This window comes from Taudactylus pleione, unplaced genomic scaffold, assembly GCF_031769625.1.
Source record: "Taudactylus pleione unplaced genomic scaffold, aTauple2 ptg000803l, whole genome shotgun sequence".
NCBI classification, from domain to species: domain Eukaryota; kingdom Metazoa; phylum Chordata; class Amphibia; order Anura; family Myobatrachidae; genus Taudactylus; species Taudactylus pleione.
In genome coordinates, this window is record NW_028285205.1 from 3,614,425 (window position 1) to 3,686,513 (window position 72,089).

The 72,089-nt window shown below is 44.5% G+C and overlaps 1 protein-coding gene across 1 annotated transcript; it reads left to right on the plus strand.

Moving 5' to 3' along the window:
- The first annotated feature begins 10,457 nt into the window (after positions 1-10,457).
- On the plus strand, positions 10,458-45,867 carry ZFP64 (ZFP64 zinc finger protein). The gene is made up of 6 exons (XM_088458027.1): positions 10,458-10,604; positions 20,116-20,349; positions 30,209-30,370; positions 30,463-30,525; positions 31,032-31,283; positions 44,293-45,867. Exons 1-6 carry the CDS (start codon positions 10,562-10,564, stop codon positions 45,543-45,545), a joined length of 2,007 nt encoding a protein of 668 aa, XP_088314153.1. The 5' UTR covers positions 10,458-10,561; the 3' UTR covers positions 45,546-45,867.
- Positions 45,868-72,089: the final 26,222 nt, after the last annotated feature.

Consider the following 72,089-nt stretch of genomic DNA (forward strand, 5'->3'; position numbering starts at 1 on the left):
TCTATATCTTTTTATTATAATCTACTTCTTAGGGTTGGAGCTATGAACCTGTAAAAAATAAAAAAATAACTGGTTCAATAGTGTTCCTACTTGCATCTGACCCATTGGACGCCAGATATAGAGAATGTGAACTATTTTTAATACTAATCCAAGTAACTGATTGTTTGGCAGCTATATTAGTGGGGAGTGAAGTAGACTCCTTTGTTCTTATATTTGGAAAGTTTGGACCATCACAGAAATATGCATACTTATACTTATGTGTAATAGACAAAGGTCGTATGGGATTTTTGTTAATTAATTTAGAGACCTTGGGGTATATCTACTAAAGTGTGGATTTTTAGAAGTGAACATGTTGCCCATAGCAACCAATCTACTTAACATTTATCTAGCACCTTACAGAAGATAATAGCTAGAATCTGTTTGGTTGCTATGGGCAACATCACCACTTCTAAAACCCTGCACTTTAGTAAATATACCCCTAGATGTCCTGTATTACCATGTGAGGGAAAAGCAGCACACATATATGGCAGAAAACCTACTTTACACAGCAATTAATATACACTTGCAACTTGTGTTTTTCAGAAGCATCCCTTTCCATAGTGGAAGATGGTTATAAGTAATGAAATGACCCTTCAAGAATGTTTTTCAACAAGTTCTGGTCTATGATATACATTATTTATAAGTATACTAATCTAATTCTATTGGTGCGTCCACACGTAGCGATATAAATGAGCGATTTGAATGATAACGATATAATTATCATTACCGTTATCATTCAAATCGGTCATTATAATGGTCCCCACCAACTCACCATTGAACAGCGATGCGCGGCTGATATCGAGCAGGTTACTATAGGGACCCGCGATCGCTATAGTCGTCGGTGAGTTGGTGGTGTGCTGGATGTTCGATATCGATCATCCAGCACACCAGGGTGGGTGCAGGACGATCAGCCAGTGATATCGTATTGCTGCCTGATCGCTACGTGTGTACGCACCATTAGGAGGTTATAAAAAACTCAGAATATGTGTTTCTTTTATACCAGTGATGGGCTGCACTATGTATTATTCACAGGGTCGGACTGGGACATGAAGGGCCCACCGTGGGAATGCAGTGGTAGGGGCTTGTGCTTAAAGGGTGTGCTCATCCACCAGAAGGGGGTTACCAGCCACCACAGATGCTTGGTTAACCAATGGGCAAATCTGGGTTTAGTTTCTATAGAAGTGAACCAAGCCCCAATGCTGATCATTGGTCCAACTCCTCCAGATAACTGACCATCTAATAGAGTAACAATCTAGAATTTCAGATCTGGAACCTGACACCTAGAGGAGGGGGTGGGCCCACAAGCAGTGGGACCCACCGGGGATTTCTCCTGTGCCCCTGTTGGCCAGTCCAACCCTGATTATTCAGACCAATAAGTTAAGAGGTTTGGTCACACTTCAGGATACTCGTTTATCAGTGCTGGGCTGAGTTTGGGATTATTTCTAAGAATCTCTTCACATGGTGGTTTTGGGATTAAGGGCCTGATTCAGAGATGGACACAATGCCGATGTTTATGCAATTTAGCGATTATCGATAATCTTGCATGCGTCTGAGTCGCACTGCGCATGTGTCAAGTTTCAGTATCATTGTCAATCGCAGTGAGAATTTATTCACAAAGTGACTGACAGGCAGGGACAGTTTGGGTGGTAATGGGATGTTCGCACTGAGGCCAAGTTGTGCATATGCACAGATCCGTCTCATTTTCAGATGGATCTCTTGCACCAAGAATAGGGTTACTGCAATTGTGCACTGATAATGATGATGGCTATAATACTTGCAATGAGGCTGCTAACTGAATGGCCACAGTGCTCTGTGGGTCAGTTTTTGTCCCTCTTCTAATGCTGATAAAAAGTGCCAAAGCAGGTCATTAATGCATGACCCCGCCCATGTGGCATTGCAATGTCGCAGAAAAGGGGTCCGGAATCAGAAAGCTAATCGCTGGGCAGGACAACAGGCGACTGTCCAGGCTGCCATTACAGACCAGACACACAGCAAGCCACTGGGGCAGCGATGGTGACACACATCCGGCCTTGTGCCCTGGGTGACGGCATTGCTCTCATACGCCTAGTTGCAGTCCTGATCAAGGAGGTCCAAAATAATGGTCCTCAAATGATGGCATAATGTGCAGAGCAGACTGCAATTGTCTAAACAATTGGTCCTACGATTTTCAAACATAATTATTTTATTGTCATTGCATGACAGGATGACACGGTGGCGGTCCTTTAGGCATATAAGAATGGGAGGCAAAATACTATATAGGTACATATCACATGGGAGGCAAAATACTGTAACACAGGTAAATAATCACCTCTATATGATCAGTTTTAACTTGTTGTTTTATTTTTATTTATCAAGTGAGAAAACCTTTGCTCAGGAATTCTATATATTTCTCATGCACTAGGATATACCAAGGGGACAGTGGCAACACTGCTGTTTGTTTGAAAAAGGGCATCTGCAGTAACAGACCAGCTGAGACTTAGAGTCACTGTGAAGATGAAGGAATAAGAACAGGGGTAGGGGGGCCATGAAATACTGTGTGTGCCCATGTCACCCAGGGCTGGTGCAAAGGTTTCTCTGCACCCTATGCAAAACTTCACCCAACTGCCCCCACCTACCCATCACCAATAACCTCTTTTCAGCCACCCTATTGCCCCCACCCATCACCAATAGCTTAGCCACTTTTCAGCATTAGAGACTGAAAAGTGTGAAGTGTGAAGGCAGCGTATTAGAAGTTCCACAACCGTCAACTGCATTTAGAACAACAAGAATGTCTTTCTCAAAGACATCCTTCATTTTTTGACAGCCAGACTCTGTGGCGAGTGAGACTGACCAGTAAAAGGGGTGTGACCAGTTAATTCACAGAATAACATTATTTATTTTTCTTTTGCAACTTGTTACAGATGCCACTGTAGATCCTCAGCATCTCTCCTTCCAAATGAACTGCTTTTCAACAAATCCCTTGCTACTAGCTTCATCTGAGGTAATAAGTCATCACATCAGCCAGGCAGCGGAAGATTTGAAAACAGCAGCTAAGGTGGAAGTAGCAGCCAAAAGAAAAATAAACTATATCCATTTAAATGAGTTTAAAAAAAAAAAAACATTCCATATTAGGGGTGAGCGGGTTCGGATTTCTGAAATCCGAACCCCCCCGAGCCCCCCCGATCCGAGTCCGATCCGAGTCAGGCTCGACTTTTCCCGCCTGACTCGGATATGAAATCGAGGCAAAACGTCATCCCGCCTTCCGGGTCTCGCGAGTTTTGGATCCTATATAAGGTACCCGCGTCGGCGCCATTTTCTCACTCGGCTGTGGACAGTGAAGAGGGAGGGTGGGAGTTAGGGCTGGCTGGGCTGTGTAGTGTAGTGTAGTGCAGAGTAGTGTTGTGCTGTGCTGCGCTGTGCTGTGCTGCTGTTGTCCATAGGGGCTGTGTCCACTACTTCAAAGCCCATAGGGGCTGGCTGTGTTGGGCTGTGCTGCTGTTGTCCATAGGGGCAGTGTCCACTACTTCAAAGTCCATAGGGGCGGGCTGGACTGTGTTGTGCAGTCAGTTGTCCTAGGGGATGTGTCCACTCCAAAGTCCTGTGCAGTGTCCCAGTCCTAAAGGGGTGCTGTAGTGTTGTCCAGGGGGTACTCTGCCCGTCAGGGGTGCTCCCCCCAAGTGCTAAATTTTTTTTTATTTTTTCTGTGTTTGTGAATTGTATGCGCAGTAGCCGCACGTGCATCAACAAAGTAGTGCCAAGCGTGCGGCTGTGTCATAAGTAAAGGGCCGGGTGGCTTGACCGTTAAAGGGTGCTGTAACCCCCAAAGTACACTCCAAACCAAATAAAAAAATATTTTCTGTGTTTGTGAATTGTGTGCGCAGTAGCCGCACGTGCATCAACAAAGTAGTGCCAAGCGTGCGCCTGTGTCCCATAAATAAAGGGCCGGCTGGATTGACCGCTAAAGGGTGCTGTAACCCCCAAAGGGCACTCCAAACAAAATAAAAGAATATTTTCTGTGTTTGTGAATTGTGTGCACTGTGGCTGCACGTACATCAACAAAGGAGCAGCGCCAATCGTGCGCCTGTGTCCCATAAGTAAAGGGCCGGCTGGCTCATTTCTTAAAGGGTGGTGTAACCCACAAAGTGCACTAGTCTCCACCAAAAATAAAAAATTATTTTCTGTGTTTGTGTGCGCCTTAGCCGCACGTATATATCAATATAACATAAATGGAGGACCAAACTTTCTCCGATAAAAATAAAATAGGGAAAGATCAAGAACCACTTCCTCCTAGTGCTGAAGCTGCTGCCACTAGTCATGACATAGACGATAACATGCCATCAACGTCGTCTGCCAAGGCCGATGCCCAATGTCATAGTAGAGGGCACATACAATCCCAAATGACAAAGTTCAGGAAAATGACCTTGAAAAAAACATTTAAATCATCTGAAGAGAAACGTAAACTTGCCAATATGCCATTTACGACACGGAGTGGCAAGGAACGGCTAAGGTCGATCCCTATGTTCATGACTAGTGGTTCAGCTTCACATGACGATGGAAGCCCTCCTCCCACTAAAAAAATCAAAAGAGTTAAGCTGGCAAAAGCACAGCGAAGAACTGTGCTTTCTAAGAAGATATCACAAATCCCCAAGGAGAGTCCAAGTGTGGTGGTGGTTGCGATGCCTGACCTTCCCAGCACTGGACGGGAAGAGGTGGCTCTTTCCACCATTTGCACGCCCCCTGCAAGTGCTGAAAGGAGCACCCACAGTCCACTTGCTGATATGCAAATTGAAGATGTCACTGTTGAAGTACAACAGGATGAGGATACTGGTGTAGCTGGCGCTGAGGAGGAAGTTGGCGAGGAGGATTCTGATGGTGATGTGGTTTGTTTAAATCAGGCTCCGGGGGAGACAGTTGTTCTCCGTGGGATGAAAAAGCCCATCACGGTCATGCCTGGGCAGAAGACCAAACATTCCACTTCTTTGGTCTGGCAATATTTCTATCCAAATCCGGACAACAACTGTCTTGCCATATGTACCATATGTAAAGGTGAAATAAGTAGGGGTAGGGACGTTAACCACCTAGGAACATCCTCCCTTATACGGCACCTGCAGCGCATTCATAAAAAGTTACTGTCAAGTTCAGAAACTTTGGCTAAGACCGTAAGCAGTCCAGGGACACCTAAATCCCGTTGTCCTGTTGTATCCAAGCACCTGCAAACTACACCGTCAACCCCCTCCTCGTCAATTTCCTCCTTAGTCAGGATCGGAAGTAGTCCTGCAGGCCATGTCACTGGCATGACTGACTCTCCTATCCGGGATTCCTCCGGAGGATCCTGCATTGCTACGCCTCCTGCTGCCGCTGCTGCTGCTGCTGGGAGTCGTTCATCATCCCAGAGAGGAAGTAGGAACACCACTACTTTTACTAAACAATTGACTCTCCAACAGTCCTTAGCGAGGAGGATGAAGTACGACAGCAGTCATCCTGAAGCAAAACGTATAACTGAGGCCTTGACTGCTATGTTTGTGTTAGACGTGCGTCCGGTATCCGCCATTAGTGCAGTGGGATTTAGACAATTGATGGAGGTAGTGTGTCCCCGGTTCCAAATCCCGTCTAGATTCCACTTCACTAGGCAGGCGATACCGAGACTGTACAGAAACGTCAGAAAAAGTGTCCTCAGTGTCCTGAAAAATGCCGTTGTACCCAATGTCCACTTAACCACGGACATGTGGACAAGTGGAACAGGGCAGACTAAGGACTATATGACTGTGACAGCCCACTGGGTAGATGTATCACCTTACGCAGCAACAGCAGCAGCGTCACCAGTAGCAGCATCTCAGAAACGCCAGCTCGTTCCAAGGCAGGCTACGCTGTGTATCACCGGTTTCAGTAAGAGGCACACCGCCGACAACCTCTTAGAGAAACTGAGGGAAATCATCGCCCAGTGGCTTACCCCACTTAGACTCTCCTGGGGATTTGTGATATCTGACAACGCCACCAATATTGTGCGGGCATTACATCTGGGCAAATTCCAGCACATCCCATGTTTTGCTTACACAATAAACTTGGTGGTGCAGAATTTTCTGAAAAGCGACAGGGGCGTGCAGGAGACGCTTTGGGTGGCCCGAAAAATTTCTGGTCACTTTCACCATTCAGCGACTGCGTGCCGAAGACTGGAGCGCCAGCAAACACTCTTGAACCTGCCCCGCCATCACCTGAAGCAAGAGGTTGTGACGTGGTGGAACTCAACCCTCTATATGCTTCAGAGGATGGAGGAGTAGCAAAAGGCCATTCAAGCCTATACATCCACCTATGACATAGGCAAAGGAGGGGGTATGCACCTGACTCAAGCGCAGTGGAGAATGATTTCCATGTTGTGCAAGGTTCTCCAGCCCTTCGAACTTGCCACACGTGAAGTCAGTTCAGACACTGCCAGCTTGAGTCAGGTCATTCCCCTCATCAGGCTTTTACAAAAGCAGCTGGAGAAAGTGAAGGAGGAGCTAAGACGGAGCGATTCCGCTCGGTATGTGGGACTTGTGGATGAAGCCCTTCATTTGCTTTGCCAGGATTCCAGGGTGGTCAATCTGTTGAAATCAGACCACTACATTTTGGCCACCGTGCTCGATCCTAGGTTTAAAGCCTATGTGGTGTCTCTCTTTCCGGCCGACACAAGCCTGCAGAGGTGCAAAGACCTGCTGGTGAAAACACTGTCAGCTGAAGCAGAACGTGACACGTCAACAGCTCCTTCTTCATTTTCTCCTGCAACTGGGGCTGCCAGGAAAAAACTTAGGTATCCTAAGCAACCCGCTGGCGGTGATGCAGGGCAGGCAGGACCAAGTTTGGACATCTGGTCCGGACTGAAGGACCTGGCAATAATTTCTGACATGTCTACTGTCACTGCATATGATACTGTCACCATTGACAGAATGGTGGTGGATTACATCGGTGACAGCATCCAAGTAGGCATGTCAGACAGTCCATACCTGTACTGGCAGGAAAAAGAGGCAATTTGGAGGCCCCTGTACAAACTGACTCTATTTTACCTGAGTTGCCCCCCCTCCAGTGTGTACTCCGAAAGAGTGTTTAGTGCAGCCGGGAACCTTGTCAGCGAAAGGCGTAGGAAGTTGCTTCCACAGAATGTGGAGAAGATGATGTTCATCAAAATGAATTATCAGCTCTTCCAGGGAGACCAGCCTCCAGAACGTACAGAGGGACCTGTGGTGGTGGATTCCAGTGGGGACGAGTTAATACTCTGTGAGGATGAGGATGTACACAACACTGAAGAGGGTGAGGAATCGGTGGATGAGGAGGATGAGGATGACATCTTGCCTCCGTAGAGCCAGTTAGTGCAGGGACAGATTAATTGCCAGCTTGTTTTGTGGGGGCCCAAACGAACCAATCATTTCAGCCACAGTTGTGTGGCAGACCCTGGCGCTGAAATGATTGGTTTGTTAAAGTGTGTATGTCCTGTTTATACAACATAAGGCTGAGTGGGAGGGCCCAAGGACAATTCCATCTTGCACCTCTTTTTTTTCTTTGCATTATGTACAGTTTGGGGCCTAGTTTTTCAAACTGCCATCCTGTCTGCCACTGCAGTATCACGCCTAGATGGGTCACGTGTTTGTGCCGCCCACTCGTGTCGCTTAGCATAGTCATCCAGCTACCTCGGTGCAACCTTTTGGACATAAAAACACTATTGTGAGGTGTGATGTGTTCAGAATAGACTGGAAATGAGTGGAAATTAAGGTTATTGAGGTTAATAATAGCATAGGAGCAGAAAAACCTACAAATTCTGTGATTTTAGCTGTTTTTATGCTTTTTTTCAAAAAAATACAGATCCAAAACACAAAACCCAGAACCCAAAACACGGAAGGGTGGTTTTGGCAAAACCAATCCAGATCCAAAACACGAAGAAAGATCCAGATCCAAAACCAAAACACAAAACACGAAAAGTGGCCGGTGCACACCCCTATTCCATATAACATACATTATATATTGGGGTAGATGTATGAAGCTCTGGAAAGTGATAAATTGCAGAGTGAAAGGCTATTTCTTAGCCCTAAGAAATCCTAAAAACAATAATATATTGATAATATTACAGCAGTAATATATAAAATAGTGTACATTAGTTTACTCATATCAAATGAATGCAATATATTCTGTACTATGGACTTCATTCAGAGCCGCTCATAAAAGCGAGCGCTCGCTCTGAATGAGGGCGGACGCTTTTTTTTTAAGCCGGCCTCCTGGCCGCTCGCTAAGCTGTGGGTGTCCACCCACAGCTTTTGCGAGCGGCCAGGTGATGGTCGCAACCATTGAGCTTGCGACGAGACCCTTGTGGTAGGGTCTCGTCTGCCGCAAGCCCCAGTTGTGCTTCCGGCTATAATAGAGCCGGAAGCTCACTACTGACATCACTGGTGATGTCAGTAGGGCCGCCCACAAACGGCAGGCGTTCCTTCAGGAACACCTCCGTTTGTCCAGCCACCCCCCCCACCCCGGCTACATCGACAGCCGCCCTGTTTGTAGCGATCCCCGGAGCGAGTGAATTTCTCGCTCCGGGGCTTGCGCACACCCACCATCGACCTGCTTGCGAGAGCATAGCGCTTGCGAGCGGGCCTGAATCAGGCCCTATATCTTCTGATGTCTCTAATGCCTCCTATCGGCCACAAGATTTTAGCATATTTGCTAAAAAAATATACATATAGAAATATAATAAAGTATATTTTAGGAGACGGGTATGAGGGGAGCAGGCAGGCATGGAGACAGTTAGGGGGGTACAAAGGGTACCCCCGTCCCAGACCCCGAGGTTCAGGGAGTCCAGAGTAGCCACGGCATCTAAATTTGATCACCATCACATATAGACTGCGCTGTCTGTCCGGTGCAATTGGATAGAAAAAGTAACAAATATCAATGAAAAAGTAACAAATTACCCTGGTGACCCGGCTCTTCCCCGACTGGCGTTAGTGTGCTGCGCATGCGCCATAGTAATGATTGACGCCCCCAACCCAACCCACAGTATTGTCAAAACAGTTTTGTAGTACAGAATGTGTTTTTTACTTTATTTTTTTTTTATTCCAGCTCTAATTAAATATGTGTATGTATATGTACTCCTCTATCAAAGATTCACTAGCTCCAGACTATATCCGAAAAATGGGTTAAAATTCTGGAACACCCTAGAACTCTGTTGTTGGAATTTAGAGAAATTAACTTTCATTTTAGAAATATTGGCAGCACCAAAAGTGTTTGGACATCCACAACGTTATGTTTTGTGCCATCGATGGTAATAACCAATGGAACTATCGATGGTGAACATGGATGGTTTGCCCACTGATGTCCAATTCTGGTAATAAGTGTAAAAATACTAAAAAAACAAAACAAAAAATTATTATGAGACCACATGGTATAAACTCAGAGTTATTGTATAAAACTCCCTATTCAACTGCACTGACTTCCACATACCATACAGAATTTACTATGTAAGTGGAATGTTCTGTTGTTACTATGATATTCTCCATTCTCCCCATGGAATATACGCTTGATTATGTGATTATATAGTTTTTGTAGGCTTGCCATATCATCCCTTTAATTCGGGACACGTGAATAACACAGGCTCTGTGGCTGATTAAAACCAGGTGAAATGGAGACTTGAAGTCAGCCAGCCACAGAACCTGTGTAATTCATATGTGTCCCAAATTAAAGGGATGATATTGTGCCTATTTTTAAAGCATAGCAACCATATTTTTATTTAAGACCCAAACAGTATGAATAGCTCTGGATGAATAGTCTTTACATAACTTGTTTAATATACAAACATGGTAGACTTTTTGTCATTTTCTGTTATATTTTTTGAGTATATTTTTATACTGTGTATGTCACCATGCATGATACTTCAATAAAATTTCGATTATAAATAAAGACTGAATTTTACTATGTGACATTTCTCGTCCAAACAAGCCATGGCAGCCATAAACTTCATCGGTAGAACTACAAGTATCAGTATAACCATAGCTGCGAAAGCATGTAAAGTGCTTAACCATGTAATGTACTCCATATTTATAAAGTAGTTATTGATAACATTTTAAAATTATATAGACAATTTTGAAAATTAAGTATCTGTATTTCAGAACCCAAAATAGAGTTTGGCCATAGAAAATGACATTTAGTACAAGTATACATTTATTTATATAATACTGCATACCTACACTGCTCTTTATTTTACATACTGTAACTTAACCATTTAAATGAAAACATTACTGTCAGTACATGAGCCTCATTTGCAGGACAGACAGGCGCAGGTTACAGCAGAGGCATGCTCTGACAGAGGCATGTTATGAAATATGCATGGCGCAGGATTAAATTTTACATTAGGAGGAGGAGGGCTGCAGCATGCAGTATATAAATAGTGCCGGGCCTCCATCCATGCGCTCTCTAGTTAGCGGAAGTCTAGCTCCCCAAACATCCGCTGAAATATAGCAGGAGCCGTCACCGGTCTTACCTCCCCCATACACCCCCACCCCAGCCAGTATTAACAGGGCCACGGGTGGCCATGAACCCCAGCGCAGCCGCCGAGGGATTCCCCGCAGTGCAGTGTGAGTATTTTGTGAGCGTGCAGGTTCCGGGGCCCCGCAGCGGGCTCACAGGGGTAAAACGGGAACCCCGAAACCTGCAGATTAGCTAGAACCCGGGAACGTGCGTGCACTAATAGGAATAAGCAATGATCTGCTCCTATGTGATACCGTGCAACAGTGCAGTTGCCAAGTGTAATAATTTGTCTGTCAGTGTTTATTACAGAGGTCCATTTTCTGAGCTGCATAAATGTTATTCTCTATTACTGTATATGCATGCATGGCTTTTCCAAAACATGTTGTGTAACTGGCTATGAGGATAGATAGATAACTATTTCATCCCTTTAACTCGGGACGTGTGGATTATACAGGGTCTGTGGCTGATTAAAACCAGGTGAGCTGGAGACTTGTAGTCAGCCAGCCACAGAATCTGTGTAATTCACATGTCCCAAATTTACACATACACACTGGAGGATATTTATTATAGCGGCACTTGTCGCTTCTTGCTTCGCCTAGCAGGGAGCACTACCAATGAGATGTATTAACATCTCATCGGCCGAAGCACGCGGGGGGGGGGGGAGTGATAGCTCCCCCTTCCGGTGATCCCTACTAGAGCCGACAGCGCATCAGCCCAGTGCTGATGCGTTGTGTTTAACTCCCGGCTGGCTCCACTGAGCGTGCGCGAGATCCTGTGTGCAACCCTGGAGCCGGCAGCTGGGACAGCGCTGTCCCTGCTGTGTGGATAGGGCATCGCCAAGCTGTAGCTTTCGATATCGATAGCTGACAGCAGGTGGAACGGTTAGGCGAACTGACCGTTCATACATTGCCCAGGCTTGTAGATAGCAGCGCTGATAATGACGAGCGCATAGTGCCCCTGTCATTTACAGCCCAGAACCCAAATTATACATGGGGAGAAACCGTATCAGCGTACATAACGTGCGCTGATGCCACTTTGACAGTTACTACATCTACCCCACAGAGACACACATACTGCTATTGTTCTAGAAAAATAGGTTCAAGAATGTCTTGGAGAGGTGGGTGATGTGTGCAGAGCTACTGTGGGGGTGGCATCAACTGGTGCTTAAAGCAATTTTTTTTTTAAAAATTGTCAAAGTTATGCCATGAAGATGGGTGTTTATTATAACATGCAAATCTATCATATATAAAAGAAAACTATAATCCATACTAAATATGCAGGAAAAACCATGTTGATTCTATCATTAGGGGGGTGTCCAAAGGGTTCTGAAAGAAATCCCCACATTTTTAGCCGAAAATAGGGATTTTGCTATTTTGCTAGGCTGGAAAAAAGATTTCTCCAGTTTTTTGGCGAAAATCTGCCGTTTTTTTACAGATTTCTGATTGGAAGATTTCGCCTGTAATTGATTTCGGCCCCATAGCACAAAACTGTATAGTGTGTCTATTATGAAATCAAAAGTGCTTACATTTGGATAAATAAACATAGCTTATCTGTAACCCCAGAAAGGGTGTCATTAGCAAGCACCTGCAAGGAATGAAAGTGTCCAAGACCTCAGAGCATTTCGTCACAGAGGGATTTCATCAGGAGTTCATCATAAGTCCCTCTAGGATGAAATGCATTGAAGTGTTGGGTGCTTCAATCTTCAATGAGTGATGTTTATATGAAGATTAGGGGACTTATTCAGAGATGGACGGAACTACAGAGCCGACTATGCAATTCCGTCCATCTAAAATGCTAATTCAGCTGCAAGGTTCGAAAATCTGTCCAGGCCTCATCCCTCCCGGAAAATGGGGGCGACACACATCTGTTTCAGGAACGGTTGCCAGTCACGCCCTCGCTCCTCCACCCAAATGCCGCAGCATGTCAGTCATGCTACGGCTTGGTGGAGTCTGCGAATGAGATTGCAGAATAGGTTCTGTGCATGTGCAGACCCTAAATCATCGGAGGCTAACCATCGGGTTAATGATCTGACGACGTGCAACAGCGTAAACATTGGTACTTCGACACAGATCTAGTAACCATGCAGCTTTTGAGTGAAGTCTGACTTGTTTGAAACATTGTGTCTCTCCTGACATGCTGAGAGCTCGCAATGGCTAATTTATGCATGGGCATGAAACAGTTTAAACAGTCTCGACGCGCCTGTGTTTGCCTAGCCACCTCCCGTTGCCTCCCCCAAACGCTGTCTACCTGTCACTCACTTTGCAAATGAATCCCCTGTGCAAACATAATAGCAAAACAATCGAGTGTGCAGTACGGCTTTCACACATGTGCAATGGCTAAATATCGCTCGATCTGCATAAATATCAGTATTGGATCATATAACTTTTATTAAACATATCTAGCAGAATCTGCAATGGCCAAAGAAGCACAACTAGCGTTTAATGAATGTTTTTTTCCCCAGACGTGTACACTCCCTCACATACAGTGCATCTGGAAAGTATTCACAGCGCTTCACTTTTTCTACATTTTGTTATGTTACAGCCTTATTCCAAAATGGAATAAATTAATTTTTGTCCTCAAAATTCTACACACAATACCCCATAGAGATAACGTGTAAAACGTTTTTTGAGATTTTTGCAAATTTAATATAAGGTCCCACATTTGTCAGAGCACAAACCAAGCATGAAGTCCACGGAATTGTCTGTAGACCTCTGAGACAGGATTGTCACGTGGCACAAATCTGGGGAAGGGTACAGAAAAATATCTGCTGCTTTGAAGGTCCCAATGAGCACAGTGGCCTCCATCATCCGTAAATGGAAGAAGTTCGGAACCACCAGGACTCTTCCTAGAGTTGACCGGCCATCTAAACTGAGCGATCGGGGGAGAAGGGCCCTAGTCAGGAAAGTGACCAAGAACCCGATGGTCACTCTGTCAGATCTACAGCATTTCTCTGTGGAGAGAGGAGAACCTTCCAGAAGGATAACCATATCTGCAGCAATCCACCAATCAGACTATGGTAGAGTGGCCAGACGGAAGCCACTCCTTAGTAAAAAGCACATTGCAGTCCGCCTGGAGTTTGCCAAAATGCACCTGAAGGACTCAGACCATGAGAAACAAAATTCTCTGGTTTGATTAGACAACGATTGAACTCTTGGCGTGAATGCCAGGCGTTACGTTTGGAGGAAACCAGGCACCACTCATCACAAGGCCAATACCATCCCTACAGTGAAGCATGGTGGTGGCAGCATCGTGCTGTGGGGATGTTTTTCAGCGGCAGGAACTGGGAGATTAGTCAGGTTAGTGGGAAAGATGAATGCAGCAGAGACGTCCTGGATGAAAACCTGCTCCAGAGCGCTCTCTTGACTGGGGCGATGGTTCATCTTTCAGCAGGACAATGACCCTAAGCACACAGCCAAGATATCAAAGGAGTGGCTTCAGGACAACTCTGTGTATGTCTTTGAGTGGCCCAGCCAGAGCCCAGACTTGAATCCGATTGAACATCTCTGGAGAGATCTGAAAATGGCTGTGCACCGACGCTTCCCATCCAATCTGATGGAGCTTGAGAGGTGCTGCATAGAGGAATGGGCGAAACTGCCCAAAGATAGGTGAGGCAAGCTTGTGACCTCACTATTCAAAAAGACTTGAGGCTGTAATTGCTACCAAAGGTGCATCAACAAAGTATTGAGCAAAGGCTGTGAATACTTATGTACATGTTGTTTCTTATTTTTATTTTTTATTAAATTTGCAAAAATCTCAAAAAAAACGTTTTACACGTTGTCATTATGGGGTATTGTGTGTAGAATTTTGAAGACAAAAATTAATTTATACCATTTTGGAATAAGGCTGTAACATAACAAAATGTGGAAAAAGTGAAGCGCTGTGAATACTTTCCGGATGTACTGTATGTTCACATACATTTACCATAAAATACAGCTTGATTATCCGTTTAATCGGGGACACATATGAATTGCGCAGGTTCTGTGGTTGGCTGACTTCATGTCTGCATTTCATCTGGTTTTATTCAGTCACAGAACCTGTATAATTCATGTGTCCCTGGTTAAAAGGATATTATTGTAATCCTAAATTTGTTTTTAAGTTGGTGGTATTGGCAGCTTATACCTAATATATAGAGGTTCTGTAGATTATCAGAGTCTGTATTTTACCTGGTTTTAATCAGTTACAGAACCTGGATATTTTCCATTTGTCTGTAATAAAGGATGCTTTGGCAAAAGAATGGCTTTTCCACCATCGAAGATCAAATCACACAATATGGAGGGAATTCAATTGTTTTTCTGGGTGCTCTAAGTAATGGGCACCTGATGGAGCAATTCAGTTTTTGCTCCAATCTGGCGCAAATGCCGTGGGCGCCAAAATTTCTGCTCGCAGCTACCTGAGGTATTGGACAGAAATGTGAAAAAAGTTCTGCTTTTGAGCGTCCAAACAGCACTTTTCACATTGTGCCCATTATTTTAGATGGGGTTAGCCGCTTTGCGCAGCTAAAATTGGTGCTTTTTGGCACGACAAGCACAATAATTAATGGGCATTTAAAACAATTGAATTGCTCAGTTAGGCACCCATTAATTATCACCACACACAAAACAATTTAACTGCCCCCTATGGAGGCATATCAGCTGTTAGCGCCAGCGACTGTGAATTCAATTGTTGCTCCGTTTGGGTGAAATTTGCGCTGGCATTTCTGCTCACCCTCCCCTGTGGAGGCGAACTGAACTATGCGAAAAATCTGTAGTTTGAGAGCCCTAACCAGGACTTCAGATGGGTTTAGCAGTTTTAAGTGCCTAAACCCGGTCTAGTTGGGCGCGACAAGATCGATTAAATTATTGGCTCCAAAAAACATTTGAATTGCAATATTGGGTGCCCGTTAAATAGCACTCCTTAAGAAAAACAATTGAATCGTCCCCTATGTGACTTTCTGTGTTGTATAAGAGCAGATTTGCACATGCATTTGCAATGTGATACTTATTTCTTCCATGACCAGGTCTCTCCACATTTATGATCTGCCTGGGTGCTAGGCATAGAATTTACAGATGTGTCCACAAATTGTGCCAAATATCCCCGTTTAGTGCGCCACGGACTACAGCCACGCCAATTCACTAATCCTAAATACCTTGTACACTTTGGGCGAACAAAGATGCATGATGGAGAAAAAGTGGCATAATGGACGAAAAAGTACACTAAGATAAAAAGGCAAAAGACAGGTCCAATAAGTGACTCGTGCCATGCATGGTTATTCTTTATCTGCAACTTTATGCCAATTTTAATGTAAGTACCTAATACACTACAGGTTGAGTCTCCCATATCCAAAATGCTTGGGACCAGGGGTATTTTGGATATTGGAATATTCCGTAGTTTGGAATATTTGCATACTATAATGAAATTTCTTGGGAATAGGACCCCAATATACACACAGAAAGTATTTATGTTTTATATACACCTTATACACGCAGCCTATAGGTCATTTTATACAATATTATTAATAATATTGTGCATCAAAAAAAGTTTGTGTACATAAATTAAATTCATTTATGTTTCATCTACACCTTCTACACAGCCTGAAGGTTATTTTATACTATATTTTTAATAATTTTGTACTTTAAACAAAGTTTGTGTACATTAAACCATCAAAAATCAAAGGTTTCACTATCTCAGTCATGCTAAAGATATTCCGTATTTCGGAATATTTAGTTATGGGAGGCTCAACCTGTATAAGCAAAGCAAGATTCAAACTTGAGAAAAAAGTAGCAAAACAGAGGAAATAAAGCATGCAGTCCATGTAAAAAGGTAAAGGACAGGTCTGATACGAGTGCCCTGCTCAATGCGATACGAGTCTGATACGAGTGACCTGCTTATTTTTGTTTTGTCGCAAACAATTTAGTATAAAGTATAAGTACCTAGTACACTATGGGCCTGAATCAGAGGTGCAGATAGTGTCAATGCTGCACGCAAGCGGATAATGGCCCTCATTCAGAGCCGTACGCTCTGAGCAGAGCGCACGCTCTGAATGAGGGCCGGGCTCCATTTTCATGGAGCGTCCTCCTGGACGCTCGTATAGCTGTGGGTCACCACCCACAGGCTATACGAGCGTGCATTGTGATGGCCGCGATGGTCGAGACCATCGCGACCATCGAAATTGCGAGCCGGAGCCTGCGGTTGAGGTTTTCAACCGCAAGCTCCGGAGTGATTTTGGCTCTATCAGCCACTAGTGATGTCAGTGGGCCGGCTTTTGACGGGAGGCGTTCCCGTGGGAACGCCCCGTCAGGGAGGCACGCCCCTGGCACGCCCACCAAGGGGGCGTGCTGTCAATCAACATTGACAGCACGCCCCCTTTGATCGGACACAACGAGCGAAGGACTTTCCTTCGCTCGTCGCGTCTGGCGCATGCGCACGACGGAGCTCCCTCCGTCGTGCGCATGCTCAGTCCATAACATCGACCCACTTGCGAGCGGACAGCCGCTCGCGAGTGGGTCTGAATCAGGCCCTATGTTTTCAGTCTGCACATAAGTCCAAGTTGCACTGTGCTTGCGTCCTGATGGTTACCGCTCTAACAGGGGTATTCAATATGGGAGCGATAACATTTTTTTTGCGTTAATATCGCACTTATGACGTCATTATCGCAGGTTTTAGTTTTACACCGTATTCAATTTCAAAGACTTATCGCAGTTTTGAAAAGTCTTTGATAAAAAACGGTGATAACTTTTCACCATTGAATAGGTGTCGAAAAAAAGTGCAGAATTGGGGTTTAGGGGTGCAGGCTTAAAAAAAATAGCCTGCACCCCTGGGAATGACATTTTAAAAAGAACTGTCAAAAAAAATGTAAAAAAAAATAGGGACACCCCAAAACATTAATTAAAAAATTGTGGTGAAAAAAAAAAAATGGGAAAAAAATTATTAACAATAGGGAAATAGGTTCAGGGCTATTCTGCAAGTATGCGGCAGGTGTTTTCTAGAATAGATTTATAGCGGCAGGTGAACAAATGCAGAATTTTTAAAAAACTTACTTTAGGGACATCAAAATATGCTAGTACCCATTTTCATGTACCCCAAATTTGATGGTACCACTTAAAAAAAACGAAAAAAAAAAACCTAAGTGCTCTTCTGCAACAATTCTTCAATGTCGGGAAAAAACACCTGATGCGGCTGTTTAAATCCCCGACTTTCATTTAAAGGCTAAAACGGGGGTACCCATAGTGATCCCCCATCTTTTTACAACTTTAGGGGGGTCTTACAATTTTTTTAAGGAAAAATTCGTAACTTTATGCAAATCCAATTTCGGAGGCTCCCGTTTTCGTTAATTTAATATTGAATATGGGGATAAGCGGGCGCGCGCCCGATACTTTAACGCAGGTAAAAACTCCGATATGAAACGTTAACTTCGACAGTGAAGTTAACGTTTCATATTGAATACCCCTCTTAGGGGCATATGTATCAAAGCTTGATGTGAGATAAAATTGTGAAATATACATCACCAACCAATCAGCTCCAAACTATCATTTCTTAAACACAGCCTGCAAAATGTAAGTTAGCAGCTGATTGGTTGGTGATAAATATCTCACAATTTTATCTCACATCAAGCTTTGATACATATGCCCCTAAGACGCAGATCGAAATTACACACCGAGAGATGGAATTTTGTTGAGTGTTTCTGGGTGGTCATAGGGTGGTGGCTAACCCTGTCAGTGGCTAAAGACCCAGTTGCACTGACGCAGGTGGCCGTGATCAGATCAGACAGAGAATGTGTGGCTTCATAGGGTTGGTTCAACTGATGGTGCGTCTTAATATGCACCGTGACTGATTAGTGGTGTAGTCGGTGGGTGTCTCAGAAGGAAGACCATCACCCGCGGCATTAGCATAAATATGCAGTTCTCAATGTATTGTATCTCAATACATCTGTATGTATCTCGTGGCAACCACATATTTTTGCATAGCAGATGCATACACATATGCAGCAGCTGCGGCATTAGCATACAACTCTGAATCAAGCTCTAAGGGTGGGTGCACACATAAACTATCCGGCAATCGTGCCGATGTTCAGGGCAATTTGCCTTCATCCTGGACATCACATGATTGCCATCACTGTTCAGTCCTTCATTAATATGTACAGTCTCGCATGCGATATCGTGTGACCACAGAAGCACAGATCAGGCATAGACACTGCACGATATGCCCGATTTGACAAAATCGGGTCAATTATCGTTTAGGCCCTGTCCTTCAGGAAAAAGGTGCCTTTTGCCATATGGCTCAAAATGCATAGGTGTATGAGGACATCTGTATCATGAGCACTATGGATCTGTTACTAACGGTGCGTACACACAGGACGATCGACAACGATATCGTTGTTCAATCTCCTGGGTGTGCTGGACTATCGATCATCCAACACACCATGTACCCACCAACGACTATAACGACACGCGGTCAACGATCGCGGGTCTCTATAGTAACTTGGTTGATACCGATCAGGTTGGCCTGCACGCATGGGCGATGGTCGATATCGACCATACGTGCCCGAGCATCGCAGGTCATTGGTTGCTGAAAAATGCACGATATGATCGATAGCGTTATCGTTCATTTTGTGCATTTAAATCATACTCTGTGTGTATTCAGCTTAAGCATCAGCCATAAGGATTCTCTAAAATGCCACTGGATCACATCTCATCATATACTGTACTTCTACACTCTGTGGTGGATTTATCTTGGGTAGCCAGTACTGGGCATAGAAATAAACAGGCCTGGGAAGAGAAGTGGCAACGTTTGGCTCAGTCCTAATTTATTTTTCGACTAGAGTGCCTGAAAGTTGAGGGCCACAAATGTTTAGCCAACGGGCTACTAAATGGTCAGAGCTGTTGTATTGTAAGTGTTTGTGCGGGGGTGATCCGCCCGGAGAGGGCATGGGGTGACTAAATTAGTAAATTTGCCACCCCAGTTCTGAGATGGTAGTCAACATGTAAAACTCAAGCAGCTGCTACTGGTAATCCTTGGCAGTAGTGTCACTGGTACTGTACCTAGTGTATTAATAAGCTAATGCTCATTAATATTGGTTCAGCCCAGAATGGCTACCTTTACCTTTTATATCCTCTATATGCTTATAGTGCTCAGTCATGCTATTTGTCCATTTAGTAGCTTAAAGGGGCCTATCCATTAGCAGATCTTACTGAAAGACAAAAGATTTATCTTTTGAAAATTCCTGGGGCTGCTGTGAGCGATATCTGTCATGTACATGACAGATATTTGCAATAGACGAACGATATCATCACGACATCATTCTTTGAGTGGATTTTTTTTATGTTTCTGTTCATTTACATTAAAAAAATCGTTCGTCGTTTACCGCGACAGATATTTCTAATATCTGTCAGTGACAAACGATAATTGACCAACATGTTGGAGAGACAAAAGACCAAATTTGTCGTCCGTGGGAGTGCGCATTTTTATCGTTCAGAGCCTATCCAATAGCAGATAAATTGAATGACTGAACGATAAATCGTTCATCTTTCACATGTATCTGCTAATGGATAGGCCCTTTTAGTTGTTCTGAAAGACAATATGCATGTACATGCAATCAGGTCATAATTTTCTTGTTAATACATATGCCGTCTTCTTGCCCAGTTTCAGGAGGTGCCACGGTCCTTGTGGAACTCACAGCTGACATCCACATCTGTGGTCTCTGCAAGACTCAATTCAATAATTTGGATGCTTTTGTTGCACACAAGCAAAGTGGCTGCCAGCTCACCAGTAACACCACAGGGGCCACAAGCACAGTCCAGTTTGTATCAGAAGAAACAATAACACCGTCTCAGACAGCTACACGAACGATCACATCAGAGACTCAGACTATCACCGGTAAGTATTCAGTCAGGACTAAACCTCTGACAAGTCATTAATAAACTCTGCCAGGTATCTGGAGTTGCATGCACTGTATCAATTTCACATTCACCAGTGCATGTTTTTTTCCTCTTGACTTGGATAATTATATATAACTCCCTCTATAAGCCATTGGTTGGTTCAAGCAGCTTTGGATTTTGCCCTTCAACTATTGTTTGCCAGGTTGGGTCTACATGACACTGATGGGAACTGTAGTGTAGTCATAGCTTGGAAGCCATCTATTTCTTAATCCAGTATTTATATTAGGTAAAGCAACATTTAGCCAACAAAGATAAAATATATAGATCAAGAGTATGATGGTTTCCCATGTATAAATCTTATTGTACCATATACTCCACAATGGCACATTTTTGTCTGACGTATTTTAATAACCTGTCTGAATACTTGATGCAATTGCAGCTGTGAGTCTATTAGGGTCTGTGCTAGCTTTGTACAGTTGAAAACTGCAATTACCGTCCATCCTATTTTGCAACATTGTCGGAGTTCTGTCAGATCAAATGGGGACCATTAGTGAAATAGCAATTTTCAAATCATTGAACAAATTATCTGTAGAACTGCATCTGAACACTGACTGGACTGCTGCATGACCTTTTTTTTCTCAATGCCACAACAATTAAGTTTTTCTCTATTCTTTGGGTCAATGTACTTTTTGGAATATAAATCTGCTATGTCCCGGGTCTCTTGCAGACCACAGCAGGTTTTCCTCAAAGGTTTGTCTATATCTTGCTCTGTCCATTTTGCCTTTTTATTTAGACAAGTTTTCCAGTCCCTGAATCAGAAGTGTTATACTCTTGTCTCCATTCTTCACAATATCACAACAGTTGGTGGTAGTGTAATTCACAGTGCCGGAATTTAGCCAAACATAGCACTTGGCATTGAAACTAGGGGTGTGCACCGGCCACTTTTCGTGTTTTGTGTTTTGGTTTTGGATCTGGATCTTTCTTCGTGTTTTGGATCTGGATTGGTTTTGCCAAAACCACCCTTCCGTGTTTTGGGTTCTGGGTTTTGTGTTTTGGATCTGTATTTTTTTGAAAAAAAGCATAAAAACAGCTAAAATCACAGAATTTGTAGGTTTTTCTGCTCCTATGCTATTATTAACCTCAATAACCTTAATTTCCACTCATTTCCAGTCTATTCTGAATACCTCACACCTCACAATAGTGTTTTTATGTCCAAAAGGTTGCACCGAGGTAGCTGGATGACTATGCTAAGCGACACGAGTGGGCGGCACAAACACGTGACCCATCTAGGCGTGAAACTGCAGTGGCAGACAGGATGGCATTGAAAAACTAGGCCCCAAACTGTACATAATGCAAAGAAAAAAAAGAGGTGCAAGATGGAATTGTCAATGGGCCCTCCCACCCACCCTTATGTTGTATAAACAGGACATGCACACTTTAACAAACCAATCATTTCAGCGCCAGGGTCTGCCACACAACTGTGGCTGAAATGATTGGTTCGTTTGGGCCCCCACAAAACAAGCTGGCAATTAATCTGTCCCTGCACAAACTGGCTCTACGGAGGCAAGAAGTCGTCCTCATCCTCCTCATCCACAGATTCCTCACCCTCTTCAGTGTTATGTACATCCTCATCCTCACAGAGTATTAATTCGTCCCTGCTGGAACCACAGGTCCCTCTGTACGTTCTGGAGGCTGGTCTCCCTGGAAGAGTTGATCATTCATTTTATGAACATCATCTTCTCCACATTTTGTGGAAGCAACCTCCTACGCCTTTCGCTAACAAGGTTCCCGGCTGCACTAAACACTCTTTCGGAGTACACACTGGAGGGGGGGCAACTCAGGTAAAATAGAGCCAGTTTGTAGAGGGACCTCCAAATTGCTTCTTTTTCCTGCCAGTACAGGTACGGACTGTCTGACATGCCTACTTGGATGCTGTCACCGATGTAATCCTTTAACAGACAGACGCACGCTTGTCGCTGCTGCTTTGAGGATTCAAGTGCGGCTACAGCCCACACAATTCACAAAGACCGAAAAAAAAAGAACAATATTTTAATTGTTTGTGTAGCACACTTTGAGGGTGTCACCACCCTTTAACAGACAGACGCACGCTTGTCGCAGCTGCTTTAAGGATGCAGGTGCGGCTACAGCCCACACAATTCACAAAGACAGAAAAAAGAACAATATTTTTATTGTTTGTGTAGCACACTTTGAGGGTGTCACCACCCTTTAACAGACAGACGCACGCTTGTCGCTGCTGCTTTAAGGATGCAGGTGCGGCTACAGCCCACACAATTCACAAAGACAGAAAAAAGAAGAAGAATATTTTTATTGTTTGTGTAGCACACTTTGAGGGTGTCACCACCCTTTAACAGACAGACGCACGCTTGTCGCTGCTGCTTTGAGGATGCAAGTGTGGCTACATCGCACACAAGTCACAAACACATTAAAAAAAATTTTTGATTTTTTTGGAGCACTTTGAGAGTTACAACACCCTTTAACAGACAGACGCACGCTTGTCGCTGCTGCTTTGAGGATGCAAGTGCGGCTACAGCCCACACAATTCACAAAGACAGAAAAAAAAAGAACAATATTTTAATTGTTTGTGTAGCACACTTTGAGGGTGTCACCACCCTTTAACAGACAGACGCACGCTTGTCGCTGCTGCTTTGAGGATGCAGGTGGAATCTAGACGGGATTTGGAACCGAGGACACACTACCTCCATCAATTGTCTAAATCCCACTGCACTAATGTCGGATACCGGACGCACGTCTAACACCAACATAGCAGTCAAGGCCTCAGTTATACGTTTTGCTTCAGGATGACTGCTGTCGTACTTCATCCTCATCGCTAGGGACTGTTGGAGGGTCAATTGTTTAGTAAAAGTAGTGATGTTCCTACTTCCTCTCTGGGATGATGAACAACTCCCAGCAGCAGCAACAGCACTAGTAGGAAGTGGTTCTTGATCTTTCCCTATTTTATTTTTATCAGAGAAAGTTTGGTCCTCCATTTATGTTATATTGATATATATACGTGCGGCTAAAGCGCACACAAACACAGAAAATATTTTTTTATTTTTGCTGGAGAGTAGTGCACTTTGTGGGTTACACCACCCTTTAAGAAATGAGCCAGCCGGCTCTTTACTTATGGGACACAGGCGCACGCTTGGCGCTGCTCCTTTGTTGATGCACGTGCAGCCACAGTGCACACAAGTCACAAACACAGAAAATATATATTTTTTTGGTTTGGAGTGTACTTTGGGGGTTACAGAACCCTTTAACGGTCAAGCCAGCCGGCCCTTTACTTATGACACAGGCGCACGCTTGGCACTACTTTGTTGATGCACGTGCGGCTACTGCGCACACAATTCACAAACACAGAAAATAATTTTTTTTTTGGTTTGGACTGGAGTGTACTTTCGGGGGTTACAGCACCCTTTAACGGTCAAGCCAGCCGGCCCTTTACTTATGACACAGGCGCACGCTTGGCACTACTTTGTTGATGCATGTGCGGCTACTGCGCACACAATTCACAAACACAGAAAATAATTTTTTTTTTGGTTTGGACTGGAGTGTACTTTCGGGGGTTACAGCACCCTTTAACGGTCAAGCCAGCCGGCCCTTTACTTATGACACAGGCGCACGCTTGGCACTACTTTGTTGATGCACGTGCGGCTACTGCGCACACAATTCACAAACACAGAAAATACATTTTTTTTTGGTTTGGACTGGAGTGTACTTTGGGGGTTACAGCACCCTTTAACGGTCAAGCCAGCTGGCCCTTTACTTATGACACAGGCGCACGCTTGGCACTACTTTGTTGATGCACATGCGGCTACTGCGCACACAATTCACAAACACAGAAAATAATTTTTTTTTTGGTTTGGACTGGAGTGTACTTTCGGGGGTTACAGCACCCTTAACGGTCAAGCCAGCCGGCCCTTTACTTATGACACAGGCGCACGCTTGGCACTACTTTGTTGATGCACGTGCGGCTACTGCGCACACAATTCACAAACACAGAAAATAATTTTTTTTTTGGTTTGGACTGGAGTGTACTTTCGGGGGTTACAGCACCCTTAACGGTCAAGCCAGCCGGCCCTTTAATTATGACACAGGCGCACGCTTGGCACTACTTTGTTGATGCACGTGCGGCTACTGCGCACACAATTCACAAACACAGAAAATAATTTTTTTTTTGGTTTGGACTGGAGTGTACTTTCGGGGGTTACAGCACCCTTAACGGTCAAGCCAGCCGGCCCTTTACTTATGACACAAGCGCACGCTTGGCACTACTTTGTTGATGCACGTGCGGCTACTGCGCACACAATTCACAAACACAGAAAATAATTTTTTTTTGGTTTGGACTGGAGTGTACTTTCGGGGGTTACAGCACCCTTTAACGGTCAAGCCAGCCGGCCCTTTACTTATGACACAGGCGCACGCTTGGCACTACTTTGTTGATGCACGTGCGGCTACTGCGCACACAATTCACAAACACAGAAAATATATTATATTTTTAGCACTTGGGGGGAGCACCCCTGATGGACAGAGCACCCCCTGGACAACACTACAGCACCTCTTTAGGACTGGGACACTGCACAGGACTTTGGAGTGGACACAGCCCCTATGGAGAACTGACTGCACAACACAGTCCAGCCAGCCCCTATGGACTTTGAAGTAGTGGACACAGCCCCTATTAACAACAGCAGCACAGCACAACACAGCCAGCCCCTATGGACTTTGAAGTAGTGGACAACAGCAGCACTACACTACACTACACTACACAGCCCTAACTCCCACCCTCCCTCTTCACTGTCCACAGCCGAGTGAGAAAATGGCGCCGACGTGGGTACCTTATATAGGATCCAAAACCCGCGAGACTCGGAAGGCGGGAAGATGACGTTTTGCCTCGATTTCAGAATCCGAGTCAGGCGGGAAAAGTCGAGCCTGACTCGGATCGGACTCGGATCGGGGGGGCTCGGGGGGGTTCGGATTTCAGAAATCCGAACCCGCTCACCCCTAATTGAAACCAAACTTTTTAATTGAAATTCCTGTACTTATGCTAAAGTTTAGGCTAAAGTTTAGCTTTTTTTCAAAAATGTGTTTTCTTCTTCGGGGTCCATAGGGATCCACAGGGATACCATGGGGAAATTATGGTTGGAAGACCAGGTACCAAACAGTTAAAGATGCCCCGGGTCCTCCTCCATATATACCCCGCCCCTAGCCATAGGACTTCAGTTGTTTGTTTGGTACGGCAGTATCAAGATGCACCTTTGTAACGGGGACTGCTCAGAGCAGTCCTAAGTTTTTATTTGTTTTATTTTATATTTTCTGAGTTGGCAGCACCAAGTGTCTGAATTTAGACTCGCATACTGAGACTCAATCTACCTCCACCGGGCCGCAACATCAGTAATTGTGCTGGTGATTTCAGAGGTTCGCGGCTGAGCTTAGCTAGCAGTAGTGCTGCGATCTGCACTGCACCGGATCCTCGGAGATGTCAGATAAGGCAATTCCTCGCTTACGAGTAATCGCGTACGGCAGTCCTTGCCTTTGGTGTCAGAGATGCACCAGAAGCCGCTGCTGTCAGGGCCTGGGATTGTCCACGTCCTCACTACACCAGCCTGGGCCTTATAGTCTGACGCCGCTGATCGGCAGCAGACGCTATCTGCTACCATGAGGCCAGCGTAACCGACTGGTTAATGCAGCTTAAGGAAGGTAGACTCTGCCCAGGCAGCTCCTCTACCGACTCAGACACAGTTCCTACGAAGGGTTTCGCGCATCTGGGTTGCTCCGCCTACCATCCATGTGTATATAAGACTCTCACGGTCCTGTAGCTGTTGGTCTCAGGAGGGTCTGGGTCAGTCTCCCTGTATACCTCTCTCTTGATTAAGGTATACGTCTGGGGGCTCTACTGGATTCCCTGGCACAAAGGATCTTTCTACCAGTGGACAAGTTTTCGGCTCTACAATTGCAGGTGCGCAAATTGCTCCGCAATCAGAGGGTATCCATTCACTCAGTAATGCAGGTCCTGGGGTCCATGGTATCCACCTTCAACATGAGGGAATATGCCCAGTTCCATTCCATACATCTACAAAAATTGATTCTCTCCAGGTGAAATGAACAGCATCATCTTATAAGGTCTCAGAGGATCCTTCTCACTCCAGAGGTTCGTCACTCCCTCCTGTGGTGGCTGAGAAAGGATCATCTAAACAAAGGGTGCCTGTTCTGGATTCCAAATTGGGTGCTTTTCACCACGGACGCCAGTCTTCATGGATGGGGGGCAGTGACAGGTCATCACACCTCTCAGGGAAGATGGACAAATCAAGAAAGTCATCTGCAAATAAACATTCTGGAACTGCGAGCAGTATACAGAGCACTGATCATGGCCCAGGACCTGCTCTAGGGCAGGCCGATCTAGATCCAGTCCGACAATGCGACTACAGTGGCCTACCTCAGTCATCAGGGAGCCACAAGAAGTTATGCAGCCATGAAAGAAGTGACAAGGGTTCCATTTTGGGCAGAACATAATCTTCCGGCTATTTCGGCAATATTCATACTGGGAGTGCTAAATTGGGTAGCAAACTTTATAAGTCGCCAGGACATACACGCCGGAGGGTGGTCTCTCCATCCGGGAGTGTTACAGCTCCTGGTAAACAAATGGGGTCTACCGGAGATAGATCTCACGCCACAACCACAAGGTCCCCAAGTACGGGTCCAGGTCTAGAGACCCATCAGCAGCATTCGTGGATGCACTGGCAGTAAAATGGGACTTCAAGCTGATGTATCTATTTCCTCCAATTTCTCTACTCGCAAGAGTTCTCAGAAAATTCAAGCAGGAAGGCAGAACGGTAATACTGGTGGCTCTGGCTTGGCCCAGACTTCATTGGTTCACCGACATACAGAATCTGTCCATAGACAGACCTTATCCTCATCCTTTATGGCAGGATCTGCTACTGCAGGGTCCTAGCCAACATCCGGACTTGCCTCGTCTGTCTTTGATGGCATGGCTCTTGAATCTTCCATCCTAAGAGCAAAAGGTTTTTCCAGTTCTGTAATTCAAACGATGCTTAGGGCACGGAAGCCTGCCTCTGCCCGCATCTATTACAGAGTTTGGTATTCCTTTGGTCAATGGTGTTCCCATAGGAAATTTGATCCTAAGATACTTAGGATTTCCAGGGTACTGGCTTTTCTCCAGGCGGGATTAGACAAAGGCACTATCAGTCTGGTTCCAGAAGAAGATTGCTTCAATACCAGATGTTAGAATTTTTGCCAACGAGTTCTGCGAGTTCAGCCTCCTTTTTGTTGCACCATAGGATTTGTCTTTGGTTCTCAAGGGGCTACAGGCTCCACCATTTGCACCTTTTGGACTCTGTGGATTTGAAGTGGTTAACAGTGAAGACACTTTCTTCTAGCTATCTCTTCTGCTCGCAGAGTCTCTGATTTGGCAGTGCTATCTTGTCGCTCCCCAATTTTGATTTTTCTCCAGAATAGAGCTGTTCTTCGTACAAGGGAGGGTTACCTTCCTAAGGTAGTGTCCCATTTTCATATGAATGAAGAAATTGTTGTTCCAAACCTTTCTGAAGGTGAAGTCTCCCTGGATGTAGTTCATGCTCTCCGGATTTATGTGGAGCGTACAAACTCTGTTAGAAAATCAGATGCTCTTTTTGTATTGTATGGTTTTCACAAACGAGTATGGCCAGCTAACAAGCAACAGTGGCTTGATGGTTACGTATGACTATCTCTCAGGTGTACACAAGCACGGTGACAGCACATTCTACTCGGTCTGTAGGGCCATCCTGGGCATTTAGTCGTGGTGCCTCTGCTGAGCAATTGTGCAAGGCAGCCACGTGGTCTTCTGTCCACACTTTTCTTAGGTTTTATGCCTTTGATACTTTTGACTCTCAGGATGCTTCCTTTGTGCGATGAGTTCCCCTTTCTGCTCAGGAGCATCCCCCACCCTAGGGGAACTGCTTTAGGGCATCCCCATGGTATCCCTGTGAAACCCTATGGGCCCCGAAGAAGCAAATTAGAGTTATGGTAGACTTAACTAGGGAACTCCTTTTCTTCGAGGTCCACAGGGCACCCACCCTGATGCACCTGGCTTCATTGGGTGATTTTTCTTTCGGTCACAGAATCCCTCGTTTTTGTGCAAGTGTTTCTGGTGTATGATTGTTCTTCAATCTCCTCTTTCCTTCTCCTACCTTAAGGCTTGTGAATTAAACTAAGTCCTATGGCTAGGGGCATGGTATATATGAAGGAGGACCCGGGGCTTCCTGGGAGCTGAAGCTTTAACTGTTTGGTGCCTGGTCTTCCAACCATAATATCCCCATGGTATTCCTGTGGACCCTATGGACCAAGAAAAGGAGTTATCAAGTTAAGTCTACCCTAACTCTAATTTTTTTTTTTTTAATCCATTTTTCCCACCTTCCCATGAAGCACAGATTTGTTAAGTGCCTAGTTATTTCTTTCAAGGAAGGGTTTTATAGGTGGCCATAAGTCAGCACAGATGCTCCATTTTGAAATACTCATGAGGTTCATGGCTGTACATATTTTCTCTTTTTATGTGATGGGTTTGACAGTGCTCTGAGTGATATTTTAAAAAGTCTTTCAAATCAACATCTATACCTTCCTTGGTGTTTTCCAATACCCTATTGTTTGCTGTAAATGTTCACGATGAGTTCTAACCAACTGCAGGACTTCCCACAGATGTGTAATTTGTAATCAATTGAAAACTTGAGCTATACACTGGTGGACTCCAATCATGTGACCTCTGCAGACAACTGATTACACCAGGGCTATTTAGATGTATATTCCAAAAAGAGGGAATGCTTAGACAACAAATTTTTTTGTAATTAAGAAAAATGTATAGATGGTTACTTTTTTTTTTTTTTTTATATATATATATACCTGCCAGAGTGTGTTGTGTTGTGTCTATTCGTAGCAACAATTCTGATACCAATCCACTTTGGAACTTTCACATTTTCTTGTATAATGGAATAAAAGTGCAACAATACAACCAATAGCCTCTGACCAGCTGTGTATTTCATTTGGGAGATCCAGTTTTGAGGCAGGGACAGTGTATAAGGCCGTGTGCACAGGTGTATTTTTATCTGCCTCTATTTTGACTAGTGGATGGAGTAGAGACGTATACTCTAATAGAAGTAGAATGAGCAACCTTACACATAGAAGACTTCTCAAAGAGGAAGACAGAGTATGGATTCGAGAAAATAAAATAGTCCATCTCTTATTTTCCCATGCCTATAGCCCTTTGTCCACTTGCTATAAGTGAGTACTGACTTCTCTCTCAAAGTGATCTAAGTATCCATTTCTCCTAGAACAAAGACATAGGCTGGGCACACGCGTAAAGATTTTCTGTCCAACCATCTAACTAGGTGATTGGTTAGAATTAAAATCTGGTAAGGTATGAAAGCAAATGACAATCAGCAATTTGCTCCTAAACACCGGAAAATGGACAAAAACTGTTGTTTGTTAAATGTTTGATCTAAACAATTTGTTCACATTTGTCTGACGACCATTTTCATCTGTTTTCTGCCATTTAGGAGCAAATTGCTGATCATCAGTTATTCCCATACCTTACCAGATTTTCATTCCAACCAATCAACTAGTTGGATGGTTGGACAGATAATCTTTAGATGTGTACCCAGCCTTATTTATCAAAAGATGTCCTAATGGATTAGGGTAGTAACCATAGCAAGGACCTATAGTACACTGTAGAGAAGATCTGATGGAGCATATAAGGGAATAATAAAGGTGGGGTGCCAATTGCTGTATTATTTTACTGGAAAACTTGTACTGACCTTTTTGGATTTTTTTATTATCTTTTTTTGCATTTTCAGTTTCTGCTCCAGAATTTGTTTTTGAACACGGATATCAAACCTTTTTGCCGAGTGAAGGGTCAGTGCCCCAGAGTACTGGTGGCATCACCATAGCCACAAAATGTCGCTCCAGAAAAGTGTCTGCATCCTTATCCCAGAAAAAGCAGAGCTGCCACTACCCAGGTGATAAACTGATCAGTAAAGTGTCATCTTGTTTGACAGATCCATTTTAAAGCTGACTTCTTACCAAACACATCTTCAATCTATATATTTAGGTTGTCCGTTCAAGACTGCTTATGGCATGAAAGATATGGAACGTCACTTGCGGACTCACACAGGTAATTGTGATTACATTGTAAGTAGAGGGCAGACGAGGCTCAAGTAAAACCAAACAAAAAAGGCATTTATTAACCCTTAAAGTAGCATTTGCCTGATATTATTTAAACATAATTTGTTATATAAAAGACAGGCATGTTTCTTTATTGAACTGGCTGCTGTTAAATCTCTAAACAGTTGGCACTGAGTAAAAACTGGGGGGTCTATGTACTAAGCCTTGGAGGGAGATAAAGTGGATGGTGATAAAGTACCAACCAATCAGCTCCCAACTGCCATATTACAGGCTGTGTTTAAAAAATGACAGTTGGCAGCTGATTGGCTAGTACTTTATCTCCATCCACTTTACCTCTCTCCAAGGCTTAGTACATAGACTCCTGGATGTCTTTGGGCCTATAGACTGGTGACTAGTTCATGCAGGACTAATGATCTAACAGGTCCACACATGACTATAACACTGTAGGCTAGGTGAATTCTGTGTAATCTGCTGTTGCTTTTTGTCTTTTCTTAGGAGACAAGCCCCACAAGTGTGAGACATGTGGGAAGTTCTTCAGCCGGAAAGACAAGCTAAAGACACACATGCGATCACACACAGGAGAGAAGCCATACAAGTGTAAGGAGTGCGACTACAGTGCAGCAGACAGTAGCAGCCTCTGTAAGCACCAGCGCATTCACACAGATGAGCGTCCCTTCAAGTGTCAGATCTGTCCATACGCCAGTCGTAACTCCAGCCAGCTCACAGTGCACCTGCGGTCACACACAGGTGAGACCCCACTGTGTGCCAGAACCACAGTTGCCTCATTCATTTTATATTCTAAAATTGTGATGCTTCCCCTGTTAGAAAATGTGATCAAAACTGGTGTATAATCCTTTACTAATTCAAGCAGTCAAAAGGGCTTCATTTTACAGTTACTGTATGTACCAAAACAAGGAAAACTTTGCACCAGACCATCTTTAGGGGTTTATGTAATACAGGGTTAACATTTTTTTCTAAAATCTAGGAGCCAGCTTACAAATTTTAGGAGCCAGACCATCTTCCCTCACCAAACCAAATGAAACCTTGTATACACTACGACACAAGCACCTTCAATGCCCCTCAGACCTCCAAACATGCCATTTAACCACAACACATGCCTCTTCAATGCCCATCAAACCCAGCCACATGCCTATCTCTGATGCCCAATATATAGTATGCCACACAATAGGACCACCAATTCATAGCATGCCACACAGCAGGGCCCCCAATTAATAATGCTATTATAAAAGGAAGACCTTAAATTAAAATGTCTGCAGTAGATTATTTGACTAAGTAAACTTGAAGCCCAGGAGAGGGGACGGTGGCGTGATGTAAATGTGCAGATAGAAGCAACGTGTTTTACCCATATTGGATTGCTGCTGCTGCTCTGATTCTTCACTGGGGATGCCGGAGACCGCTGGTTCTGCCAAAGCTGCTGGAACCACTAAGGAAGTTGGAGCTGGGACCAGAGACAAGCAGGCATGCCAGGACCCAGAGACCGCCGTGCGGGGGATGCCTTGACCCAGAGAAATACACGCCGGGGATCTACAGAGCTTCTAAGGAATTTTCTCTTCCCTGCAAAATCCAGTCGCCAGGTCTGAAAACTTTGTCGCCCTGGCGACCGGGATTTGTCGAGGCCTTATGTAATGGGTTCTGAGACCATGGAACTGGCAGGATTTCAGCAGGCTCACCAGTAAATTTAAAACGTCAATCAGTTTTAAGGCAAAGCCAGCCTAGTAACCAGGACTTTGACTCTATATTAATGTGAGTTGGTTAGCTACATGGCAATATAAATTTTATTATTATTATCCTTTATTTATATGGCACCACAATGGTTTTGCAGCGCCTAACAAAGTACATAAACAGTTGAGCAGAACAAGAGTACAGTGACTTACAGTAGAAGACATTGCAGGACAAGTACATGGTATATAAACATTGCTGCAACAGCAGTCATAACACTCAAATAAGTGGCAGAGGTCAAGGGTTAGGTGCCGTTGTAAGGAGTATGGAGTAGTATAAGTAAGGGAAGGAAAAGCACAAGGGGGAAGAGGGCCCTGCTCGTGAGAGCTTGCATTCTAAAAATAAATGATATATACATATATGTCTATATGTGTCATATTTATCATAATACTTGCTGTAATGTCATATGTTTTTACTTTATTGAGTAGTAAATAATAGTCTGTTTCTATTGCATAGAAGGGGCACATGATTATATGCAATTAAGTCCCTATAGCCGCAGAATAATAGATGTGTTTGATATGACAAATCCATTTATAGTAGTCTTAAATAAAACTTAAATGTTAATGTACCTAGAGATCCCCTTAAATGTGACAACATGGAAATTAAATTTTAAGGACAAGGACTGCTACTTGGTCGAGAAGGCATTAAAACTGAACAGTTGGTGACAGTGGGCTAGAGTTACTAAGCAGCGGCTATTGTTAGATGCTGATTCTTTGCTGTTTTGACCACATGAGATCCAAGCAGTCCAAATGCTGGAGTCCAGTCACACTAGCTCTTATCTATCCTGGGCAGCATTTCTCCCCAAAATGTATTCATTGCCTCTTAAACAAGGTGAGCTAGATCAGACAAAAAAGGTGATCTAACAGATCTCTTACTCATACAGACCATTAGCTTGCCTCATAATGAAGGTCCACTTTCTACCACACACAGAGATATAATACTGGATTAAGGGGGAGGTACAGGTGGCACTTGGGTCCCCCACTCACAGGGGGCCCCTGTAAGCGGGGATGGACGATCATCTTTCACAGGCTCTTGTGGATCACTGCCACATACTATTCTCGCAATTAGAGACCAGACACACAGGCTCTCAGTGGGCCCCCACTTACAACCATAGATCAGACACTGGCAGCTTACAGCCCCATCAGCCACGTCCTGCCCCCCTTTCCCTATCACTTGCTTAGAGACGGCTGTACACTGACCACTGGGAAGAGGAGGGTGGGTGATGAGATGTTGAGTGTGTGATGAGTTTTGATAGCCGTGGCCCCAGCTCTGAGGAGAGGTGAGTCTGTAAGTTGCAGTGTCTGTAAAAAAAAAAAAAATTTGTTATGATATATAATTTTCTTGGCTTATTTATCAAATTTGTTGTGGTTACCACCTGTCACACTATACAACTGTAGAGCCAGAGAGGTGCATAGCCCAATATTATCCCTATTGTATGAATTTGATCAGTCTAGGGAAGCCAATACTAATTTTTTCCGTGTTCTTTCAGTTCAAGTTTCATTTGTTTATGGCTCTTTAATAGGGGAAACCTGTTAATGTGAGTAGGAAAGTTGTTAAACTGTTTTGACTCCACATAATGTTGTCCATGTAGTGTAGATGCACATTAAAAACATAATGGTGCACGGTTAAATAAATATAAAATATTACTTTTGATGTACAGTAGCTCAACTGAATGCCTTAAATAATAACCATCTACATTTTATAGTTCTCATGTGCAAGATGATGCTATGCTCTGTATTTTAGACCATTGGGTGGGCCTCAAATGCCGCCCCCCCCCCAAGCCAGAAACACAGGGATATCGCCTATGGAAGAAGTCCTTTTAACATGTGCCATAAATCCAAGAGGAGTTAGGATGGGAATGTTTGAATAAACTTCCCTAGATCCTGCTGGTTTGGAGGTGTATAGTTTTTAAACATAAATGCTGGAACAAAAAGCCAGGTACTGAAGCTTCTGGGGTGAGATCAGAGATCATGTCATGAATTATTATTACTTTACTAAAAGAATATGCAATATTTAGAAGAAGCTTTCTGCTAACCACTTTTTCATCCTACCTAGCAATTGGAATGCAGTTTTAATGTATCTTTGTAGTGTGACTTCAGCTGTGCCATTCCACAATTTAATTGCCTCTTGTGAACTTAATGTGATTCATGTCCTTCATAGAGTTTTATGGGATAACCGGTTAATCTCTCATTCAGCAGATCATCGGTGATTCTAGGCAGGAAATGCTCACTGAAATAGACAACACAGGAAGGTTAAATATTTGGTTGATTATGCGATCCACATTAACTGCATAAGTTGCATTGTGCTGTCTAAAGTAATTACTCTTCTGGGCAATTTCCAGTCATTAAATCTCATAGTTCTAGCCACAGGCAGGAAAGAGTTAACTAATTTAAAAACTTAAGTATTTACAACTACAGAAAAAAAAACACTACATGTGTTAAGATGGGTGGATGTGAAAAAAAAAATATATATTGATATCTAGCTTCCCGATTTTAGAAAGATAATAATCTAGATGTATATTGATGTGCTTTTGATCTGCATATTAAAGCTTTTAGTGCAATTAAGTGTGAAATTTAGCTGAACAACCCAGTTCTCAACTCGTTGTTTACAGAGCTAAAATATTCCCTATTATAAAAGAGGAATACATTTAACATAAAACCCTCTCTAAAATAAGAAAAGCAACAAGTTGGTCTCCTACTGGTATTTTAATTAAAATATTCTTTTAATGTATATTAAACAAAGTGCATTTTGAAAGCTGCAATTTTTGTAGTTACAGAGCATGCTGAGAGGTTAAGAGTTTATTCTACTGAAAGTGAAAAATATTCTGTCCAAAACTGGCTTGCTGAAATTGTTCTGCAAATCCAAATTTCCATGTACGAGTGGTGAAACATCTTGTTTATGGGGAAAAAAAAACAAAAAACAAAAACTTTATTGTGCTTTATAGATAACAAATTTACTTAGCCGGTTAAAAATAACAATCACTGCTACGTAGTGGTCATATTGAGACAAAGATGCGAATGTACTCGCTCAAATCTGGAAAGTCCAGTGTTAAGCCAATTTTTTTTATTTTTTTGTTTGTTTGTTTTCCGTAGTCTAAATACATTTACAATCTGGTGTTTAATGGTGATCACCTTATACCAGGACCTGTGCGATATAAAATGCTTTTATGTAACCTTTGATTTGGGGTCGGAAATGGTACTAAAATTCTAAAACGTAAGGGAAGGGAGAGGTTTTTCTGGTCAGTTTATCTGTGGTTTTACAACTTTGTAATTCAGCTTCCTTCTGCCGTCAGTCACCTACTTTTACTGACCACTACTACTGGTGTTAGTCAGCTGTCAGACACTCAGTGACTGCAGGTGTCTGCTGTGCACTCATTTGTTAGAGGTCGCTGCTACCGCCAGGCATTTTCATTGTTGCCGAAACCACTTATTTCTGGGTTGTTTTACATAGCTGCTGTAACTCCTCTTTGCTGGTGATTTGTAGCTGGTAGTTGCAGACCGCTTACTTAGGATCAGTATCAAATCTTGGGGAGCGATAATGAACCAACCAATCAGCTTCTAACTGTCATTTTTCTAGAACAGCCTGTAAAATGACAGATGCTGGTTGGTTGGTCGGTACTTTTTCTCTCTCCAAGGTTTGATAAATCTCCCCTAGAGTGACTTGGGGCACTGGGTTCAATATGGGACTGTCATTCGCAGGAATACAGCAAGTGATAACCATAATGCAGTATCTTGTAAGCAAAGTGTTGGATCATGACTGTTTCTGACCAAAACCGTTCTACATCAATATTGATTCAGTATGATGTACCTTCGGCTGCGTTTAACATCTGAATAGTTCTAGCCATTTTGGCAATGCAATATTTACAATTGGGATTCCAGCCTAATACACAGCAATGTATGTTTCTACTTCAGGGTCCATAGGGTATCCACAGGATACCTTGGGTTATAGGTGTGACGTCAGTCGCAGGGCACCAAAGAGTTAAGCTTTCAGCCTCCCAGGATGCACTAGGTCCCCCTCCTATACCCCGCCCCCGGGCCAAGGCACCTCAGTTTAGTTTGGTGCCCGGCCGGCGTCGGGTGCACCTGTTGGAGTGGGGGGCTAGAAGAGCCCCTGAAGCTTTCTTCAGTGCAGCTGTGGCTGCACATCTGGATGTACAGCATGGACAGTCAGTCCTGACGTCCATGCTGTCTTCCCTACACCCCCGCCGGTACCAGAACGCCGGTACCGATCCGGGGATGCTGGTGAGCATCTGGGGTCACAGCTAGCGGTGACCCCAGATGTTCCGGACCATGGCCGGATCCAAGGGGGACAAAGGTAAGCAGCGGGGTCCCACGGTGGGTCCCCGCTGGTCACATGGTCCTAAGTCCCCAGGCAGGGGGCTCCCTGGGGACTGGCTGCAGCGTGGAGCCAGGTACTGAACCTGCGCTTTCCACTACCCCCTGGGACAGCGGACCGCAGCAGAGCGGTAGCGCTGCGGCGTCCCAGGGGTTAAATGCATGCCAGGGGAGCGCGCCTTCCCTGTCTCACAGCCGGCGCCTCCCCCGCTGCACACAGCCCTCTCTGCACTGTGCTGACTGGCCCTGTGTCAGCGCTCCTCCCCCAGGCCAGCTTCTCTCTGCTCCTCGGCGGCCATCTTCTCTGCAACGCATGGTGAACGCTGCTGGAAGTCTGGAAGGAAGCATCGTGGTCTGGGTCCCCCCGCATACCTCTCCTCCGCTGTGGCTCAGGTCTGTGTATGCAGCGCTGTGTCCTACCAGGCCCTGTGTCTGTGTAGTTGAGTGATCAGCGCTGTTAGTGCAGGAATTGTTATTTCTCTGCATTGTATGTGACTGTGCTAGCGCTGCCTGTAACTTTTCTTCTCTAAACTGTCAGCTTTATTACTGTCCCTGTTCTTTCTGCTAAAGCCCTTGCGGTGCGGTGCTGCAGGGTGGTCTCTCGCCTATTTAATACTTAATTGGTGAGAGAGGTCACATACGTGGTGCCATCATGTCTGAAAGTGATTTTCCCCTCCGGCTACAGTGTACCACGTGCAAAGTACCGTTAGCGGAGGGGGAGGGTAGCGCGGAGGGCCTTTGCCGGCAGTGTTTGTCCATGGCGCGGCCTATTACGGTTACAGCACCGGTACAGGAGCCGCCCTGGGCTTGTTTCGCTCAGACGTTAACATCTTTAGTGGGCCAGTTAGCTCCGCAGCCCGCGTTTACTCCGATGGGTTTGTCCCAGCAGTCTGTGGTGTCGTCACCCATGCAGGGGTTCCCACGACAATTGGTGGTACCCCACAGTCTCCCTATTTCCCCGCTCCCGGGTTCTCAGGAGCCAGCGTGGGTTAACTCCCTGACGAGTTCTGTACAGCACTTATCGGATGTGTTGCAAGGGGAGTCTGTGATGCGGCCTCATAAAAGGCCGGTGGCGTCTCTGTCCGCTCCTTATGAGGATGACGAAGGGACGTCTGATGATGGGGAGATTCTGGATCCTTACGATCAGGAACCTCTCCATACTAAGGACGCTGATGCTAAGTCCAAAGTATATATTTCTGGACTTATTCGGGCGGTCCGCACAGCCTTGGTGATTGAGGACGAAGTTCCCCCAGTGGCTAAATCTAAGTATGCCTTTTTCAAAGATGTGAAGGGCGATGCCACAGTCTTTCCTCTTTCGGGTCAGTTGGTGGACCATTTAGAGGAGGCGTGGAAACAACCTGGCAAAAGATACCAGCCGCAGAGACGCCTGGCGGTGGCTTATCCGTTCGCGGATAATTATTTTGCTAAGTGGGAATCCCCTCCACAGGTGGATTCTCACGTGACCCGTCTTGTCCGTAGTGCCACATTGCCGATGCCATCCATGTCCTCCCTTAAGGATGCTACGGACCGCAAGGTAGAAATCTGCCTGAAGTCCGCTTATTCCCTTGCAGGGGGGGCAGCAGGGCCGGCTATGGCCATTTGCTGGGTTGCCAGAGCGATGGAGCGTTGGGCGGATTCATTAGAGGCTTCTTTTGAATCCAACTGTCCGGCCGAACAGGCGGAGTTGATTGGCAATCTCCGTGATTCGGCCACCTACATCAACGAGGCGGCTCTAGACATTAGTACTCTGGTGTCTAGAATTTCTTCAGCAGCGGTAGCTGCTCGTCGCACCTTGTGGCTGCGATCCTGGAAGGCGGACGCAGATTCCAAGAAAGGTCTGGAAGCGTTGCCGTTTACCGGAGAAGTTCTCTTCGGTCTGGATCTGGATAAGATTGTGGCCAAGCTGGCGGCAGCCAAATCTGCTTGTCTTCCGTCGGCCGCTGCTCCTTCTGGTTCTGGACCATCGTCCTTTCGGTCATCTAGGGCCCAGGGCAGGCCCAAACCACAGTCGTTTCCTCGACAGGCTGGCCCTAAGAAATCGGTCAAGCCCCGGAAACAGGCATGGAGTACCAGACGTCCGGCCCCCAAGCCAGATGACAAGCCTGCGGCCTGACGGTCCGAGTCTCCCCTTGGGGGATCCCAGGGTGGGAGGCCGCCTGCTGCAGTTCTCCCGGTGTTGGTCGGTCGTTCACTACGACAGACACTTGGGTTCTGGAGGTGGTCTCCCACGGGTACGCCCTCTCCTTCCGGCACAGACCCCCGGCTCGATTCTTCACCACGGGTCTACCATCAGACCGGAACAAGGCTACGGAGCTGCGGAAGGTATTGCACACTATGCTCCAGGCTGGAGTTATAGTGTCTGTTCCATTCTCCCAGAGGGGCCAGGGTTTCTATTCTAATCTATTTTTGGTACAGAAACCCAATGGGTCATATCGTCCGATTCTCAACCTCAAAGCACTCAACAAGTCTTTGCGGGTCCCGAAGTTTCGGATGGAGACCCTACGGTCCATCATTCTGGCGCTGGAACCTGGGGACTACATGGTGTCATTGGACATACAGGACGCTTACATGCATGTCCCTATTCTTTTGCGCCATCAAGAGTTCCTTCGGTTTGCAATCCGCAGCGACCACTTCCAGTTTCGGGTGTTACCTTTTGGCCTGGCGACAGCACCACGTGTTTTCACCAAGGTGATGGCGGTCATGGCGGCTTCTCTGCGGCTGCAGGGAGTCCGCATGTTGCCGTACTTGGACGACCTGTTATTGGTGGCAGGATCTCCAGAGCTCCTGTTACACCACTTGGACCTGACCATTGCACTGCTGCAACGGCACGGCTGGCTAATCAACTGGCAGAAGTCCACTCTAATCCCGTCTCTGAGGATTCTGCATCTTGGAGCCTTATTGGACTCGGGACAGCAAAGGATCTTCGTGACGGAGGACAAGATCTCTGCTTTACAGTCAAGGGTGCGCAGTTGTCTGCACAACCGCCGGGTGTTCTTACACTCGGCGATGAGGTTACTGGGCTCCATGGTGTCGGTGTTCAACATGGTGGAATACGCCCAGTTTCACTCCAGACCTCTGCAGCACCTGTCCAAGTGGAACGGGCTGCCTCAGTCTCTGAAGTTCCAGACGATTGTGCTCACCCCGGAGGTTCGCCTGTCCCTTGCGTGGTGGTTAAAGACGACCCACCTCAACAAGGGACGTCCATTCTGGGTTCCAAATTGGGCCCTGTTGACAACGGACGCCAGTCTTCGGGGCTGGGGAGCAGTTTCGGGTCCACACTTGTTCCAGGGCAGTTGGACGCCGACAGAAGCGGAGCTTCCAATAAATATCTTGGAACTCCGTGCGGTCTTCAATGCTCTCCTGCAGGCACAGCGGTTTCTCCAGGGTCACCCGGTGCAGGTCCAGTCGGACAACGCTACCACCGTGGCCTACATAAACAGGCAAGGAGGAACTCGCAGTCGGGCGGCTCTCGTAGAGGTCTCTCGGATCCTGGTTTGGGCGGAGCGCAATCTTCCGGCCATATCAGCAGTCTTCATCCCGGGAGTGCTAAATTGGGAGGCGGACTTTCTAAGTCGCCAGGACGTTCATCCAGGGGAATGGTCCCTGCACCCGGACGTTTTTCAACTACTGGTGGACAGGTGGGGTCTTCCAGAAATCGACCTCATGGCGTCCCGGCACAACAACAAGTTGCCGGTGTACGGGTCTCGCACAAGAGACGAAGGGGCGTCTCTGGTGGATGCTCTGTCCGTCCGGTGGACGTTCAGGTTCGCATACCTGTTCCCTCCGGTCTCCCTTCTTCCACGGGTAATCCGGAAATTCAAACAGGAAGGAGGGACGCTCCTGTTGATAGCTCCCGCGTGGCCCAGACGGCACTGGTTCTCAGACCTTCAGGGTCTGTCCGTGGACAGTCCTCTGCGGTTGCCGCTACGACCGGACCTTCTGTCTCAGGGTCCTTGTCTTCACCCGGACCTGACTCGGCTGTCTTTGACGGCGTGGCTGTTGAGACGGCCATGCTGAGGTCCCGGGGGTTTTCCAGCTCTGTGGTGCGTACCATGTTCGAGCTCGGAAACCGTCTTCCGCGAGGATTTACCATCGCGTGTGGCATACGTTCTTCCAGTGGTGTCGACCGAGAGGTTATGCACCGCGGGAGTTTCGTCTGTCTCGGATTCTCGCCTTCCTGCAAGCGGGACTAGATCATGGGCTTCGCCTTGCTTCTTTGAAGGTACAGGTTTCGGCCCTATCTGTCTGGTTTCACCGTAGGATTGCTACAATCCCGGATGTGCGCACCTTTATGCAAGGTGTTCTCCGTATTCAGCCGCCCTTTGTTCCACCTGTGGCGCCTTGGGATTTGGCTGTGGTCCTGAGGGCTCTCCAAGGACCGCCGTTTGAACCACTGGGCTCAGTGGATATTAAATGGCTAACAGCTAAGACTGTTTTCCTTCTGGCCATTGCTTCGGCCAGACGTGTTTGTGAGTTAGGGGCTCTTTCTTGTAGACCCCCTTTCTTGGTTTTTCATGGGAACAGGGCAGTGCTCCGCACTCGGCCCGAGTTTCTTCCCAAAGTTGTTTCCCAGTTTCATGTTAACGAGGAAATAGTTGTTCCGGCCTTTAACTCACCGGGTCTTTCCGTGGGTGAGGCCTCTTTGGATGTTGTGCGGGCCTTAAGGACTTATGTTGACCGCACTTCTTCGTTTAGGAAGTCGGACGCTTTGTTTGTCCTCTATGGCTTCCGTAAAAAGGGTTGGCCTGCTTCAAAGCAAACTTTGGCAGCCTGGATCCGTATGGCTATTTCTGAAGCTTATCTTCATGAAGGCCTACCGGTCCCTCCTTCTCTGAAGGCTCATTCCACTAGGTCTGTGGGTCCTTCGTGGGCAGCTCGACGTGGTGCCTCGGCAGTTCAGATCTGCAAGGCTGCTACGTGGTCTTCTGTCCATACCTTCGTGAGGTATTACAGGTTTGACACCTTCGCCTCTCAGGATGCTTCCTTCGGGCGGCGGATTCTCCTTTCTGCACAGGAGCGTCCCCACCCTTAAAGGATACTGCTTTGGGACATCCCCAAGGTATCCTGTGGATACCCTATGGACCCTGAAGTAGAAAATATGAGATATGGTAAGAACTTACCCTTGTTATCTCTATTTCTACGAAGTCCATAGGGTTCCACAGGACTCCCGCCCTGTCGCACCTGTGCTGCAGATGGGCTTTGCTCTGGTCACCGGTTTTCCGTCTCCCTCTGGTGAGAATGTGATTCTTGTATGTGTCCAGATCTTTGTTCTCTCTCTTCCTTCTCCTCCTCCGGCCTATGGCTTGGTAACTAACTGAGGTGCCTTGGCCCGGGGGCGGGGTATAGGAGGGGGACCTAGTGCATCCTGGGAAGCTGAAAGCTTAACTCTTTGGTGCCCTGCGACTGACGTCACACCTATACCCCAAGGTATCCTGTGGAACCCTATGGACTTCGTAGAAATAGAGATAACAAGGGTAAGTTCTTACCATATCTCATATTTTTTCTGAAATAAACTGCTTAAGCTCATTAGCGTCTACAAATGGATATTTCCACAGAAAACTCTTAATACACAGAAACAGATACACGGGAAAGTGCCTGCCAGAAAATAAATGTGGTTGTCTAGTTGACACCATCCCCTTCCTGGCTGAGACCAAATGCTATTTAACATGTGATTTACAAACAAAGCTGCCTCTAAAATATCATTGCTTTCATACACTTTTTTTTTTTTTTTGCATTTCCGATCTACATAATTTGTGCTGCACCTATAATAATATGAATGAACTTATACAATAAATTATTTTCGTGCGGGCCTAGGTGGATACAGCCACATGTTTGTGAAAAGGTATATATCAATACAGTGGTATATATCAGTACACTGTAATTTATGTAGAGTTTGTATCTTTACACAAGTTGCCTCCACATTCTAAAGACATGCTGGTATGTTACTTGACTTCTGATAAAATTAAGCCTATGGTATGCAGGTGTACTAAGGGGGGATCATGGGGTGGATACAAATTTCTCTGGCCCTATGTAAGGGCCAAGGAACGCAGGGGGTTAGGGGGAGGGGTGTAACCACACCCTCCTGTTGTCCTAAATCCATTCATGTTCTACTGTTTCTGAACCTCGAGTTTGGTCATGATATAATGGCATTTGATTTACAGCCATTCATGACCATGTAAAGGGAAACAGGGCTGAGGCGCTCCTGGGAATTGTGGTGTATATTGACAATAATATACATCTCACACAACTCTAGGTTAATAGGATGTTACAGTCTGATGTCCTCAAGATGCAATGAATAGTCTGTGTGTTCTGATGATGGAGCATACACTGGTTACATAGCAAAGCCTATAGATCTTGATATTGATGTAAGCACCACTTTTTGTGTAGTAATGAAAGGGTTAACGAGCTCAGTCTGATGGATACTAAGTCTATATCTGTAAGCAGGGTGTGCTCAATAACCGTTGGTGTAGTGTCCCAATTATCAGAGAAACCATGCAGTTTGATTTATGTGCAAATCCACTGTGACAGCTCTGCTAGTGTTTAGTAGGTTGCTCTCTCCTATTCCCAGTATGGGATGTAGCTAGGAAGCCGATGTTCGATATGCCGACCACCGGCTTCCCGATGCTGAAATCCCGGCATGGGATTAATGATAAGCGTCTAAATATTGACGTCTATCATTAGCCCCACGCCGAAACCCCGATACTGATCGTAGGTAAGTCGGGAGCGGATAGCCGCACGGGGGGTTTAGGTTTACGGTCTTAGGGGGGACTTAGGGTTAGGCACCCCCCGGGAGGGTTAGGTCTAGGGTGCAGGGAGGGGGGTGTTAGGGTTAGGCACTACAAGGGGAGGTTAGGGTTAGGTACCCCTAAGGGAGGGTTAGAGGGGAGGGTTAGGGTAGTCACTTACCTTAGTCGGGATCTTCATCTGCCGGCCTTCCGGCGTCCGGATTTGATCCGTCGGGCTGAGGTCCGGCGGTCATACATACCGATTTTCCCAGTATACACCCTCTCTTGAAGACTCCCGTTTCCAACTCCTGCTAACCGGGTACAATTTATGTGCTATGTGTTATAATGCCAGGTTCCACATTAGAAAGCATGGAGTGCAGCATGACAATATGGGGCTGAAAACCAGACTCTGCTTCCCATCCAAGCTAATAACAGGCTACTGCATACACTAATTGGCCAAATGTATACATAGGCCAACCTTCTGTGATGAGGCATCTCTGTAACAATGGTGGTTTAATAGCTATGTGAAGCAATGTGGCTGCTCTGATTATTGTAACAATGCAGCCACTAATCCTCTATTGCTAATATTACAATTGGATACCAACTTGTTGCAGTAGATCGAAGGTTCACAACCACGGACCTCAAGGAACAGTAACAGTCCAGGTTTTAAGGGTAGTTATTTTGATTTAACTTCCTGTGCTCAAGCTGGACTATTAGTGTGCCTTGAGGACCGAGTTGGGAAACACTACAGTAGTTTGACCAATGTACTATATGTATGGTTGCTCCCCTGTACTAAGCCATATGCTTATAATACTTCTATTAGAGGTAGGTATCTGTTCAATTAGCCAATTAATGCTTAATGAATTAGCAATTTTTTTTTATTTACAAAAATAATTAAGTTTCATCTATTTAGTTTTAACTTTAATAATACTAATAATAATAAATCTTCTATTCTAGGAGACGCCCCTTTCCAGTGCATCCTATGTAACTCTAAGTTTAAAATCAACTCTGACTTGAAGAGGCACATGAGGGTTCACACCGGTGAAAAGCCATACCGGTGTGAGTTCTGTGATTTCTTCTGTGCCATGAAGGGAAATTTAAAGTCCCACATAAGGATGAAGCACAATGCAGAGAGCACGTATAGGTGTAATCAGTGTGAGTTTCAATGTGGAAGTAAAGCGGATTTACGCCAACATTTGCGATCCCACCTACCAGAACAGCCTGTAAAGTGTTTGGAATGCAGCTATTCTTGCGCCAATAAAGCAGCTTTGAAGGTCCATGAGCGGATTCACTCAAAAGATCGGCCCTTCAAATGCCACTTCTGTCGATTTGACACAAAACAGCGCAGTAACTTGACCACTCACATTAAAAAAGCCCATGGTGAACAACTTAAATTGAAGCCTGATGTACAGAAACCAGAAGCAAATTTTCCAAGACAGTACACATCACGGAAAAGTAACAAAGTGGAAGCTAAGAGAGCCTTTAAGTGTGACCTCTGCGATGCTTCATTTGTTAGAGAAGACTCTTTGCGGAGTCATAAAAAGCAACACAATGAGTTTATTCTCCAGAAAACTCAAGCGTTATCTGTGCTCCAGCTTGCAATCGATCCATCTAGACACAGTGACAATCTGGCAGCAGAAAGTACTGCTAAAGCCAATCTAGCCACATCATTTATTGAAAAACAAGTGGGAGTGGTGACTAGCAAACAAGGTGAAGAAAATCACGATACAAAAGTTTCCTTGATAAAAGCTGAATCTTCTAGTGTAGAAAGAAATGACCAAGAGATGATGGCAAATGACCAGCTCCAAATGTTGAGTCAGGTCAACCTAATGGCCTCACCTCAGACAACAGCCTCTCAGAGCATTTCCCAGGAAGCTGTCATACATATTTCACCAGCGCAGACTGGTAATGACACCATACATGAAGATCTCATAGAGAATAGTGTAGACAGCCAATGTCTGACCAACCCTACTTTTATTACTTCTTCAGGAATGAGCTGCTCAGACTTGGATGCTTTAATCCAAGAAGAAACCACTGAGGTGACAATAGGTAGGGAAGGTGAGGATAACAATAGTGCACCAACATCTCAGTCATCCCCAATTTATACTTCATCCCCTCAAACAGACTCTCCCAAACATAAGTACACCATCATCCAGGGCAATGCAAGCACTGAACTCCTCCTGTGCCCTGCTGATGCAATACCAGATTGACTTATGTTATATGGTGGACTCCTTTTTCTGCTTACAATAGTTTGGGAGAATTTTAATTTTATTTTTCCTGGATAAACTGGAGGAATACCAATAATTCCCTGTTTTATTTTTCATCTCAAATTGTCGTCAAGTGCAAGTGATCATACCTGCCATCTTATGGTAAGATGCCAGTGTTAAGCCTATTTGACTTTACTGTTAAATGTACAACCTTCTCTTTATTTTCCAATTCAGCGAAAGAGTAAAGTCCGAAACATCCAGAAAGAGTGCTTCAAAAACAGTATTTAATTGACCATATATAGTCGATATTTTTATAATAATTTCATTAAATCTTATGACTTTAAAGATATTCTTTAAAAGTGTGTTAAATGAAATGGTACTTTGTAAATTATAATACAATATAATTTTTGTTTTTGCTTTAATTTATATTCTCCTAAATGGTGTGATTTGTTTTCGTTTTTTTCTTTGTAGGCTTATTCAGTGACTGAAACATTTCCTCAGGAACTGATTAGATGTTGTCCATATAAATCAAGCTGACCGAATGGCCGCCAATGAAATATTTTGTTTAATTTCTTCTGGAAATCTGGCATTGGCGCCATATTTGCAAAAATCAATGGGAAAATGGCACCTTATTTCTGAAGAAATAAACTGAAATATAGCGCATGCACAGAAGATAACAGAGACCCTCATTCTGCCCATCCACTAGACTATTTTGACAGGCGATTGCACGATAACGACATCATTATCGTGCAATCGATAGCAAAACGGGCACTTTAAAGTCGGAAACAACCAGCGAGGCGCGCGCCTCCTGGTCGTTTCCGACATCAATCATCGGGCAAATATGCTGGTCAACCTGACAACAACGTCAGGTTCAGCATGTTGCCAGATGATTGATGAGCCTACACTGTACGACTGCTTGTTCAGTGTAGGCTTATCACAGACATAGAAATTACAACACGATTACAATGTCGTAATCGTGCTGTCGCTTCTATGGTCTGCTGGGGGATGGGCTTACTTGCACTGTGCTAGAGTCTGTACTATTAGCAGCGTCCCCAGGCACCAGGTGTGTCCTCATATATACCTATCCTTTTTGTGCTATATGGCGTGAGGCGCCTGGCACGACTTAGACACTCCGCCACAGGTAGCGATTCCAATGCTTGATTACTTTTTCATGAATTTTGCATCATAATTTGCTAATAGTGTACTAAGAGTCTGATTCAGAGTTGTATGCTTTTGCACAGCTGCTGTGCCGTTTTTCCCAGCGGCCGTGCATTGATATGCTAATGCGGCAAGAGGCATCTTCTGTAAATAGATGGCTTCTGTGATCCACAGCAGTGTTCGAAGATGTATCATGGGATCACTCTGCGTGAACATTGGTCATCTGATTTCAGATCAGCATTTTTTGTTCCAAAGGAATTGTTATAAAGTAGTAGATTCTGCATAACTATGCATGAAGCGAGTCATTCGTACTGTATATGAGTGACTCACCCAATGCTTTGTTTTGCCTAATTTAGTACCTTATGCCAATTTCTTTGCAACAAAGAATACTAATCCTAAACACAAGTCTTTTGTACACTATTAGTGAATTAACATGCAAAATTCAGGAAGATAAGGAATCTGGGTAAAAAGGCAAAAGACAGATGTCCAATATGGTAGGATCTACATTGTCTTTTGCCTTTTTATCCAGATTATGTACTTTTCCCTGATTTTTGCACTGCGCATGTGTGAAAGTACATTAATGTACAGTAGTTGCACGTTTAATTGCAGTGTGATTGACAGGCCCGGAGCGTTTGGGGGTGATAACGGGGAGCGTCAGCATAAAACTCCAGAGTAGATCAACCGTTTTGGGGTGTCACATCCTGCGCCTGAAATTCCGTATGCAGTTAACATGGCTTTGGCGTCTTAGTTACAGCGACCCTTCTGAGTGACCATAGACTTACGTGAGTCGGTTTGCCTGATCTGCGTTCGATGTTGCGTATGTATACGCAGTTGTGGACAGCTGCAATGGCTCGGGTGGGCATCTCAGTACAAGTCCAGGCCGGTGTTTCATTAGCATATTTTCGCACGTTCATAGCTACGAAAATCACAGCTGTTGGAGCATAAGCGTACAACTCTGAATTAGGCCCTTTAGTACACTATTAGTGTAATTAAGTACTGTGCTTAGGATTAGTATTCTTTTGTGATTCTGCCTGATCCTGCGTCAGATGCTACATGTACACAAACGGATAATGTTTTTTCACTTGTGTATGCGCCTTAGTCATACCACATATGGGTCCCAATTTACATTGCAGTACAGAATTGACCGCACCATAGCAGAAATGTAAGGGGCGCTCCTGGACAGTGACTGGGAGGTAACAGGTGGCTTAAAAGACACAGAAATGTTGCATCTTATGGGAGTGTTGCAAGCATATCGCTGAAAGCTCAACCATTCGCGCAGAATTCCATACTCAGACATCAGACACTGCACCTCTTAATGGTGTGTTTAAAGATACAACAGATAATTCTTCTAAAGCCAGGGGGGGGGGGGAGGGGGGGTGTGATGGATAGCATAGTGAAGGTGTTCCCTATGCTATCCATCACACGGATATTGACCCAAAGGGCTGTTGCGGTTTACTTTATATCACCTTAGATGGTGCCCGATATACTTTGTACTTTGTCTACGTTCCCACAATGTACAGGAGGTCCTTCTTTGTTCATTTGATTAATAAATTGTACCCTTTTGCTGATGCTCATATTACCTTGGGTGGAGACTTTACCTTGGTACCTTTTGGCGGTACTTTTATCATGGCCGAATTAAAATGTAGGGGCAGAGATTTAGAGTCGATAACGGAATTAAAGAAATCGGTAAGTGTCTATAATGTGAGGGCACAATATACAATGTCATTGTGTATATCATTAAGTCCGAACTTCTCCCTTTCTCGTTACCCACCTTTAAAATCCATGATCACTATAACCCAGCACAAGTTAAAATATCTACATTCCCTTACATCTTTCCCAGCTTTATACTTAGAACTTTTCTCTGTTGATAGATAAAATTAAATCCTAATTAAGGAATTGAAAGGACTTCAAGTTATCCCTTTTTGGTAGAGTTACAGTGACCAAGGGCATTATCTTCCCTAAACTTGCATACCTCACAATCACCAGAGCAGACACCCATCATTATACCAAACTATACTCAAACTTCATATGGCACAACAGTTACGATGATGGTAAATTTCACCTGCACTGCTTACATTTCTTCATGTTTCTACAGACTCTCCACTACATTCGGTCATTAACTGGCCTTTTACTTCCCACAAATACCCCAAATACTTTACTGGTTGATCTCAATTTTACTTGCTCCATACATTTAGAATTTGTTACCTCTACCCTAACCTTACAGACTCAATTATCTCCTCTTCGGGTGCAGAGTCTCCAAGCATGGTAGCTAGAGTTACCAGGCCTGTCTGAGTTTGAGTCTATTTTGCCTAAAACCGCACATCCACTGGGCGACTAGGGAAAGACAGTACGAATTACAACATCGTAATCGTACCATCGTTCACCATCCCCTGCAGTGCCTACACTGAACGATTAGTTGTTCAGTGTAGGCAACCTCCATCATCCTCAAACATGGTCTATCTGTCGTTATCGGCAGACTGACCGGCATGTTTGGGCGATGTTGATGTCGGAACTACCAGCGGGAGCATGCAGCGCTGGTTATTTCTGACATCATAGTGCACGAATAATGAGCGATTGCACTATTTCGATGTCGTAATCGTGCAATTGCACATTAATATCGCCTAGCGTCTGTGCGCCTTTTACACAATGAGAATTTTGTCTGCTTTCAAGTCTGCCCGATTACAGGAAACGCACATTTGGGTATTAAATAGAACTTATATTTCTCCTGCCTACAGGAAGCACTTCATTGATATAGACTCTGGCACTTGCCTTAAATGTCATTGTCCTAATGCTACCTTATGCCACATTTTATGGTTTTTGCCGATAGGTTAGCAGATTTTGAAATAAGTTACTAGACCATTTAACCATCGCTTTATATATCAGCCTCCCCAAGCGGGCTGAAGTTCTTTTCTTTGCTGACTTCTCTTCGTGGGAAGAGAACTACTCTTTAGGCCCATTTATCCCTATATTTGCTGTCATGGTTACGGTAGCCAAATGGATTTTCTTAAAACATTGGATTTCTAAACCTTCCCCCACTCTGAGTGAGTGGAAAACTGCTTTAATGTAAATCCTTTACCACAAAAGGGAAATGGCTACCTTTTACCATTGACTAAGGGATACTGGCATTCCATAAGAAGTGGGGAGGTTATATTAAAAGTTTACCAGCCTAAACTCAAGCAAACATATGGAAAGTGCTTGAAAACAGTTATTTTTGCTGTGACAACTCACTTGATATGAGTTATGCCCTCAATCCTATGCATTTGCATTTCTTTGATTCCTCTGGTTAATAGGATATGATTGCAAGATGCTACTTCACATCTTGAATTGCATTGTGTTTTTATTATGGATTTTGTATTCAATTTGTGTTTGTTCTCTTATTTTGTTATATTGTTCTATTTATTTTCACCTAATTTAATCATTCAGTTTAAGTTTTATTCCTTGGATTTTCTGTGTAGTTTTTGTTTTTTTGTGTACCCTTTCATTGTGTCTGTCAACTGCTTAATATATAACAAATTTACAGCAATGACTTTGAACATTGTATATCAATAATTGATTACACCACTTTTGTCTTTAGTATTACACTTGTTTTATTGTCTTTGTATTATCCTTTTGCTGTACAATAAACAGACTTTATGAAGAAAAGAAAAAAAAGATGCACCAGACGGTAATGCATTATTTATACAACAGTTCTTGCAGATTCAGACGTACGGATGTACACAAGGGAAGGGTTTTATAATGACATTGGCAGAAAGTTGCAGATGCAACTGCAGCAAAAGATGCAAGGAAGGCCATGTCTGTGTCGGACTCAGAACCAGGCCCTATGACAAATATTTTAAATAAAAGTTTCTTTATGCTGCGAAGTTACACAGTCTGTGGTGTGTCCAACGGGGATATTTGGGAATGGGTGTATGTGGACACATCTGTAAAAAGGGGCAGTGCTGGTAACCTGGATTTTGGGGATGGACTAATAAATAAAATTGGGACCCTCACCCTTCCAAACTGGGTGAGATGAGGCCAGGAAGAACTGACAAGCCTGGGGTTCGTTTTCACTATGGCATGGGTATCCCACACTCTTGGGGGCTGATTAAGAGTTGAGAGGGGCGTGTCTAAACTCAAGTCTAAATTGCAGTGTCAAAATAAAGCTTTTGGGGGGCATTGGTGGCTACATGCAAAAGCAGCTATTTGCACCTATTGCTTTGCAACATGGTTGTCTAGATGCAAAGTTTAACCTTTTATTTGATTTGATACAAACTCAATCAGCCTAGCATTGGACTTATTTAGTGGAAAGAGACACTGCTGTTTTCTTTTAAACTAATGTATTTTCTGTATAGAACAAACAATGCACTGTGCATATGAACTGGTTTTTTTCAAAAGTATAGAGACCGATCTCCACCATGTGTAATTTGGTGGAGGCAAAGAATGCCCCTGAAAAATGTGTCCTCTCTCCTCCTAGATCTCACTCAGATGCGCGTAATGCTGATGTTCACAGTTGAGTGATTATTTGCAACAGCGCATGCTTTAAAAATACTGAAATCTATGGTGCAAGTGTTACGCACAAAGGTCATATTGCGATTCAATCAGAAGTGTGGTGGAAAAGTGATGGGCGGTGACTAGCAAAAATGGGCCATTCACTGGGCATATTATTAGTGTGTCCGGTGGTGGCGTATAAGGATGCACCAATTAGTATCACAGCGTGCATGGGCACTAATAGTGGGAGTCTCAGTCCTTATACATTTATCCACACTCTGCCACTGCAAATGACTGTTTTCCCCCAATATGGAGAAGAAAGCAAGGAAAGCCGCGCTAAAGAGAATATTGAAAGTGTATAACAACTTTATCAAATAATCACATGTATAATATTACATACATTCTAAAAACATGAAACAGATAATAAAAAAAGCAATATAATATGAGCAGCAGTGGGGTGATGGATTTACCCTGAGACACTGTTCAGTCACAATTAAGCCCAAACCACTGATATATGCAATTGATGGAAGTCCAACAAATAGATATACTGAGTACAATTACCCACTGTGAGGAAATGTTCCAAGGATAACCTTAATTAGCGATGGTCCCACACTGAGGAACTTCCAAAGCAGAGGAACGAAGCATTGTAGTGGTGGATGTGCTGGGAGTGTTTCGCTCAAAAACCAAATGCCATGGAATATGCCCGGGTAGAACCAGTGCTTAGTAGTGCTTGTAATCCGATGGTAAGTGTCCAAGTGGTGTCAGGGTATGCATACCTACGCGTTTCGCTGCATCTGGGCAGCTTTTTCAAGGTGATGGCTATTCTAATCTACAATGCTATGAAATCTAGGTGCACGCTGGGTCCAAAGTTGCATTGGAAATGCAGAATAGACTTAGAAATTAACACTTTCATACTTTCAGTAGCAAAAAAGAAATAAAAAGCCCCCCCCCCCCAAAAAAAAAAAACTTGCTAGGAAAAAATTAAGCCTGGGCCAAGAATATTCTCCAACTAGAGGCCTGAATTAGAGCTGTATGCTAATGCAACCCCTGTTGCGAATTTGTATTCTGTGCGAAAATATGCAAATGTCGCAGCTGCCGGGATTCGTATTGAGATGCCCACCGGCGATCTGCAAACCCAAACAACTGTGTACAGCGACGCAGCAGTGGTCGCAGTTCGGTTGATTATCAGAGTTCCAAGTAATCATATGGTTACTCAGAATGGCTGCTGAAAGATGACAGAGCCATTTATACTGCATATGGGATCGCGGTCACAGGCTCAAACATACCTGAAAATGGCTGTGACACGCATGTGTTTGAGTCGCTGCCCACAAACTGTCCCTGCCTGTCAATCGCTTGCGAATAAATCCTCACTGCGAGTGACAACGGTAACTAAACTTGATGTACGTGCAGTCCAACTCAGGCGCATGCGCAGATCACTGATAATCAACTGTGTACACAGCTTTTTGTCCATCTTTGAATCAGGCCCTAAGACCTAGGGGCATATTCAGTTGGGCGCAAGGTAAAAAACCTTGCGCCCAATTTTGGAACACCGCCGGTATGCGCGCTCCCGATACCCATGGTATCCAACTAAAAAAAGTGGTTGCAGGGTTTTCAGCTCTGAAAACCCAGCGCCACGTTAAAAAAAAAAAAAATTCTTCACTTACCTGCCCGGGGGTCTCCATGGTTCTCGGTGGCCTCTCTATCTTCACGCTGGATAGGGGGCTGCTGGGAGGCTCCAGGGGCTGCTGGGAGGGACAAGAGCTGCTGGGAGATGTAGTTCTCCCAGCGCCCATTCCGGGGGGGAGCACACACTGGGGACCACACGCAGAGGACCCGGCTTCCGACGCTGGATGCTGAAGAAGATGCAGAAGACAGCGCTGCAGAAGGTCAGTAACTAAGCACTAATTAAGCTAATGGGAAACTTACGACTGCTTAATTAGTCCTAAGGGGGGGGGGTGCCGCCAGGGTCCCCGAGCAAGTCCCACAGATTTGTCCTAAAAATAACGATTTCAGAAAAATCACACTTGCTCTGGGGTTTCGTGAAAGAAAACATCCCGACAGTAAAAAAAGAAAAAACCCTGGACCTAACTGAATTGCAAAAATCCCGCACCTACAGGAAAAACCTAGCAGGTGCGGGATTTTTGCAATTCACGCACCCAATTGAATATGCCCCCTACTGTACAGTTCATAGTGCTTTAATGAGTGCAAATGCCATAATATTTTACTATTCAGTGCATAAAAATGTTCAGAACAGAGTAGGTATCCACCATTCATACCTTGCACAAGTGAAAACATTAATAAACACAAATGTTACACGCACACACACACACATATATATATATATATATACACATATATATATATACATACTATGCTTTCTGCTACCTCTAACTTAATGTAAATTTATGTTCAATGTGTGTTGATCAATCACCCTGTGTTATTACGTAAAGCCAGGAGCACTTAGGTGCAGTCTCTCCCCCAGGCCAGCTCACATAATTATGCTCTGTTATCAAATCTAGTTGTTGTGGATATTATAAATTAAAGTGCATCATAGGATGTAAGGGCCTGATTCACTACCGTACGCAGTTGCGATAGTATGCTAACAAGAAATATGGAGGTAGGTACCTATACCGTGCCCTCAACCTGCAGCCTTCCCACATCCCAGAACAAAAGATAGGAGTACCACTATCCCCTATAAATACAGATAAACAAAAAAAAAAAATAGAACTGAATATGAGATGGCGCTGGTATAATATGATAAAATGTATCAAAACATATTTTAAGTATTGTGTGCAAGATTTGTTTTGATACATTTTATCATATTATACCAGCGCCGTCTCATATCCAGTTCTATTTTTTTTGCAATAATATGCTAATTTATTGCGATCGCTAATCCCTCGCAGCACTACACAAAGACGCCCACTTTACTTGTCACACATCCGTAATGTTTAGCAACCATCAGTACAGTCGAGTACCATTGCAGCCTCACCCACACTTGCACAAGCCCTGACCTTACTCAGAAAGTGCTAACAACCACGCACGCTATGAGAACTCAGACTGCGTAGTCCATCGCAGTGGATAATTTATGCACTCCCCTGCAACGGCGTTGGAACGCACTGGCACATCTGCGTTCACCCGTCCACCCCCCGTCACCACCCAAAAATGGTACTTCCTGTCAATCGCTGCATTGGTTCTGTCCCGATCGTAATATATAGTTTGCGTGTTGGCATGACACAAGACGAAGACTTTTGAAGATGGTCTGTTGTCAAGAAGGGCAGCAAAGAAGCCACTTCTCTCCAGGAAAAACATCAGGGACAGACTGATATTCTGCAAAAGGTACAAGGATTGGATTGCTGAGGACTGGTGTATAGTTATTTTCTCTGACAAATCCCCTTTCCGATTGTTTGGGGCATCGGGAAAAACTCTTGTCCGGAGAAGGTACGGTGAGCGCTACCATTAGTCCTTTGTCATGCCAACAGTAAAGCATCCTGAGACCATTCATGTGTGGGGTTGCTTCTCAGCCAAGGGAGTGGGCTCACTCACAATTTTTCTTAAGAACACAGCCGTGAATAAAGAATGGTACCAAAACATCCTAGAAAAGCAACTTCTCCCAACCATCCAAGAACAGTTTGGTGATGAACAATGCCTTTTCTAGCATGATGGAGCACCTTGTCATAAGGCAAAAGTGATAAGTGGTGGATCTGGGAACAAAACATCCAAATTTTGGGTCCATGGATAGGAAACCCCCCAGACCTTAATCCCATTGAGAACTTGGTCAATCCTCAAGAGGTGGGTGGACAAACAAAAACCCACAAATTCTGACAAACTCCAAGCATTGATTAGGCAAGAATGGGCGGCCATCAGTCAGTATGTGGCCCAGAAGTTGATTGACAGCATGCCAGGCGAATTGCAGAGGTCTTGAAAAAGAAGGGTAAACACTGCAATTATTGACTCTTTGCATATATTCTTTGCATAAACTTAATGTAATTGTCAATAAAAGCCTTTTACACTTGTGAAATGCTTGTAATTTTACTTCAGTATACCATAGTAACATCTGACAGAAAGGTCTAAAAACAATGAAGCCGCAAACTTTGTGAAAACCAATACTTGTGTCATTCTCAAAACTTTTGACCATGGCTGTACACTTTTTTATTTGTAAATTACAATGGTGCTTGCATTACATTTATACGCCTTACACACTCCATATAAGTGATTGCCAGGAACACGTATAAGTCTATTGTAACCATTAACGCAGGCCATACGCTTTAAGATTATCTGTCCAACCATCCAACTAGTTGGCAGGTTGGAACGAAAATCTGGTAATGTATGGGAGCAAAATTAAAATCAACCATTTGCTCACAAATACCGGCTGTTCAGACAAATAGCTTACATTTTTTTGATTTAACCAATTTTACTGAATAACCGTTTTTGCTCCTTTTTCCAGCATTTTGGGAGTACATGGTCTACTTTAGATGGCTGCTTGCAGAGCAACAGAAATTATCAACAGCGCCTTTGGACAGAAGCAACAAAGAAATATTATTATTGGAGACAAATCTGGAAAGCCTGGACCTAGCTCTGAAACTTATGGTGCATACACACTGTGAGATTTTCCTTCAGATTTGTACGATAACAATTTAAAAAATCGTTCAATCGTTCATATCTGAAAGAAAATCTGACATGTGTCCCTGCAACGATGAATGATGCGCGTTCCCATTTGTCAGATAACGATATCTGACATCTGATGTGTTTGCAGTCAGGTCTGTCAGATTTTCATTCATTTTAATACTGTCAAAAATAGTTTGTAGTTCATGAAATCGTTGGTAAAATCGTTCAAATTGGTCGCCGTTTATCACCGTGTGTATGCACAATTAAGGCGCTTTAAGGCAAAGCCAGAGTTGCTGCATTCACAATTTTTTTCAGAGCTGTCTAAAGCTGGCCATACACTATACAATTTTCTGTCAGATATCTGTCCAATCTGGCTGGTTGGAATGAAAACCTGTTAATGTATAGGAGCAAATAACAGTCATTCATGTGGTTTTAAACACTGAAAAAAAGGACAAAAAAATTGTTCAAATTGGTTACATTTGTGTGTTTTAACTAATTTGTCTGAACAACCATTTCTGGCTATTTTCCAGTGTTTGTGAGCAAATGGACGATTTTCATTTGCTCCCATACATTACCAGGTTTTCATTCCAACCAGCCAGAGAGGACAGATATCTGACAGAAAAGTGTATAGTGGATGCCCAGCTTTAAGGCTAATTATTATCAATACACAGCTTTTTGTGACTGTAGTTGTCAGTGTTGCAGGCAGGTGGCGTAGCAGACCAAAAACTACAGTTTGTACAGATTACAAGCTAGTTATTTTGTTTCTTAACTCCAGTTCTCATGCACCACCAATAGAGATGCACTAAGCCTTGGAGAGAGATAAAGTACTAACCAATCAGCTCCTAACTGTCATTTTTCAAAAACAGGGGTTTATGTACTAAGCCTTGGAGAAAAAGCAGATAAAGATAAAGTACCAACCAATTAACATGTAACTGTCACTTTACAGGCTGTTTGAAAAATGACAGGAGCTAATTGGATGGTACTTTATATCTATCTCCAAGGCTTAGTACATAGACCCCACAGCCTTTAAAACGGCAGTTAGGAGCTGATTGGTTGGAACTTTATCTCTCTCCAATATTTGATAAATCTCCCCCTATACTTTCTGACACAGCCAAGTCACCTGTGCATGGGTTGCGTGAGGACTGGCGTTAAGAAACACTAAATTACAGCATCATTAGTGCTTTAATGTGATAGTGGCCATATTGTGCCATGCATTGAAGGAATTAATTTTCTTACACCAGGGGCTGAAACTCCTAATCAGCCCGAGCCAAATAAACCATTCTGCGTAATATTTTGTCCACTTTAGCGTAATACTAAACTTTTTCATTTCTGTGAAGGGCAATGGTTCTTATATGGCAATCTTAATATGATCTATCCCGTGAATTTATATTTCTAACCTGTAATATGTGTGAATAATACTGCTGTAGTTTATACACAGCCGAGTGACTGTTTATGACCATTCTCTTCTCTCTTGCTCATAGGTTTTGTTGTTGTTTTTTTATGGCCATATGGATAACTGAAAACAATTTTTGTGTCTCCTTTGATTTTGCTTTATATGTAGGGTTAATCTGCAGAACAATATTCACTGGTTTGTATCCAGGTCACATGATCACTAAACTATTAATCAGCTGGCTATAGCTAGTCTGCATGTGGAATTCAAGTGCCAGAGACACCACAAGACATACAGTCTAACAATGGGTTAAAGGCTCAGTACTGCTACTGTACATTACTGAGCTAATGATGGTGATGGGTTTAAAGGATTAGTAATCAGATTATCTAATTTGTGCTGAATCACTTTATTAACCTGGTTCCATGCACATGTTTACCAGCATCCAGAGTTACAACTTTTTTTTATATCCATTTATCAACGATAAGGCTTACAAAAACATACAGTATGAGAAATTACAGAGAACCATCTACATATATGATACTATAGAAGCAAATTCTATTTTGTGACAGCAGCAGTATGGGTTTGCTTCCACTGACCTTCAATCAATCCAAGTGCACACTGTGATGTTACCAATTGGTACAGAGCTGGCCCTAGGCAAATGCCTAGGGGCATTCCAAGCCTTGGGCCGGCGGAGGTTTGGGGCACCTGGATGGTTGCTCTGGGGACAGCAACTAAAATGGGATCTGGTCAAGCGGAGCTAGCAGCGGTACAGCCGGTGCATAGCACCAGGGACTGCCGCTATGAAGGGGGCCGGCAGCAGGCCGCACCAGACAGGTACTAATAATGAGTCAGACTGACTCATTAATAGTACACTGGCAGCCGCGGGCCATAATGAAGTGGGAGAAGGAGGCGGTCCGGCCGGAGGTGGAGGCTCCTCCCCTCCCCACTGGTCATCATCTATCCCCCGTTGTCACCTCAGTGTGTCCTCTCCTGCAGTTGCCTCCGGGGATTTGCTTTTTTTTTAACCGTCCCCGGTGCATAAAAAGAAAACAGGGATGAGAAGAGAAACCCTGCCAGCCCAGCACAACGGCCAAACCAGCTCTGTGACCAGTCTGCGTGCCCTGCCTTGCCTGCTCCTGGTAATTATATATTTATATTATATTTGTGTGTCTCTCACTCTCTCTCATACTGCAATGTTCTGTGGGTGGGGGGATTAGGGGGGGGTACTCTGACAGGTGATAATGTGTCTGAAATTAATTTTTTTCCTATGGGGGAAATGTGATTTATTTTTCCTGTGTGGGGCAATGTAATTTTTTTTCCTATGTGGGTGGTATATTTACATTTTTTTCCCTGTGGGGGCAATATATATGATTTATTTTCCTGTGGGGGCAATATATATGATTTATTTTCCTGTGGTGGCAATATATATGATTTATTTCCCTGTGGGGGCAATATATATGTTTTATTTTCCTGTGGTGGCAATGTGTTTGTATTGACTCCTGTGGCGACAATGTATTTGAATTTTTCTGTTTGGGGCAGTGTGTTTTTCCTGTGGGGGGCAATGTATTTGCCAGCCACCAAGCACAGGAAGGACTAGGAGTTGGGAAACAACTGCAGGGGTGGACGCACGGCAGCTGCATTCTCATATTGTGCTTCAGCAATCAGCGTTACAGGTAGCCTGGCAGCTAAGAGTGAGTTTTTCATTTTGCCGGGTACACACTAGACGATATTTTGTACGATGTGGCGGATCGGATCACATATCGTGCACATCGGCCAGTGTATTCCCACTGTCGCTTCCACATGTCATCAGCGAAATTGCCCATTGGACATGCATGCAGGTCCAACAGGCGATATCGTAAGCGGGGGCCATGGTGCCGAATGCAAAATGGCCGACGCTGTAGCTGCCGGCATCGGCAAGTGTGTATGCACTTGCCAATGCCGGCAGCCTGCAAGGTCCCGCCGCATGCAACATCAGCGCTGGGTACACATCTCTAAGTGTGTACCCAGCTTAAGTCAGCTTAGTATGAGTGAGGGGTGCGCTGTGCTGGCCAGGTGAGGGGTGACGAGTGCTGCTGCTGGATGAGGGGTGCTGGATAAGGATTGCTGTGGGCGAAAGTGTTGCTGGCTGCTGCTGTGATCTGTGCTGCTGGGAGAGGGGTGCTAGGGGCACCAGCCAAAATTTTGCCTAGGGCATCAAATTGGTTAGGGTCGGCTCTGAATTGGTACATACTATAGTGTAGGATTTTAACATGCTCTAGCTCTGGACCCGGTATTAGTATAAATATAAATTATTATTTTTTTCCATTTAAAAGGGTCGCGGGTAGATGAGCATTCATGTGCAAAAACCCGGATTTTGAAGTCGGTGTAAAAGGGGTATAAGTCTATCACATATCAGTTACACATGTTGAGTGGCCATGGCTGCACTGCAATTAGTGCACATGTATGCCTCCAATTCTACCTTGAATGAAAGCAGCATGCATTGCATATAAGATAATTGCAGTGTAGTTGTACAGCATATATATAATTTGTCAAAAAGTACATGAATGATCCCATCTAGGTTGACATTATTAACAATGTATGTGAAGTGCAACAAGTGAAAGACCAGACAGCATTATGTCCAGAAAGACAAGGAAATACAATACAGGACAAGGACATGGTTTGTACACATTGCTGCATTAGCGATTATAACACTCAAAATAAGCAGCAGGGAGTAAGCATTCAAGTGTTAGATGCCCTTGTGGGGAGTAAGGAGTAAAAGAAAGGATAAAGAGAAGCACATGAGGGAAGATGGCCCTGCTTGTGAGAGCTTACATTGACATGGGCTTAGCTATGGTGGGTGCAGGGGGTGCTATTGCTATGGGGCTCAGAGGCATAGGGGACCCGGAAATCAGCTCATAAAATTGTCTACTAAGTTCCTGAAATTGCCGGCTAAGTAAGTGGGTCTGGCCCATTATCCGGGCCTGAAAAGAGGAGCTCATCAGTGGCGATCTCTGTCTTTCCCTCTCAGTAAAGCTCCATACTGATATGATCTCTCTCCAACACTCCTGTCTCACACCCACAGACACAGCTGAGGTAATCAGTAAGCTCAGCACTGTCGGAGAGTGATGTCAGTGGGGAGTTCCTGCTTGATCAGAGCGGTAAGCTCCCTGGGGCTTGCGGCTGCCGAGACCCAACCTTAGGGTCTCGTCGCAAGCTCCGATGGTCGCGATGGTCTTGACCATCGCGACCATCACCCTGGTCAGAAGCTAAGCTGTGGGTGGTAACCCACAGCTTAGCTAGCGACCAGGAGGCCGCACTTAAAAATAGAAGCGGCCGCCATCATTCAGAACGAGCGCTCGCTTTTTGCGAGCGCCTCTGAATGAGGGCCAGTGTGCCTTAATTAAGAAGATCTCCACTCAAAATGGAATGTTCTGCATTAGGAAGTATCCCCCTCAAGTACGAGCAGGGGCGGACCGGCCCAAGTACAGCTAGTAAGCAGCACATCACCCGATTGCCCCTTCCCTACCTTTTAGCCCCCCCACCTCCACCCACAGTGATCCGTAGAGAAGGGTGGGTGGAAAAAGCTTTCCATGCAGGGAGCACGGAATGTATTGCTGGCTGGGTGGCTGTGCAGGGAGCCACCCAGCCAGCCCTATGAATTGGTGTATTGTGAGTAATGGTCCGGCCGACCCTGAGTAGAAGCTGGTTGGTCTCCACCGCCTGTGTGGCATAATGTGAACTAGAAGCACTACAATGTGGCATATTGTGAACTGAGGGTTATACAATGTTGCGTAATATGAATTGGTGGCACTATGTAGTATAATGTGAACTAGGGAACTTTTATGGGGCATAAAATATGCAATAAAATAGGTGGCATATTGTGAACTGGGGGAATACAATGTGGCACTGTGTGGTATAAAGTGAACTAGGGCACTTTGATGGGGCATAAAATGAGCTGGGGCACTATTACTGTATGATGCATTAAATTAACTACGGTAATATTATGGAGAATAAAAATAACAACCACTCTAGGGAAAGGGGATTTCTCTGGAAGCATTGGGAAGGGGCCCCTTCAAAATGTTGCTATGAGGCCCACAAAGATCTGGCTAGGCTATTGCTGTTGGCACAATGCGACTGAAAGCAAGGTTACAGATTTAACACCCAATATATGCCAACACACCTGTTCAATATTGCAGCAGATATCAGATATAAGTTTGCTCAAACAATATTCTAAAATAATTGTGCCACCGTACACACTCTTCCAATCTTTGGTAGACCAGCTGCCACTCACAGGGATGAATTAGAGGAATGAATTTGGAGAAAACTTGGAAACAGCAAGTTAATCCTCCATGACATTGAACTAATTTACTCTCTGTTGATAACATATAATCAAAGTAAAGAAAATATATATAAAAGATGTGTGGGGAGGAATGGGTAACAATATCTAGGCCCAAATGAAAAAATATATAGGAGAAAAGGGTAGAGAGGTATAGACACAAATAAATAAATATATTACGGGAATGAGGGAAATAGGGAGAGTATGAGGCCCAAATGAAATAACTATATAGGGATGGTAGGCATATAGGACAAAGCCAAAATAAAACAAAAAAGTAAGGCATAAAATGGTGTAAGGGCATGACAAAAAGTGCAATGTGTCAAATTAAATATATATATATATTATTATTATTATTATTATTATTATCCTTTATTTATATGGCGCCACAAAGGTTCCGCAGCGTATATATATATATATGTATATACACAGTATATATACATATATAATACTTTAGATCAAAGAATCTAGATTTGCAATGTATTAATTTCAAGGTAATTGTATTCCCGATATATTAGGCTAAATGCCACACAAATAATAAAGACTGACACAGATATCAGCTATATGCACTCAGGTTTTCAACACAGGTGCTCCAATTACTCAGACATTTAGGATTGGCCAAGTGACCCTCAAATATCTCACTAGTGTCTCAGAGGAAACCACTTTCTGACAACAGCGGAGAAACACATCAAGGAGTAAAGGAAATTCTGCCTATTAGCTACTGTCCACATGAAAGGTTACAGCCGCCTAAAACACCCTTTGTTCTGCCAGCCAGAGAAGTGTGATCACCTGTATACTCCCTCCGAGAGACTGTATCAGCCGGACACCGCCAGCTTGCCTTGCAGTGTAAAACCAGCAGGGGAGAGACTAGCCCACACTGACTATGCATAAAGGAGCGGTAAGATCATAATGAGAGCAGTGGCGGATCCGGGGGGGGGGCGATTGGAGCGACCGCCCCCCCTAACACAGTTTGTCCAATCATTATAATCTCTCTCCTCTGCATCATTAAGTTCAGAGGAGAGAGATGATAATGGCTGGGCTGTACTGTGATCGGAGCTTCCGTCTCCCAGTTAGGGGGATGTGTCAGAGACAGGCTGTCACCTGACCCGGGGGCAGGTGAGGAAGCGATCACAGCCGGCTCCTCACACCCTGTGATCAGCTGTGTGGTCTAAATAGACCACACGCTGATCACTGCTAAGAAAAAACAAAAAAAACAACTTACCTCTGTTCAGGGACCGAAGATCAGGGCTCCGGTGATGTCCTCCCTCCAGTCAGCTGGTCTCCCGGCTCCTGCACTGTGACCCTGGTCAGCTGCTGCATTAAACAGCTGACTGGGTCACAGTGCAGGATGGGAGAGCAGCTGACCGAAGCCCGGAGGGGGAACATCACGGGAGTAGCGGAGGTAAGTGAAAATAAAAGGGGGGTCGGCTTGCCACAAGGGGCGTCACGGGGGGTTGCCATGAGGGGGGGTTGCAGGGGGGAGGGGGGTTGCCACAAGGTGGGGGAGGGGGGGTTGCCGCGAGGGGGGGTGGAATTAATCATTAACTCGCCCCCCTTTAATACAACAGTCTTGATCCGCCCCTAAATGAGAGAGGCATTATTACTCCTCACTAAAGTATATTCCAGTAATACCACGATATTCTATGGGCTTTCGATTTTGGATACTGCATCCCCCAAAAAAGGTGGTTGTGTAAGGTGCTCTATCTGGCATTGTTTTGGAGACAAGGGCTCACAGTTGATCAGCTGCTGAACTTCAATTAAATAAGGACATTGAATAGCTATCCTGAATTGGGCTCTTATAAGGCGGATTCTTTCTTTTTACATTACAGTACCTTATACCTTCTTAGGTGTAATGGAAAAGTGAAAATTGATTGTATTAGAGTGTATGCTTGTGTTAATATACAGTGGAAAGTATTTTTTTATTGGTGTATAAATATACATTTTTTTAAAATTGATTAAATAATTTATGTGCGCTCCTTGTTAATTCTATAAATAACACCCTATTCTAATCTGCTAAATGGATTGTTTCACCGTACACACTCTTCCAATCTTGTGCAGACCAGCTGCAACTCACAGGGATGAATTGGGAGAAAACTCAACAAACAAGGACGAATTGGGAGAAAGAGTGATAACACCAAGTTAATCCTCCATGAAATTGAACTCCTTTACTCTGTTGATAACATAGAATAAAAAAAAGAAAGAAAAACGTGTGTGGGGAGAGGGGGGGTAATAAAAATCTAGGCCCATATGGAAAAATACATAGGAGAAAATGGTAGAGAGGTATAGACACAAATACATAAACATATTAGGGTGATGATGGAGATAGGGAGAGTATGAGGCCCAAATGAAATAACTATATAGGGGTGGTAGGATGGCAGGCAGATAGGACCAAGCCAAAATAAAACAAACATGTAAGGCATAATGGTGTAAGGGGATGACAAAAAAATGCAAAGTGGCAAATTAAATATATAAATATACATATATAACAGCATTTGGGCAAAAACCGTGGGGGGGGTCTGTAGAGGTAACTGATAACATGTAGAAGATTATTACATAGCAAAAGCATCTCAATTGCACATTTGCAAATTGCAGCAAAATAGATGGATTTGATGACTAGTTCTTAAGAAACTGCAAATAAATTTACCAATGTTATAATTACTTTAAAAAGCAAATATAAAAGTTACAAACAAAGAATTATAATACCTCCCCCAAAGAAAGCAAATACCTCCCTCATATACACAGGGCCGTTGAGAGCCTGGCCGGGCCTGGGTAATGGGGGGCGTGGCCTAATCGCGGGAAGCGTGGCCATGTCCCCTTGGAAAAAAAATAAAATAATCATTAAATTTTCAGCGCTGCGCGCCGGGGAGGGGGGCGCTGTAAGCCCACCAGCCTGGTGCTAAGCAGGGGGGGCGCAATCAGTGTGATCGCTCCCCCCCCACAGCCATAGGAGACTACTCCGGCTGCTGCAGTCTCACACAGCAGCCCAGCACAAGCTGTGTGCTGAGCTGCTGTGAGGGAGGAGGGGGCGGGCGATGCCGGACCCGGGCCCCGCCGGGCCCCTCTAGCAAGCCCGGGCCCGGGTAAACTGTACCCGCTCCCCCCTCATGGCGCCCATGCATACACAATGTTATGCATTTAGAAGAGCTGGGGTTAGAATGTTAGAAAGAAAAGAAGGGGAAGGGTTCTTTACAGTATGGAAATATATATTATGCTATAAAAAACAACTAAAGCTAAAAATATTACAGCGAATGAATAATAACTACAAATGGGTGCGCAATCAAAAAAAGATGAAAAAAGCAAAACCAATAAATTCTCCACTTCTCAATTCTAATCATGTTATATAAATGAGGCAGGTAGGGCCCAGAGCTGATCTAAGCTACAGCCATCTCCAGCTGCTGCCTGCATGCTTTGTGATGTCACAATGCAAGTCATAGCCCTATGTAAAGGATTCCCAGCTGCTGGCAGCCATTTTCTGGTGACATTTTGTCCTACATTGATACTCTCTGAGCAGATCCTGCTTTAATTAAGCAACTTTGGATAACAACTACCAAAAAGCACTTTGGATTAAATCTTCCAATAAGGTCCAAAACAACAATATCATCTTCAGAAATTGAATTTAAATAACATCTTCAGGTAAGGACTATATTACAAGTTTTGGCCTGTCATCCTTACCTTTACAGACACCTCTCTCCATTGGATCTGCAGTGTATAATTTACAAACAATAGATAAAGCAAATTATTAAACTAATGTGACGCTGCATAACTAAGATGGATACACACTTGCCCAATCCTCGTGGGATCCAACTCCAGAACAGACTGTTGACACAATCCTACTGGAGTCCTGGTCACAGATTCAACACCTAATATATGCCTACACACCTTTTAGATTTTGCAGCAGATGTCAGATATACACTTGCTGAAACAATTGGCTAAAAGAATTGTTTCACCGTACACACTCTTCCAATCTTTGGCAGACTAGCTGCAGCTCACAGGGACGAATTGGGAGAAAAAGTGATAACACCAAGTTAATCCTCCATGAAATTGAACTCCTTTACTCTCTATTGATAACATAAAAATGTAAGCACATATGTAAAAAAACACAGTAGAAAATGGTAGAGAGATATGGGGCTCTATTTACTACAATCCGCATTTGGAATGCAGATTGTAGCGTGATATTACCGACTGAATTCGCGAATTCAGCCAATATCACAGGGATTTACTAAAAATCCCTTGCAGGGACAGAGCTTGCGATAAAGCTCTGTCCCTGCGAATCCCCTGCGCACACTTATCACGGTATTTTTGCAAAAAATACAGTGACAAATGCCCATGCATGCACCTACCGGCCACCGCTAAGCCCCTCCCCTCACCGCTAAGCCCCTTACCACTAAGCCCTGCCCCTCATGATCGCGACCACCCCTCCCTTAATTACACTTACCTCCGCTGATCGTGGCTTCGGTGATGTCCTCCGTGGCTCCGGTCAGCTGATCTCCCATCCTGCACTGGGACCCGGTCAGCTGACCGGGTCCCAGTGCAGAATGGGAGACCAGCTAACTGGATGGAGGACATCACCAGAGCCCCAATCACTGGTCCCTGGACTCAGGTAAGTGGGTTTTTTTTTCACTATATTTTTTTTTTGTAGCAGTGATCAGCTTGTGGTCTGTTTAGACCACACAGCTGATTACTGGGGCTGGCTCAGGCTCTGCTCTGCCTGTTAGAGCGGAGCAGGAGTCCGGTAACTGGGAGAGACCCTGGAAAACGCCAGCACCAGGTGGCATTATTGTCACAGGGCTTCCCCCGGTATTTTTTCACAATTTATTTTTAGTAACTACCAGACAGATCGCATTTCCCATTGCAATTATAGGAAATGTGATATGATTACTAAAAATATGTGATAATTAGGGGTTGGAGTAGAATTTTACGAATTCTACTCCAATTGCCCTTTAGTAACTTTAGGTGATACTAAAATAATGTGAAAAGGGTGTGAAAACATTGTTTTTCACTTTATTTTAGTAAAAATAATGATAATAAATAGAGCCCATAGACACATATATGTAAACATATCAGGGGGATGTCACGACCAGAGTTTCTCTGCATGGTGGGTATTACCTGTGAGGTCACTATGGCGGGGGGCGTCTGGCGGTGGCACTGGTGTTTGGTGAGGGGCATTGGCTGTGTATGGTTCTGTGCGGGCATGTTGTCACTTTGGGCTGGTGAGGCCTGGCGGTGCTTCCGTTCCGCTCCGGCATGGGCGTCGCCATCTTGACTCCAGACACGTGACCTAATCGCCCAATCCTGGTTTGTCACATGCTCTCTCTGGCCAGTCACGGCACAGCACTTGGTATTTAGGGAGGTTCATAGCCTCACTTCATTGCCAGTGCAATGTGTTTCTCAGCATAGCCGAGAGAGAGTTCCCTGTGCTCACCACCTGTTTCCTGTAATACGCTACCTGCCTGCCTGTTTGTCTGCTCCAACCCCGCTGGACTACACTGCATCCTCCATTACCTTCCCCTTGCCTGAGTACCTGAGTCTGCTGTTCACCCTGCACCTTGCCTCCACTGACACTCTGCTGGATAATCCTTCCTCAGCCTGCATTCTTCCTTTCAGCCACTACACCTGATTTCTCCAGCCTGTCATCAACTGGACATTTCCCTATTAACCAGTCACTACCTGGACAGTTCCCATTGTCTGCCACTACCTGAACATTTTCTTTTAACCAGTCACTTCCTGGACATTGTTCATTGCCTGTCACTAACTGGACTTTTCCCATTACTTCACCACAGCTCCCAAGTGCACTTAGTGCTATATCTGGACTTTAGTTTTTGTCATATTCATGTCTATCAAACCACTCATTAAAAGTTCCACCTTTTCATTTAAACCTGCTTCAGTGTCTGCTCCTATGACCACCCCGGGCCCACAACAAAACCAGAACCTCACAGTTTGCTCTGGCCACATGGGCCCGGCCATGGAACAGGAGTCTGGAGTAGATTTATTTCGGTGCATTGCTGGCCGTTTGGAGAACCTGGAAACCATGCAGCATCAAATGGCTCAGTTTTTACAGGAAATGTCTAAAAGACAGGATAATCTGCAAACCTCCTTATCCTCCCCTGGAGCAACAGTCCCTACGCTCTCTCCTGCATCTGGAAATACTGGTAACAGGACATCTCCTTGCTTACACCTTCCTATGCCAAGCAAATTTGACGGCAACCCTAAACTCTGCCGAAGGTTTCTGAATCAGTGCAATATACATTTCACCTTACTGGCTGATAACTTTCCCACTTCAAAAACTTTAGTGGCTTACATAGTGTCTCTGTTGTCTGGCTCAGCCTTGGATTGGGCTTCCCCACTCTGGGAGTGTTCAGATTCTCTGCTGGATAACTATACAGCCTTTGTGTCATCATTCAGGAAGATCTTTGATGAGCCCAGACGTACTGTATCAGCTTCATCTGGTATTATGACTCTGAGACAAGGAATCCATTCTGTCAGCCAGTATTTCATACAATTTCAGATTTTAGCATCAGAGCTCAAGTGGAATGAGGAAGCCCTCACCTCAGCCTTTTGGCATGGACTCTCGGACCGACTAAAAGATGATCTGGTCACCCGTGAACTTCCCACCAATCTAAACGAAATGATTTTGCTCTGTAATAAAATCAACCTACGCTTCAGAGAACATCTGGCTGAAAAGCACAGGTCTGACAGGCAAAGATCATCTACCCTTCCCTTACATACCTGTCCATTCCCTACTCCTATGGATGAAGAGCCTATGCAGGCGAACCATACCCATCTCTCCAAAGAGGAACGTCAGAGAAGGATGTTAAAAAACCTCTGTCTGTACTGTGGAGATTCGGGACACCTGGTGGCCTCCTGTTCCCGCAAATCGGGGAACGCTCGTTCCTAACTGACACTGGGGACATCAAGTTAGGAGTAATGAGTCCGTCCTCAAATAATAAAGATTTCGTAATAACCTTAGATATAGATCTAAAGCCTAAACCTGCCTTTGTTTCTGCTCTATTAGATTCTGGAGCAGCCGGAAATTTCATAACCTCCAGCTTAGTTGACAAACTACAAATTTCTTGTTCATCCCTCACTCATGCGATTTCCTTGACTGCCGTGGATGGTTGGCCTCTGACTAATGGAGTTGTCACCAAGGAAACTCTACCAGTGCTAGTCCGTATTGGAGCACTCTATTCTGAGTCTTTGAAGTTTTTAGTCATACCTGAGGCGTCCCAAGACATTATTTTAGGACTACCCTGGCTACACCTGCACAATCCCAGTTCTATGCAAATTCTTTCATGGGGGGACAGACTGTCAGAAATACTGTCTTCCCAAGATACGACCTGTAAGGAAAACAGCTTCATTAACATCTCCAGCAATTCCTAAGGAATATCAAATGTTCACTGATGTCTTCTCCGAACAACAAGCGAATGTCTTACCTCCTCACAGAGAATGGGATTGTCCTATTGACCTGCTGCCTGATAAGATGCCACCTCGTGGTTGCACCTATCCTCTGTCCTTTCCAGAGACCAAAGCAATGTCTGAGTACATCCAGGAGAATTTGGAAAAAGGATTTATTCGCCCCTCCACCTCTCCTGCCAGAGCTGGGTTCTTTTTTGCTGCCAAGAAGGACGGCGGCTTAAGACCTTGTATAGACTACTAAGGCCTGAATGATATAACAGTCAAAAATTGATATCTGCTTCCACTAATCACGGAGTTATTTCACAGGATAAAGGGGTCCATCATATTCTCCAAGTTAGATCTGAGAGGGGCCTACAATCTCATTCGTATTCGCTCAGGTGACGAGTGGAAGACCGCTTTTAATACTAGGGATGGACATTTTGAATACCTTGTGTCACGATCCGGTGCAAGTGTTCCTCTGTGGAGGACGGTGAGCTGGGGGGTTCGGGTGACTAGGAGAGTGACTGGACTAGGTCAACTAGTTGCTGCCAAACCCAGGTTTGGCGAGACCTGCCCAGAGGTGCGGAATCTAACTCACTTGGTGGTTTTCTCCAGTGACCCCTCCAATTGGGATTTGGTTTTGCTGCACCAAGTGAGCAGGTCGCGGCCCTCTGGACAGGTACCTGGGAATGGCAGAAGACTGAGACTATAATGAAAGCTATAACACTGGAGGTGAACGGAATGAATGAACTCTGGAGATGGATCTAAATGCTAGAAAACAGGGGAAGAATCTGGATGCTAGAATACAGGCATGGACTGGAAACAGTTAAATATCTAGGTGCTGATTAGTGCAAAAAACACAGAGTAGCATGGACAAAGGCTAATACTGGGAAAGCTAGAAATGCTGGTACTGATTGTGCTGGCTACACAGGCAAACATAGAGCAGACTGGACACATGCATAAACTGGGAATAATTACATATGCAGGTGCAGATTGCACAGACAAGACACAGAGAAAAGACAGGCATATACTGGGAAAAGCGAAAAGGTGCAGCTTTGAAACAAGCCTTTATCTCAGCTCCAGTCTTAAGACAACCAGACCTGAATAGACCCTTCTTGTTAGAGGTTGTTGCCTAATCAGAAGCAGTAGGAGCAGTTCTATCCCGGGCGATATGAAGACAACCAAGTGCATCCCTATGGGTTTTTCTCCGAGAAGTTCTCTCCTGTCGAAAGGAACTATGTTCTGTTCTACAAGTAAAGTTAAACTTCTCCACGGCCTATCACCCTCAGAGAAATGGATCCACAGAGAGGGTCAATCAAGATCTTGAGACCTTCCTAAGGATCTTCATGACATCATCCCAAGACAATTGGTCTGAATTGCTACCATGGGTAGAATTTGCACATAATGCCTCGTATCATTCCTCGACAAATCAAACCCCATTTCAAATCGTCTACGGTCTTCATCCTTGTATTCCTGAGTTTCGAGGCCTGCCTGCCTTTGATGTGCCAGCCATGGAGGATACTGTACAGAGATTTGCATCTAATTGGGCTCAGGTACGTTCTGATTTGGACAAGGTGTCCTCCCGTTACAAACTTCAGGCAGATAGGAGACGTGCATGCAACTTGGAGACCAAGTCTGGTTGTCCACCCGGAACATCCGTCTCAGAGTACCTTCGATGAAGTTTGCTCCCAGGTTCATAGGACCCTTTTCCATCACAGAAATAATCAACCCTGTGGCTTATCGCCTTCAGCTGCCTGCTTATCTAAAAATTCCAAACTCATTCCATATCTCCCTCCTAAAACCCCTAATACTGAACAAATTCCGCAAAGTCCTTCCTGTTCCCCCTCGCATCCAGACTGAAAGAGGCGTGGAGTTCTAGGTCTCTCAGGTCCTGGATTCTCGCATCCGCAGAGGATGATTGCAGTATCTCTTGGACTGGAAGGGTTACGGTCCGGAGGAGCACTGTTGGACCGATGCCCGAGATATCCATGCTCCCGCCCTGGTCAAAAGATTCCATACTGCTTATCCGGAAAAGCCTGGTGAGTGTCCTGAGGCCACGCATGTTGTCACTTTGGGCTGGTGAGGCCTGGTGGTGCTTCCATTCCACTCCGGCATGAGCGCCGCCATCTTGCTTCCAGTCACGTGACCTAATCGCCCAATCCTGGTTTGTCACATGCTCTCTCTGGCCAGTCACGGCACAGCACTTGGTATTTAGAGAGGTTCAGAGCCTCACTTCATTGCCAGTGCAACGTGTTTCTCAGCATAGCCGAGAGAGAGTTCCCTGTGCTCACCACCTGTTTCCTGTGAAACACTACCTGCTTGCCTGCTTCAACCCTGCTGGACTACCCTGCATCCTCCATTACCTTCCCCTTGCCTGAGTACCTGAGTCTGCTGTTCACCCTGCACCTTGCCTCCACTGACACTCTGCTGGATAATCCTTCCTCAGCCTGCATTCTTCCTTTCAGCCACTACACCTGATTTCTCCAGCCTGTCATCAACTGGACATTTCCCTATTAACCAGTCACTACCTGGACAGTTCCCATTGTCTGCCACTACCTGAACATTCTCTTTTAACCAGTCACTTCCTGGACATTGTTCATTGCCTGTCACTAACTGGACTTTTCCCATTACTTCACCACAGCTCCCAAGTGCACTTAGTGCTATATCTGGACTTTAGTTTTTGTCATATTCATGTCTATCAAACCACTCATTAAAAGTTCCACCCTTTCATTTAAACCTGCTTCAGTGTCTGCTCCTATCAACACGCCGGGCCCACAACAAAACCAGAACCTCACAGGGGATGATGGAGACAGGGAGAGTATGAGGCCCAAATAAAATAACTATATAGGGATTGTAGGAAGATAGGACCAACCCAAAATAAAACAAAAATGTAATGCATAACGGTGTAAGGGCATATTCACCTGATTTGGATGTAATTACTCTCAAATTAAATCCGAAAGTCTGCAGTTAAATCACATCTTATTTGTTTAATTTCAAAGCCATTGTGGTGGTGAATAGAGGCCAAAATCTGAAAATTCTGTCAATGTCCCAATATTGATGGACCTGACTGTATATAATAGCATTTTGGCAAAAACCGTGGGGAGGTCTGTAGAGGTACAGAACTGAACAAAAGCATCTCAAGTGCACATTTGCAACTTGCAGCAAAATAAATGGATTTGATGACTAGTTCTTAAGAAACTGCAAATATATTTACCAATTTTAT

Excerpts from the sequence above, each read along its gene's own strand:
- ZFP64 (XM_088458027.1), top strand. The coding sequence starts at position 10,562 with ATGAACCCCAGCGCAGCCGCCGAGGGATTCCCCGCAGTGCAGT. Across the intron at positions 10,605-20,115 it reads GGGATTCCCCGCAGTGCAGT|TTTCAGGAGGTGCCACGGTC; the intron begins GTGAGTATTTTG and ends CTTCTTGCCCAG. Across the intron at positions 31,284-44,292 it reads GCACCTGCGGTCACACACAG|GAGACGCCCCTTTCCAGTGC; the intron begins GTGAGACCCCAC and ends CTTCTATTCTAG.